This window comes from Rhinichthys klamathensis, unplaced genomic scaffold (genome assembly GCF_029890125.1).
Source record: "Rhinichthys klamathensis goyatoka isolate OS25496 unplaced genomic scaffold, OSU_Roscu_1.1 h1tg000327l_1, whole genome shotgun sequence".
Classification (NCBI taxonomy): domain Eukaryota; kingdom Metazoa; phylum Chordata; class Actinopteri; order Cypriniformes; family Leuciscidae; genus Rhinichthys; species Rhinichthys klamathensis.
In genome coordinates, this window is record NW_026606842.1 from 422631 (window position 1) to 483991 (window position 61361).

At 37.7% G+C, this 61361-nt stretch overlaps 3 protein-coding genes across 3 annotated transcripts; all 3 read right to left on the reverse strand.

Moving 5' to 3' along the window:
* Positions 1 to 6755: 6755 nt before the first annotated feature.
* Positions 6756 to 8570, reverse strand: mid1ip1b (MID1 interacting protein 1b). The gene is made up of 2 exons (XM_056271882.1): positions 8426 to 8570; positions 6756 to 8079 (listed from the first exon to the last, which is right to left on the reverse strand). Exon 2 carries the CDS (start codon positions 7798 to 7800, stop codon positions 7360 to 7362), a length of 441 nt encoding a protein of 146 aa, XP_056127857.1. The 5' UTR covers positions 7801 to 8079; positions 8426 to 8570; the 3' UTR covers positions 6756 to 7359.
* A 3794-nt stretch (positions 8571 to 12364) lies between these two features.
* tspan7b (tetraspanin 7b) lies at positions 12365 to 43429 on the reverse strand. Its single transcript, XM_056271880.1, has 8 exons — positions 43287 to 43429; positions 16845 to 17033; positions 16681 to 16755; positions 16475 to 16570; positions 15524 to 15679; positions 15353 to 15436; positions 13324 to 13406; positions 12365 to 12410 (listed from the first exon to the last, which is right to left on the reverse strand). The coding sequence occupies exons 1-7, from the start codon at positions 43365 to 43367 to the stop codon at positions 13338 to 13340; spliced, it is 750 nt and encodes a 249-aa protein (XP_056127855.1). The 5' UTR covers positions 43368 to 43429; the 3' UTR covers positions 12365 to 12410; positions 13324 to 13337.
* Positions 43430 to 48960: 5531 nt separating this feature from the next.
* On the reverse strand, positions 48961 to 60434 carry slc26a11 (solute carrier family 26 member 11). Its single transcript, XM_056271881.1, has 15 exons — positions 60131 to 60434; positions 59863 to 60055; positions 58924 to 59009; positions 58732 to 58811; positions 55904 to 56046; positions 55651 to 55829; positions 54753 to 54825; positions 54596 to 54646; positions 54458 to 54518; positions 53848 to 53903; positions 53631 to 53771; positions 53321 to 53448; positions 52303 to 52402; positions 52087 to 52220; positions 48961 to 49431 (listed from the first exon to the last, which is right to left on the reverse strand). Exons 1-15 carry the CDS (start codon positions 60311 to 60313, stop codon positions 49315 to 49317), a joined length of 1725 nt encoding a protein of 574 aa, XP_056127856.1. The 5' UTR covers positions 60314 to 60434; the 3' UTR covers positions 48961 to 49314.
* Between the last annotated feature and the right edge of the window lie 927 nt (positions 60435 to 61361).

A 61361-nucleotide genomic window follows, 5' to 3' on the forward strand; every position in this document is an offset into this window, starting at 1 on the left:
TATTACTATAGTATTTGCTTTACATAGTATTTTAAAAAAATGTAGTAGCCTAGGCTTGAATTGTCATGCTAAATGTTCGAAATCTATGGTAATACAATGCTACTTTATGCATGTGCTGAGAAGATGGTGAGTTTGATTAAAACAAGCACATACACTGTAAATTAAAAAAAATATGCACACACACGAGACAATAATATATCCGTTTATTTAGCAGTCTGCGGGCTCTCCGCGTGCGCGCCCTCGCAACAAGGACGTCTAGAAAGGTCAGCTATGAAGCATTAGATCGCGACGGGGTGTGTGTTTGTGTGTGTCCGCAAGCAAGGACGATCCCATTCATCTCTGCTCCGAGCCGCTAATGCTGCTGATGAGAGAAACCCAACCTCATAAACAAGGTATAAAAAAAACTCAGGGGAACTAAAGCACTGGGATCCGACGCTCGGGCACACACGCACGCAGAAACGGTAATGAGTCTGCGTGTGGCGGCAATCAGAGTGTGCTGTGGAGTATTCCCCGCTCGCCGAGCTAAAGGGGTAATCAAAATTTAATTACGCAGAAAATTAAGGGCAAAACCCCACGATCCAGGACCACACGGACGACCGCTGATTGGTGGGTGACAGATATGCGTTCAAGAGAGCGAGAGAGAGAGCGGGAAATTAAATTCAAAGATAGTAATCGCTGTACATCGTTCTTGTCCCAAGATGACGTACTGTACCACAGGATAGCCTATTTGACTGCTAAGCATGGCTATTTTGGTTACAATCCAGTTACTCAAAACATATGTCCCATTTTAGCTTCGATCAAAGCTCTTTCCAAAAAAAAAGTAATATGGACACTTATATTCCAGTGTTAAACAGTAGGCCTTTGCTACGAGGTAAAGTACAAGTAGGCTACCTACACCCTAATGAAATATTATTCTGTTAAAAGTAGCCTACTTCTTTTAAAAGTAGCCTACTTCTTTTAATTTTTTACCGGATTAAAATAGGCCTATAGGCTAGGCCTAGCTACTGCTTAAATAGTAGCCTATAGCTGAAAATATTCTGAATTAGGCTATTATTCATAGTCAATAAGGAAGATTAGTGGATGCAGATATTAAATATGCACCTGCAAACAAGCAAATTATTTATTTTATTTACTAAAAAAGTCATATACTATCAAAAGATTAAACTTTAAAATTTAAGTTACTGACAATTCAACTATATGTGCAAACAAGTGAAAACAACCGCAAATTACAAATGTGGCCTTTGTTGAATAGGCATATATAATGAACTGTTAAAGGGATAGTTCACCCAAAAATGGACATTCTGTCATCATTTACTCACCCATGATTCATGAATGAATCATTTTGCCTTCTGAGTCATTCAGTGCCATTGGTGAACCATTGAGAATTGAAACGTTCGTTCACGACTCGGACATCGCTGTCGCATCCCGCAGCGGGTCTTGAGTTCTTTACTTTGAATTTGAAATTCGAATAACAACGTTTTTTCTGGAATTTAGCAGAATAAAAAGTAAGATATTGTGCAGGGAAGCATGAAGTAAAAGTTTACTCTGATACTTGAAAATGAACTCGTAGAAATAGTTTGACAGACCCTTTTCTTTCTCAGAGCTTTGAAAGGATTTGTAGGGTGTACATTTTTGAGTGAACTAGTCCTTGCCCACAAACGTTTTCCCATGGAAATCCAACTAAAGCATAGCATTTATCATTCAGTCTGCGCTGCCTCAACATCTTGTCACAGCGTCCTGTCGGCTCAGGGTGTCCGCAGAGTTTAAGAGCGTGACACGGCTTCTCCTGACCTTCAACCCTCGTTTATCGGCTGCCGCCTGCCTGGCCGTCTAACTCACTTAGCGTTCGGCTCTCTGCTCTTATCAACGGCTTCACTGACAGACGACGAAGACACCGGAGAATAACTGCCTCACGTTGTCACCGCCAGAACGGCGAGAGAGAGAGAGAAACAAGTAGAGAGAATTGTCGAATGCGGCGGCCTCAACACCCTACAGACTTTGATGGCCCTGAGCCCTGAGATGAAATTTCAAAGTGTTGTCTCGCTCTCTCTCTCTCTCTCCTCATCTTGCAGTCTCGCTGCAGAAGGCAATTACGAGTCCCTGGTCTCCGCGGCCGCCCACCTCCCTGCCGTCTTGTCTTTGCATTCCTCTTTTTTCCTCTTTCCTTCCCTCATTACCCACTTTCCCACTCTCTGCTTTCTCTCTCTCTCTCCGCTGTGAGTCATGCAAATCAGCAACGCTCGCATGGAAAATATATCGGAATCATTAATAATTTTGGGGCAAATTTTCAAAAAGGTGGAGAGGATGCTTGGGAAAAAAATGGCAGGAAGGCAGAGAGAGGCCATTTTAATGGAAAGGAAGTAATCATGGCGGGCCATTCAAGATGAAACGCTGCGGAATCCTTTGACGGCTAAATGACGGCGTGCTGCGCACAGGATGCCCTTGAGCACTGATCCGAGGTCAGCTTTCCTGTATTTAACAACCGCGTGCAGATCTAGCAAAACCTGACCTCAGATCAGCACTGGAGGGCATCTGGCAGCTACTTATTTCAGTAACCAAAATTACAATGGCGGGGAACCTGAGCAGTGTGCAGGTCTGACCAGATCGTATTCTGCTTTTCCCAGGAGATCCGAGATGTTATCTGAGGCGAGGTTTTAGAAATAAAGGTTTCAGTTAGCAAAATGGACTGAACAGGCTCAAAGAACTTTTTAGATATTCGGAAAACAATCTATTTGGGATGTGCCGAAACCTAAATCCGAATTCGGAAAGGCATGGAAAATGAGTAACGCATTCTACGGTGCCCCTAAAGGGACATGGTTAGGCTTGCTGCGGTAATCGGTTACAGATTTCACTTATCACGTGAAGGTAGTAAGGGGAGATGACTGACAGGACGAGTCAGAGGATTTGGTGCGCAACAGATCCTGAGGGTCATTGACAAATATCTTGTAAATGTGCGGTCAGTACCGCCGCTCCCTATACACAGAGTACGCGTGATCGCAAATTCGAAAGTAAAAGTAAAAAGTGAGCACACATTGAAAAAACAATGTCAATCCTCCCCATATTGAGAGGGGAGTGCAAAAATTGCGCACAAATGCCCTGATGCATGCGCATAAATTACATACAATATAATTACCCAACTACAGTATATAATTGCAAGAGAATGCAAAAGCATTGGAAATATTTATTTTTTCTCCCATGTTACAATTTTGTCCCATCATCATTTCCCTTTAGGGACTCGGTAGAATGCGTCATTTCCTTTCCGAACATAGTATTTGGCTTCGGGCACATTCATACAATATATGTACTAGTACTTTGAAGAGTCCAGAAACTATGGAAGCTTGTTTCCGCCACTGAATAAAAAATATAAAAGTTAATTGCGACTTTTTTCTCTCGCAATTGCGAGTTATAAAGTCAGAATTGTGAGTTATAATTTAGCAATTCTGAGAAAAAAGTCAGTTAAGTCAGAAAAAAACTTTTTTTGGCAGATGCGAGTTTATCTCGCAATTCTGAGAAAAAAACTCGCAATTGCGAGAAAAAAAGTCACAATTATCTTTTCAATTGTTTTATTCCATGGTGAAATCTTCCATAAGAAACAAATAAGATAATCTGAATAATTTATCAACTATCAACTTTCCTACTACAGGAACTAGTTCGTTTTCACATTTAAGGAACTAGTTCCGCTTCAATGTTTTGTGGAACTGTTTTTGTTACGCTTTCATAACTCCGATCCCGTATCATTGTTTTTGTTCCTATTGTGTCGCCCTCAAATGAAACATCAAAATCATGTTGAGTCATAATGAATAATAAAGAACTTCATTTTTCAATGAATGCTCTGGTTTCAATACAAGTAAAGCTCTGTGACATAAGGTCAAACACGGAAAACAATCTTGCCTTTCAGTTTGTTAAAACAAGCAAAAATCATTTAAAGTAATACACGTACAACGGAAGTCTACAGGGCAGGCTAAACATTAAAATACACACCATTTCCCAACATAATTTTGAGTGTACTAATCATAATAAGGTGAATATATCACTAAATAAAAATATATTTACATTGCACGTCATATTTAAACCCTTAGACGATGCATTACTGTAAACACGTACAGTATGACAGACCGATCGTCTGTGGTGTTGCATTCTGGGATTGTAAAAGTCTAAGAGTTTGTGAACTGAATCTGGCACCAAATAAAGCGCACAGACTAATTATGATGATGTAAATTTACACCTCCTAACATATCATACAATCCCGTGTTAATGCTCACATAAGCGAGATTTCCATGACGCACTGATAGCCTTTAATCTGCGGATGTAAAAATAATCACCTTGGCAAGATGATTTACAGTATAACTGAGCCATTTATACGTTTTAATTACGGTTGAATCGCCGTTCCGTTCGTCGCGCTTAATTTGCAGAAATTTACCGTAACGTAAATACTTGGACTCACAGGTGGTGTGCATCAACAGCTCAGATGTTATGAATGATTTTTCAACAAAAAAATCATTTAAACGTACGTATTCCAACAAAAGCCTTTTGAGGATGTTTTAAGTGTTTTGTCCCCTTCCATTGAGTCCAAGTTATTAAATTCAGTTTCCTTTAAATCAATTTCCTAACCGAATTACACACCGTCTTATTTTGTTTCGCAGGAATTTTGTCATCTTGTCTCCAGAGTAACAGCTGCTTTTTGACCAGCGCAATGTGGTTTGCTTCGGCCACAATGGTGGCGGCACTTGTGCACAGCTTGTCTTGTTATTGTCACTAGAGGAATAGAATGTCCTTCCCGGCGTTTCTGAAGGGTTGCATTCTGGGAAGTCCCAGACAGTAACAGATGACCAGACCACTGAGGACGAACCTGACAAGCTGCCACTGAAATAGCTCAGAGAGAGACGTCAAATAGTGAGGGACTGTAATAAGACGGCTATTTTCTTGCACTTGGAGACGAGACACAATACTCTTAACAAGAAGACAGCATCCGTCCTCTCCATTATCCTTCTTGTTTCTTTCTCACTTTTGCTCATCTAAACTAGGTTTCAAAACCTAGTGAGTCACTTTTTAAAATAGCGTAAAATTAATGGTTTGACGAATTCTAATTTCCCCTCTTTTTCGCCCTTGGAGTTTTTGCACCACAAGCACTTTGGGCAAGAGAAAAACAGCAGTGTGCGTTTTTGGGTTGCACCTGATACCAGAACCCTTTTTGTTCACCCAGAGGACACGTTGCATCATACCTCATATCAGTGTTACAGCATTGGTCTTACGGGTCCTCCAAAACTCCATCATATACTGCCTGGAAGTTTCAGTATGTCACGCCAAGAGCTGGTCTTACATCAGCTAGATGGCAGACAAACAGTCAGAGGATGAGAAACGCTAGATCAGCAAATCCAACTGATGGCCTTCTTTCCTGTATAGTTCTCTCCCAGCATCCCTAATTAGGGTGCGGAAAGGAAAACAAGAGAAAAATGTTAACCAGTAGGGATTAGACTATGAATATGGCAGGAAATGCAATGGAAAGTAGGAACAAACAAACCTCTGATACCCACCTCAAATCTGCTTTATCTACTGTCTCATGTTTTATCACTATAATGGATCCATCAGTACTAAAGGTCAGTTTGTCTACTGGTCCGACCCCAACTGAGATGCGTGATGTGCAAAGAGCAAATTATAGGGTGTTTCGGCTCTTAGATAACAAAGATAAAGTGTGAAAAAATACTAAATATGAGATGCTTAGCTGAACATTGGGTTTATAATGAATTGTGCAATGCAAAGTCCATATACTGCTATACCTCTAATGCTTCGGCTAAATGGGCCGACAATACATTTGTTTTGGGACTCAGCAATGACTATAAAAACTTCAGATAGCAGTGAGCTAGTATGTCAGAAATATGTATTGACATATTAAGGACATACCAACAAGGCAAGTGAGTTTACTTGCGTTTTTATGCACATTTATGATGCTTCATAACCGAAAATGTGTGAAGACTTGAAAAATCAGTTGTTTTTTTCAGGAAAAGATTAGTTTTAAGCAAAACCTGATTACAGTCTGAAACGTAAATGTAAATATGACCATTTACATTTTTGTGTTTGCACTTTATTTGTGACATTTTATCAGAGTAATTTGCCTTGTGCTTGTCTGTTTTCATTTTACGTTACATTTTATCAGTGTAAAGATCATTATCAGTTTAAGGAAAACCTGATTACAGTATGTTTACCATATGATTTGGTAAAACCTTATTGTATTAGAATAAAGGGTTTTAGCATGAAATGCATTCCGTTTGGCTGACTCAACATTTTAAGACAAATCAAACCCCTTTTTGGGACAAATATAGATAATTTTTTGGCAATTTTTGGATCTGTCTGTCCGTACAAAAACATTTAAAATTTTGACAGATTGCCTGTAGAAAACTGCAGCTAAGATTCCTTGAGTTTCTAAGACTTTTTTCTTATACGAGGTATTAAACTAGTGTGGGCAGCTTAGATTTAGAGACGTCCGTCATTAAGTGCAGCTCAAGCAGTGACTCAGCAGTGCGAATTGGAAAAATGCACTGCAGGTGCTCGGCTCTTTCAGACGTTGCCAGGTCTTAATTTAACGTGCCTGATCCCTCAGCGGACCTCGGCAGCAGCTGTGCGCACCAACACAGGCCAGTGTTTACTGAGCACCACACTATTGGCATACTGTAAAATGATATTTTCCAAGGACACCCCAGAAGGAAATGAGTCACAAGTAAGTTCACTCAGAAATCAAACACTTGCAGAGTAAAGAGTTGCATTTACAAAATGTTTATTTTCTGAACCATCTTTGTGATAGAAAAAAAATACATGACAACATTCCTTATTACCAACAGTAACTGTGACGTAATCTCCTGGAATCAGTCAACATCCGTAAGGACCATCATGCGATTCCATTATCAATTAAGCACCATAAAAAGATAAAGTACCAGCCACTCTTTAGCGTAGAAATGTGCGTTTTATACATAATTAGTCATTTTAATTCTCACCCCCAGCCTTAAACTGTTATAATCTACATTAATACAACCTCCAAAACTACCATACCAGGCCATGAAATGTCTTTTGCATATCTTCTTTTCCAAAATGTTTGCTTATTTAAATACAATGCGTTTAGTTTCAAAAGCCTGTTTCCAAGCCAGTATCCAGCTTGTGCAAACAATATCAAGGGATGTTAGCAGGGGAATTAAGGGTGCTTGTAAACCGGCGTCAGGTACAAGTCTTTTTTTTCGATCCGGGGAATTAAAAATGCACGGAAGCCACCAGGGGCCCATTTGGCTTCAACCCCTGCTGCACCCTCTTGTGAACCTTTCCTTTTTTTTGCGGTCCACTGGCGATGAATGGAGTAAACTCTAGTTGGTTTCAATTCCCACAGCCGCCTATACCAATTTCCTTCTTGTACCTGTTTGTTAGAGTGTTCGCTTTTCGGGTGAGCTTCGACAGTACGGTGTGCAGTCCGGTTAGATGAAAATGAAACAGCTTCTCCAAGTCCTCATCGTTTGGTTCGATGCGAGACACTTCCAGGGACGTTGTCACCCCGTGCTTGTCCTTGCGCCTCTCGTCGGCTTGAAGCACGCCCCATTCGATATCGTTCCTAATTGATTTGAGGAGCACATAAGAGCCGTACATGTCTCCATCCTGGAAGGTGTTCACCTCTTTCTCCTCCTCCTGGTCCAATGGGACGTCCCTCAGCAAACTTGGCACCATGACCGTCTGGTCCATGTTGTTCACGGCACCAATAAACCGGTTCATGGAATTGAAGAGAGAGTTTTTTTGGTTGTAGGATTCGCAGATTTGCATCATCTTTGCTTTTCTATTGACCTGGAGGGATCAAATGCAGAACGAGGCTTTAAGGCTCTGTATAGACAGTAAAAAAGCAGCAGATGTAGTTATTCTTGGGCTGGACGGTTCAGGTAGATCTAATAGAGGGTTTATCCGCTATTATTCTGGCCCTGGGAGTGCTCAGATCCCTTGTGCGCTTCAGAAGAATGAGTTTTTGAAAGCGCAGGTGGATTTAAAGCAAGGGTGTGGCTTCCACACGTCAATCAAGCGTGTAACCAGGTTGTAACCAAATAATGTGACCTGAAATAACATGCGTGAAAGATTAGGGGTCGATGCACACAATATTACATAATCAAAATAAATATCAGTGTGGAAATAAAAATTTGGAAGAGAAAGCAAGATACATAAATAATACTATTACTAATCTTTCTATAATATTTGCAATGATTTGAGATGAAACTGTTCAATTATTTTAAGTATTTAGTAAAGCTAAACCTGCTCAACTTTAAATTTGTATTTAAAAACGGTGATCAGAACGTGATATTCGCTTCCTACCACTCCTTGATTTCCTGAAGGAAAAGCCGGCCGGCAAACTAAGCGTCAATCTATCAAGGCTAACAAATCATATAGGCTTCTAAATACCCACCTTTGCTGATATTTATCCTCTCTTAATTTCGAAAAGGTCCGGCAAAGTCCAAGGAAACCGGCGATAAAGTCGCTGAAAGATAACAGACTCGTCTACAACCGACCGAGGGTGAGGCCGCATGTAGCTCTATGGCGCTTATGAATATTCATGAGACGAAGCATCAGCCCACAACCGCTCAGCCGCTCTAGTCCAATTAGAAGCCAGTTGCTCAGTTCATCCAGGAGGACGGCGCCTGTCAACAGCCAATCACAGGGAAGAAAGGGAATCCGGCAACGTGCCAAGCCTGCAGCTCACGGTCAAAGACACGACAGTTTGAAAGAAAAGGAGAGTGTACGAGGGAACTACCGGACTGATGAAAGTACCTTACTACTCGTAGTGCCAAAAAGGGTTATTCCATCGATTTATTTTCACTTCGGAGTTGTTGTTTTTTTAAAACCAAAACACGGTTTATAGAACAGGCCAAATAGTATTTTGGCGTAATATGGCAAAAAGAATATAGATATAGCCTACAGACACAGTCATAAACTTTCGAAAAAAATCCCATTGCTGTCTCTTCACATCATTAGAAAGGCATTTTATAAAAGATAAAAGCCATTTAAAGATGCTATTTTTTCAAAAAGAGACCAAAATACACAGTCTATACTAATATACAAAATACACAGTCAAATATGCTTCATTTATTTGTTTAAAAACGTGCTAAGGTTATTTCTGAGGAGACTGAATGCAAAGCCTGAACTGATCAGTGGAATTATGCAAATGCGAACTTGCAAATATAATATGTGCTAATATATTTAATGACTTGGGAAAAGGGTGAAAGTCAAAAATCAAATGCAGATCTACATACAGCGGCATCAAAAAGTATTTGTACACTTAAGGCACCTTTTCAGTCATTGTTTTGTCTAATAATATCAAGGAAACAAGTGGAATTTATTGTACAGAAAGATAAAGGCTACAAGAGGACACGTCACAAAAAGTTTGTTTGGGTTTTAAGTGATAAAACAATAGATAAACTGTTCAAAATGAGATTAAAACTTAGGCTATTGGACACTTGGTTATCAAAGGTTAGTGGAGAATGTTCAGTCACCAATGTCACTGTCGGACATTAGATAGTGGGACTTAAAGGGATAGTTCACCCAAAAATGAAAATTCTGGCATCATTTACTCGCCTTCACGTTGGAAGTCAATGTGGTCCATCAACTGTTTGGTTACCCACATTCTTCAAAATATCTTCTTTTGTGTTCAACAGAAGAAAGAAGCGCGCATACAGGTTTGGAACAACTTGAGGGTGAGTAAATGATGACTGAATTTTCATTTTTGAGTAAACTATTCCTTTAAGTGTTCAAATACTTTTGGGGGGCCACTATAAGATCTGCTGATGATCTCAGAGTCCTCAGATGACACGATATCTGCACTAAGATCCATGTTTGCATGGGCTTTCCCCGTTCACGGAGGTCTCCTGTCGCTGCGGTTGCGTCCCCGTTACGTTTTTCAACAACATCGTGGTGCCATCTAGCGGTCAGGAATGGAATAAGAAACCTGCTTTCAAGCCGTGATAAAACCAGGATAAAACAAGCTTTCACATGACATGATCCCATGGGAATCCATTCATCCATCCAGTTCAAACAATAACACACACATTTCAAATAATGACAAAACAGAAGCTGGTAACGACGAAGAACCATTTTATTCATAGAGTTCACGGTTGTTTACAATATCAACGTACATTTTGTTGGCATGCTAGCTGGTGGTGCATTTTAAAAAGTTTTATTATTATTATACAAAGTATAGTATTACTCCGCTCGTCTATTTGAAGATGTGTAGTTCATCACGTGTTTTCAGACTATGAATTCTCGACTCTAATACTTAATGACCCATCAACACATGGGGCAGCTGCAGAAATGATTGTTAACATATTAATAATATTTATAAGTCTGTATGATAATAAAATTAATGATCAATGAGAAAACCATACAAAACAGCAACACAAAATTAAATTCAAAAAGACAGATGCACATTGACACACGTAAATGGAATTCGTTAACAGTACTTCACAGAACGATTCGAAATTAAAGAAAGCCAAAGACTGCAGCGATTTCTACCACAAATGTAAATAAATAAACAATAAATAAACAACAGAGGTCACTAAAGCCTGGCTCATGTGATGATAGTGATGCTTCTAGAATTCCTTTGACTCAGACCTCCAGAAAATCTGCGTTTATTCCTCTTGATAGAGCTGTAAATCAAATTTCTCCAGCGTTTTAACTAGACATCTGTTTTTAAGAGCTGTTCTCCTGCCAGCATAATCACTCTACCGTGACCATTTTTTTTTTACTTTGTACTTTTTTCCATTTGTCTGTGATCTGGTTGTACGGAGCCCCTAAAGGGGACATGGTGGGGGGAAATATGGGATGGGATGGGATGGGAGGGGGAAAAAAATATTTCAATGATTTTGCGTTTTCTCAAAAGTTTTGCCAGTGAACGTAAAAGCATTAAACAATTTTTTCTTATATATATATATATATCCATCACCATGTCCCTTCTAGGGGCTCCATATGGTTGTGATTGTTTATAGTGAGTAATATATATATAGTATAACATTTGAATTTTTTTCAAACAATATAGCATCCTTAGAAATATCATTTGTCATACCAAAATTCTTTCATATTTCTCATGCAAATATTCATCTGCTTGAAAATTACTAAAAATTCTCTGAGCTGTAAAGCAAGAACATCCTCAATGCTGAAAGAGACGCCATGTGTGATTACATTCTTACAGAAAAACACCACAAAATAAAAGCAAACACAGTGTGTCACAAGGTAGATGGTGTAAAACTGTAACTACAATCCATAAACGGTGGAATTTGAGTGTTTAGTTAGTACTCTGAAATATCTGCTTGTCTTACAACATTGTAAAACTACTAGTTGTGATGTTCACACTTCAGTTTGAACTTATTTAAGTTCTGTAGCCTATGTGGCAGAAAATTGCTTGTTTTTGGCTTTCACAACAAGACAAAATTGACACTTTTGACTGTACATGATTATGTCGAGTCACTTTCAACCCGGCGTTGAGACGTGGAGAAAAAAAATTAATCCAAATCATAAAAGACAAAAAAAAAAGAAGCCATTTCTGAGATAAACCCCTTTGCCAAAGATTTTACAACAGCAACAACAACAATATTTTTTTTTCTTTTTAAAAAGTTTTTCCTCCCGAAACAGCACGTTACTAACAAATCTGCATTGAAGTCACTTTTTAGGGGTCAAGTAACACCATGCCCTAGCCAAGTGTGCGAAGTTTTGAATGTAAAGCAATTGCTATGCCAACACTGAGTAAAAATACTGTGCAAAGCCACGAAATAGCCAATCAGAACATACACAGCTATCTGGACCAATGAGATTTCACTGTGGGCGGAGCTACCAAGTGCAAACTAAGCCGACAAAATGGAAGATAGCTAAGAAAAAAAAAAGTCTTCTCAACCAAACATTTGATAAATAACTAACAAATCACTCAGTGGCGTTTATGTCCAAACCAAGTATTAAGTCATTTCTCTGTCTGAAATAGAAAATTCTGTGCAAATTGACAAAACCACAGCTAATCTGAACATATTTGATACACAGCTAGAGAAGGATTGAGAGATCGATTACGAGAGGTTAGGACGTGGTGTTACAGAAACGCTGCTGACTGTAGTTGTAGTGTGTGATGGTTTTCGCATGCAAGGTTTTTGTACAGTAAAGTAAAATACAGGAGTGCGTCTTAAAACCATTTCCTTTTCCTCGCTAACGTTGACGTTTCGAAGGGAGAGGCTTTGGTCATCATGGCACAACTGCACAGTTAAGGAATGACGGAAGGGAGAAAAAAGAAGGCAGGAAAGACAGAATGAAAGATAAAAGCAGAGAGAGAGAATATATAAAAACAGATGAGAAAGAATGGAGTGTGCTAGCATTTTTGGGTTGCTTTCCCTTTCCAAGGTGTCGTACGTCTTCGGCGTCTGTAGAACCGGGAAAAAGAGGTTTAAACATTTCGAAGAATCTTCGTGCAGTTTTTCACAGCAGCGTTCATAGTGGCCACAATCACCCAAAAAATGGGCATTTACATTAAATGTTAAACTTTATTCCAAGTCGTATGAAAATCTATTCACTGAAAATCTTCTCCAACTGCAGCTCTAAAATCTCCTTTTCCACTCCACATATTTAAACAGGCATAATCAAGTTCATTTACAAAACACATTTTGATGCAATTCTAAGGCATCATCATTGTGTTATTTAAATATTTTAATTATAAATGTTTTAAAAAATATATTTCCAATAACCTCACAAAAACTTTACAAAAAATGTGAATATATATATATATATATATATACAAATAAATAATATATATATATAATTGACCAATTTTAAACATTTTAAATATTTAAATTATATATATATATACTGTGTATAAAAAAACATACACACACAAATAAATAATTAATATATATATAATCTACAAGTTTTAAACTTTTTAAATAGTTATTTAAATTATTATTGAAATTATATATTTAACCAAATATTTTCATTATATATAATTAATATATATAATTTACCATTTTAAACAATTTAAAATGTTTATTTAAATTATTATTGAAATTATATATTTAATTAAATATTTTCATTATTATATTATATTACATTCCTGCATATGCATGACAGGAACGCCCAAAAAACCCCGGCTGCCTTCTAAGAAAATGCGTACTGAAAATATTGTATTTAATATTAAATACTTTGTCTGATATTTGTATTTTTATGCTTATTAGAGCATTGAGCTGTTAGCTTAGCAGCACAATAACGTCAAACTCAACTGAAATGAATGCTTACATTCATGTGCTATCAGAATTTTTGGTACATATGAGTTTCCTAGTTCACCTGTGCACACGCCGCTACACCATCTCGTACTGATTGGCAGTGATGAATCGTGACAGACAGCAGGCCAACAGCATCCCGATCAGCTGAAAAACACACATGCACCGTTACCATGGTAAAACTGTTTTCCAGAGCTTTTTTCTGCTCCCTCTGCCAACGTAATTGCTAATTAAATTAAATTGTGGTAGTCGTTCCTGCCGGCTGCTCTGCTGGGTTTACGGTTCGCTCTGCTCCGCGCTCAAGAAATTCTAGTTATAATCATAATGAATGTTTACTGATTCCCATTTAACCGAGCCAAAAGAATTCCACATGCGCTACGCAAGATTAGACGTATTAGCGGGGCCGCGTCTCTAAGAGATGTCATTGATTCGGGCCGCCCGTGTGCTCGCAGATAACATTTACAGTTCAATTAGCATGATGTGTGCGCGTCAGAGGGGTCGAGGTGTTCCTCTGTGCCCCTTTGGACCCATTAGTACGGATGGAGAGATATCTGCATAATGGTCCCGAGGCGGAAGCGTGAGTGACAGAGGGCCTGATTGTGTTTGAAACGGCACGTTCGCTAGCAAACCCCAGCTGCGCCACACGCTCGGCTCCCGCATGTGTGTCTATGTGTGTTTACTAAATGAGGGCTGGGAAAACACAGACAGCCCGGGGTCGGCGTTCACCGCGGGGTTGTCATGGCAGCGCGGCTCTCGCTCCAGCTTTTAGACGCGAGCACACGCGGCGCTACCGAGTGACTCATTTCGACGGCGTATAGCGCTACACCTGTGTGAGACAACACCAGCCAGCTGTTCAACTCGCTTCGGCGGTAAACGGAAAACAGATTGGAGTAAATATTAGCTTGCAAACGCCTCAGATGCGATTATGGCATCTCAAGGAGAGGAAAAACATTCCTAGGCAGTCTAGTGTGTGATTCATTCATCAAGTCTAGATGAAAATGAAGGTAATAAAAGATCAACCAATCAAACCAATTCAACCAAAATCAACCAATTGCATGAGTTTGGGGCGGGACTATCTGTTTCGACCAATCAAGAGGTCATTTACATATACATGTCAGAGATAATTTACATTTAATGCTTAAAAAATGGAAGCTTGTTTCCGCCAAGGAATAAAAAAATATTGTGACTTTATTTCTCGGAATTGTGACTTTATTTTGTTGGTATTGCGACTTTTTTCTCAGAATTGTGAGTTTATATCTCAAAATCCTGACTTTATAACTCACAATTGTGAAAAAAAAAAAAAGAGTCAGGATTACAAGATGTAGAGTTTTCAAAAAGTACCAACTTCGGTTGCAAGTTAATTGCGCGATTCCGCTCAACATTGCTCAAAGCGTCACAATTTAAAATTTCAGTACCAAATTGGTACCGAAGTCTGTATTTTTGGACAAATCTAGCAAGATGTAAACTAAAAATTTGCGGGATAAAAAGGCAGAAAGTAAAACAAAATAAAACAAAAGTCTAGAATATTCTGCCACAGAATCAAAAAGTACAAGAGGTAATTGCGACTTTATTTTGTCGGAATTACGACTTTCTTTTGCCGGAATTGCGACTTTATTTCTCAGAATAGCTAATTTATTTCTCAGAGTTTATATTTCAGAATTGCAACTTTATTTCTCAGAATTACAACTATTTCTCAGAATTGCGAGTTTAAATTTCAGAATTCTGACTTTATAACTTGCAATTGCAAGTTTATATGTCAATTCTGAGAGAAAAAAGTTCGATTGCGAGATGTAAACAAAAAATTTAAGATAAAAACGCAGAATTGTGAGATAAAAGGTAGCAATTACCTTTTTTTTTATTCAGTGTTGAAAACAAGCTTCCATATAAAACAAAAATGTAGAATATTAAAAAAGCTGATTTTTAAAAAATAAAATAAAATGTTTCAATTAATTTAACATTTAAAGTTAAAACAATTAAAATATAAGTATACAACATTTAAAAAAAGTTAAAATAATAAAATTCTTTTCAGTATTTGACAAGTCCCTATCTCCACAAATAGTGTGACTAAAAGATGGAAATAGCCTCCATCCTACCTGCGAGAATGCAATTCCAAATGTTACTCCAGCGATAATGCCCATGTTAGTCTCAATAAAGGTCGTCACTAGCTCATAGCAGCCCTGAAAACAAAAGAATAATTATAAATAGATGAAAAATAGATGAAAATGAAGACAGCCAGCCTGCGTGTTTGTGCGAGTGTGTGTTACCTGCTGATAGACTTTGGTGGGCGCTATGGTGGCGTTTCTCAGGTCTGAGGCGTTGCAGTCGGAGATGTTAGCGCAGCAGCTCGGAGGAAGTCCATTCGCAGGGTAATAAACACTGGAGAACCAGCTGGTGTAGTTCAGAACACCGCAACAACGCAACTAAAGACAGGAAATACAGTGAGAGAGAACTCAGACCAGAGGTCACAACAGGTAACAGGAGATCTATCTGCATAACCACCACCCAGAAAATCTTAGCTACACCCTAACAATAGCCCGTAACACCTTAACAACTCCCTAGCAACTACCTGGCAACCACCCATAACATTCTTGCAACTGCCTAACAACCACCCAGGATTTCTCAGAAATGACCAAGATCTTATATCACGATATGAATCATTTTCTTTTCAAGATAACGATATAAATCACAATATCATTCTTTTTGATTTAAAAAAAGGCTTTTATGATATCATTTTTGATACAATTGAAATTTCATAATTATTGTCACCATTTTCAATATCACAAAAAAACTAAAACTAGCCAAAGTAAAAAAAAACTTTAAAAAAAACTTGCTGAAGACAAGTAAACAGTGATGAAATAAGAACAAAGAAACTAATAACAACCATATAGGAAACCAAACTACAATAGAACAAAGACACAAATTAAATAGACCTGAAAAACTTCAAGCACTAGAAATAAGAAATACTACAGTAATCAAATAAAAAACACTGCATACACATCTAGAACACCATTGCAACTGCCTAAAAACTACCCAGAATATCTTAGGAACATCTAAGAAACAACATCAGAATACATTATCCAGCCAATAGGAAAGTTTGTCATTATAAACTCTCCTTTTCATAGTTTTAATGCTGATTATTAAAAAAAGTATTTTCCAGTTATCCATTAGAACACATCACATTAGATAAACTGATGTTAACCAGTGTTTGAACGTACACTCCTCTGGACTTTGTCCACCGCAATGCTTCTCTCATCCCGGGTGTTATAGTTCTGAACAGCTTCGTTGTACGTCCTCAGGAAGGTGCCTTTGATCTGAGGGAACACACACACACACACACTCCATCAGATGTCACCAGAACAAGGCCTCATAGAGCGAGACAGATGGAGATCCCCGCTGGAGAACCTGCGTGCGCACGTCTCACCTCATGACGGAAAACAAAGCCCGAGATGCCAGCGACCAGCTCTGCCAGGAAAACCAGAGACAGGAACATGGCGTACTACAGACAGAGAGAGACACATTAGGGCCGTCACTTGATGTCCAGTGTAAAATCTGCTTCCTGAAGCTAAACCAGCAGCGGGCTCTCACCAGTTTGAGCATCCATGGACTCCCGCGGCACGTGGCGAAGCATCCGAACAGCCCGAACACGATGATCGTAGTCCCGGTCCCGATGAGCACGAAGGGAGCATTGGTGGAGTTTTCAGCGATCAGAGAGATGTACGGACCCAAAATGAACTTCCCCCATAATCCCACTGCCAGCAGGACCGCCCCCGTGATCTAGAGAGAGAGAGAGAAACAACATCTGAACTTTTATTGTTAAACCCTTCTGGTGAGTACTTGTACAGATTTGCTACCATCTAGTGGACAACACGTGAACATAGCAAAACAATTTGATCACAATATGGAAATATTGATTCTGATGAATCAATAATGACATTATGTGTTCGAATATTTTATTATAATGACACCAATTTGAATAATTTGCCAATTTTTTTATTAGCAGCATTGGTATTGTTCCCTTATTTAACAATTAAAATAATTTTCTATAATTGAAAGCTGAAATAAAATAAAACATAAATATTAGTGCTGTCAAATCGATTAATCACGATTAATCGCATCTAAAATAAATGTTTGTAAAAAATATACACACATATATTATATAATATATATGTACAAACTTTTATGTTAGATGCGATTAATTGTGATTAATCGATTTGACAGGACTAATTAAATATGAGATGGCTGTAAACTTGTATCGAAGTACTAAAATGTAAATAAATAAAAATTAACGAAAGCTAAATATAAATATTAAAAAACAAATTTGACAAAAATACATAACATTATTAAAATTGTAACTATTTAAAAAAATACTTAAAATAAATACTAAAATAGTACTGCCGATTAGCTGTGCAAGTTTCATGTTTTACGGTAGATTATTTAAAATAATTTAACTTCAAATCAATATCTGCAATGTGCTTAAATCTGTAACATCAAAATGTTCAGATTTGTTTTGTGTTGTTTACATATGAATTCTTTGTGATTAGTTTTAGTGTTTACTGATTAGTATTTTGAAAGTTTTATATACGCTCATTATTGGCTTCAATATTTTTTTTTAATATATGAAAATAAAAGATTATTTTGGTAAGATCTTACATAAAAGCAAAAGTAACTTTTGCTACTGAGATTTGTCAAAAGATACATTAATAAATAGAAAAGACATCACAAAGGTTGTTTTCAAGATTTTAAAATATATGTAAACATTTTTAAAACAAGATGTTTTCAGAAAATTTATCTTTAAAAAAATATAAGTATATAAATTATACAAATGTATATATAAAAGTGTATAATACATTTATAAAATTCCAGATTATAAATAAAATATTTTTCAAGATTTGTTTTACTTATTCAAAGCCTAAACCCCAGTAAATGTATTCATTAATTTTCTAAAAAGCAATTTGTTACATTTTAGTCACATAAATATGTACCACAAACAACTGTGCAAATGTGAGTTTAGCGTGTTAACCAGAAGAGGGCGCTGGTGTATTGATCTTATCCATCACTAGAAGGTTCTGTGAACGCGGTACTCATTGAGGGGTGGCGGGATGTCACCTACAACGGCCCTAACGGAGACAGTGAATGTTTAACTCTTATGAAAATAGCCTAAATAAACCTCATGAAAGATATGTATGTATCTAAGCACGTTTCATTTCTCCTGCACAACACACAAAATATAAAAAAAGCAAACAAAAGATGACAACACAACAAAATTAGCTTACATTTTAGAAAAAAAGATGACAACACAACGAAAACAAGATAATATTTCTCTCTCTTATAATTCTAGACGGTTACAAGACTTTCAATTACAAATGTGCCAGGGTAGTATTAGGCCTACCATGTTTTGGACACCATGTACCATGGTAATCTCACTAATCTGGTAAACAAATGCTAATCTAGAATGATTAGCATATTCACATGCTACGTTGTTTGCATGATATCTGAATATGCTAATCATTCAGGTTACTGAATTAATTATTTTAATCATCTTTACTTCAGAAACTAGAAATGAATGAGTTACGGCTGTTGAGATCATTCTCTCGGTGTTTATCAAGTTTTTATCAGCAGTCTGGAAGGCCTGCGGGAGAAAGTCGCCTTCGGCTTGTGTTGAGCCAGTTTAGACGGCTAGTGGACGGATCACAGATTCAACATGATGGACTGAACATAGATCAGCATGAAATCATCACAGAAATAATGTCTAAACTGTCCTGACTCCTGACTAACATCCACGCATCCGACATGAGCATTAGCGGGGTGCTAGCAAGCGCACACAATGCTACCCACAGAAATGGCCATGAATATGTGAACCCAACATCCTACTCAGAACAGCAGCGCTATAAGATGCTGTCAGCTTGCCACCTCTGAAAGAGTCCTAGCTCTCATGGATGTGCTAATGATGGTGTGAAGAGCTGTAGCGGCACAAGCAAAACGCAAAACCTAGCGAGCTGCTGCCTTGGTGTCTACCGTCTCCCTGAGGCAGCATCTAAACAGGAACCATAAGAGAGTACTCATATAAATAGAGTTTGTGTTAGCATGTTGCTAAGCTAACAGTGCAACACAATGATACTGAAATTGACAACAAATACATAGCAAAATATACACAAACAGGCAAATATGTTAAATTCTGCTATAGTACTTTGTGTCATTAGCATGTTGTAAGCGAACAGTTTTCTTTTTTCTTTTTTCAGAGCATTTTCTTTGGTCAACAGTTGCAAGCCTATGATGCCATAAAATGCTTTCTAGATAGGCAGCGCACTAGGTTTGAGAGAGAGCTACATAGAGAGAGGTACAGAAAGTTTTGTCCATACTCAATAGTACCACCATCTTGTCATTCAGACCATGTCCACCATCGCACAGAGGACACAGTGTCCCGTCTCCATCTCACACTGAGACACAGAGAGACGGAGAGAGAGAGAGAGAGAGAGAGAGAGAGAGAGAGAGAGAGAGAGAGAGAGAGAGAGAGAGAGAGAGAGAGAGAGAGAGAAGAGAGAGAGAGAGAAGGAGAAAGTGCACAGATGGTGTGACTCATCAGGGATTCGAGAGAGAGAAGAGCGAAGAAACGGCTCTAACTTTCAGGAACGAAAACGTAAAGTGCGAAATACTTTGAAATCTCTTGATTACTCTTTGACAGACAGCTCTACTGTCTTTTATTTAAAAGCTGAAGATGTGTGTCACCCACACACAGAGGTATTTGGATCTTGTTCCTTTGTCCATTATGATGATGATCCTAAAAATAGAAAAAAAATATGATGTATTGTATGACTTATAGCTTTCATTTTATTTTATAGGATGAAATATGAGTCATTTCATGAGACTTTTCAGATGTTCTTGGAAAAACAGAGACATAAGAAAAGAATGAAAGAAAAGAACAGAAACGAAGCGAGAGAAATGACAAGCCATCCGCTATATACATACATCATGACGCAAAACTACATAGAGGAGCAGAACTTGTGTGTGTTTCAGTGTAAAGTCTGGCAGAAGAAAACGTTTACTGAGCAGAAGGATATACATTATTCATCCGTACTTCTGTCATCCCTCTCTCTCTCTTACCCATGTGTCTGTTAAACAAAGCCATGAGAAAACCTGCAAGATCACTCCACGAAACTTTAAAAAGACAAAAACAACAACAAAACTACTAATGTACTTTCTTTTCGAGGTTTTTTCAGTTCATGTATTCCCTGGGAATCAAAGCCATGACCTTGGTGTAGCTTGGAGTCAGTTTTCATTTCCCCCTGGAAGAGCCGACATTAAACCGGATCTCAGCCGCACGTTTCTGAACATCTCAGTTAGGAGACGCTTTCTGTCCCCTGACACTCGCATTTGTCTGCTAACGAAATGGGAAGCATTCATTTCTTCAAATGAATGGCAAATTGATGTGGCTCGGCGGCGTTCGTCTTTGATATGTCAGCGACGCCTCGAGTTACACACGATCCAGAGCTTAAAAAAGACTAAATCTATTATAGCTCTCGTCATTGAGAAAAAAAAACACTCCACGACAGCAGAAGAGGCGGCTGCCATGGCAACGTTTCCATAGTGACATGTAAATTCCTTTGGCGTTCTCAAATATGCATATGCATTTTCCAGTAAATATTAAGAATCAGGGAGCAATACCTGACATAAATTAGCATATAGAGTCAGAATTCGCTCATTTTACATTTACACAGTGGCTACATGCAAAAAGCAATTAAAAATATTAAAAACACTCCATTATTACTATTTTGCCTGTTTCCCAGAGTAGTATATATATACACTCACCGGCCACTTTATTAGGTACCCCATGCTAGTAACGGGTTGGACCCCCTTTTGCCTTCAGAACTGCCTCAATTCTTCGTGGCATAGATTCAACAAGGTGCTGGAAGCATTCCTCAGGGAGTTTGGTCCATATTGACATGATGGCATCACACAGTTGCCGCAGATTTGTCGGCTGCACATCCATGATGCGAATCTCCCGTTCCACCACATCCCAAAGATGCTCTATTGGGTTGAGATCTGGTGACTGTGGAGGCCATTTTAGTACAGTGAACTCATTGTCATGTTCAAGAAACCAATTTGAAATGATTAGAGCTTTGTGACATGGTGGAAGTAGCCATCAGAGGATGGGTACATGGTGGCCATAAAGGGATGGACATGGTCAGAAACAATGCTCAGGTAGGCCGTGGCATTTAAACGATGCCCAATTGGCACTAAGGGGCCTAAAGTGTGCCAGGAAAACATCCCCCACACCATTACACCACCACCACCAGCCTGCACAGTGGTAACAAGGCATGATGGTTCCATGTTCTCATTCTGTTTACGCCAAATTCTGACTCTACCATCTGAATGTCTCAACAGAAATCGAGACTCATCAGACCAGGCAACATTTTTCCAGTCTTCAACTGTTCAATTTTGGTGAGCTCTTGCAAATTGTAGCCTCTTTTTCCTATTTGTAGTGGAGATGAGTGGTACCCGGTGGAGTCTTCTGCTGTTGTAGCCCATCCGCCTCAAGGTTGTGCGTGTTGTGGCTTCACAAATGCTTTGCTGCATACCTCGGTTGTAACGAGTGGTTATTTCAGTCACTGTTGCCCTTCTATCAGCTCGAACCAGTCTGGCCATTCTCCTCTGACCTCTGGCATCAACAAGGCATTTCCGCCCACAGAACTGCCGCTCACTGGATGTTTTTTCTTTTTCGGACCATTCTCTGTAAACCCTAGAGATGGTTGTGCGTGAAAATCCCAGTAGATTAGCAGTTTCTGAAATACTCAGACCAGCCCTTCTGGCACCAACAATCATGCCACGTTCAAAGTCACTCAAATCAACTTTCTTCCCCATACTGATGCTCGGTTTGAACTGCAGGAGATTGTCTTGACCATGTCTACATGCCTAAATGCACTGAGTTGCCGCCATGTGATTGGCTGCTTAGAAATTAAGTGTTAACGAGCAGTTGGACAGGTGCACCTAATAAAGTGGCCGGTGAGTGTATATATATTTGTTTATATTTTTGTTAAATATTTTCGTTTTTATATAAAAAACTAAAACCTAACATTATACAACGACAATATTATATTCAAATTTATTATATTATTATACATTTTTATATGGACAAAAACAACAAAAACCAAAGAATATACAACAAAAAAGTATTGTATTCTAACTTTATATATAATTATTTTTAAACACATTTTTAACGACAAAAAACAAACAATATGTAAACCCTATAACAATATACAATCAATGATAATATTCAAATTTATTGTATTATTTTTTAAATTAATTTTTATATGTACAACAAAAAATTAAGTATTATATTCTAACTATATATTATTTTCATTCATTTTAACGTGAAAAAAACACAACAAAAACATTATATTGAAATTTGTATATTATTCATATAAAAGTTTATATGAACAACAAAAACCAAACGACACTCAAATTTCCTTCTAAATTAAATCCACAACTTTCAATAGAAACAGCTTTTGTTTAGTGTAAATAGACTTCAATGATCAGGTTAAAATGGGCAAGTATCAGCTGATGAATCAAACTGGTAAGTAATTGTTCATTTTTACATCAATAAATGGTTCTAGACTGAATTTAAATGTTCAACCTGGCATGGAAACAAACTTTCAGGAGAGAAGAAAAACACGACGCACGTTCACAACAGTTTACCCATCCGTACGGTACCCTGAAACCACGACACGCGGAGAGACAGGTAGTAGCCGTAGCCGTTCTCCGTTTGTCAGGAGCGACTCACTGCAGACAGAGAAGTGAGAGAACAGGGATACAGAGAACAGGACTCTGATGAGAAGGAGAAGCGAGAGGAAACAAGAGGGCACAGGAGAAAAGCCATCCTGCTCTTTGCATATCAAATGCCTGATCAAAGCCGCTGTTGTTCTGTGGCCTTGAATCCGCTCAAAGGGAACAAGTGTGTGTGTGTGTTACCACAGCACCAGAACAATTACAGGCTCTGCATTCAGCATCTCCTGCTTGATATCACATCTCTGGTTTCATATAAAGTGAAGCTAAATTCATTAAAATGACTGACACCCAAATCACTGACATCACTGACCCCAATCGAGATCACATTATGGATGATTGTACGTGACAAAGAGTTGAATCAATGTAAGGGCTTTTAAAACTATAGGGTAAAAAAATTGTGTAAAAAAGGTCATAAATAAATAAGTACATAAACAATAAAATCACAAAAGGATCATAAATAAATTAAATTTGAAAAATCACAAGGGGATTATAAATAAATAAAAATAATGTATCAAAATAATTTAATAAAATCGATATGATTGGTTCATTAAAGGGTTAAATATTAGAGGTTTAAATAAATAGCGTAAAAAAGGTTCAAATAAAATAAAAAAACATTTTTTTTTAAATATTTAGTGTTATATTAAAATGAAAGCTTGTTAATTCTAAAATTAAATAATAATATATAAATATATATATATATAAGTGAAATGTATTAAAATTAGTAAGTATGTATAATCATATCATATTTTTACTTATTTTTCTTTCTATTAAGTTGACTTGGTATATTTTTTTAAACAGTATTAATGCCCAGATCTCTGACCTTCAAACTGTTGCAAGTACTGACCAGAACTTCAACTCACTGATTCCAACTTCCCAAACCCCAGCGGTCTTTTGTTTCATAAACAAGTCTCATAATCCACTAAGAGCATTAAATAGATCACAGTGAGAAGATCCCACAACTCAGCAGAAACTATTATTGCTGTAAATTATTATTATTTATTACATTTTACCTCCGGGATGGTCGAGCACCACAAATGTTCATCCAACCATACGAGAGATCGGTCTCCACGGCAACAGTAATCCCCAATACTGTCTGTAGTCTCAATCCACCAATGTCAAAACAAACAGTCTTTCGAGTCCGACTCTTCTGAGGCCAATAACTTTAATAATTTAACCAATATCTCTTTCATAAATGTTTTTTTTTTAAATAATCTGACTTATGTTTTGAATCAAAGCCTTTACATTTAAAAAAGTGACAGGTGGAGGAAGAATAGCTGTTACAAAAGCTTGGTTCATGAATAATAATTAGGTTATACACAAATAATTTAATATGGTCTTTTAACGTTTCGATAAATAAATTGTCTATTTCAGGGGTTTTCAAACATGGGTCAAAAACGGTGTAAAAAAAGTCAAATAAAATCGAAAGCTGATCATAAATACATAAAACACAGGGATCATAAAAAATAATACAATCAAGGGAATCAAAATAATAACTAAAATTAAATCACAAAAGGGTCATAAATAAATAAATAAAATCAAGGAAATCATAAATAATATGAACAAGTAAATTAAATCACAAAAGGATAATACATTAATTAATTCACGAATAAATAATTAAAATAAAATCATAAATAAATAACAAAGTAAATAATTAAGTCACAAGAGTCTAATAATTAATTAAATAAATTCACAAGCAGATCATAAATAAATAAAAATAAAATCAAGGGAATAAAAATAAATAAATAAAATCATGGGATTTATAAGTAAATAAAAAAAATTAAATAAAAAGTTGCTAAAAAACTAATAAATTCATAAGCAGATCATAAATTAATAAATAGCAAAAAATAAAATCAATGTAATAAAAAATAAACCACAAAAGGCAAATAAATTCACAAGCGGATCATAAATAAATGAATAAATATTAAAATCACAAGAGAATAAATCAATCAATCAAGGGAATCATATATAATTTGAAAATAAATTTCAACGACTGGGTCAACACATTTGGGGTTTGTGGCATCAAATTTTTTTTTTATTAACCCTGCTCTATCTCTGAGACGTATTGATCCTCAGATCAGGCCTGTAGTTGAAGATGTCCTTGTTTCAAAATCAAAACTAATATGTAAACTATTATCAGAACTGTCCAAAAATAACATAAACGACAATTTCAAAATCATACGAGTTGCTATTTTCGATATGAAGTTCTCATTATGCAGTGTTTGTTACTGGAAAGAGTGTATGATCGACTGCTGCCATCTTTCTTTATGACTCCTAGATGTCTGGCTGATACACGATGCTGTTCTTTCCACCATCAACAGACTGTGAGAGTTTAGACACACACACACGCACACACACGCACACACACACACACACACACACACACACACACACACACACACACACACACACACACAGACTCCCGAACATCAGGTGACATGACAATCACATCAGCTCTGTATGTGACTCGCTTCTATTCTCACACGTCACGGCAGATTTTGCTGCTGTGGCACTTACTCTCTCGTACGCTCAAGCTGGGAAAAGCATCTGGTCGCACAGGGGGTCCGGGACAAAAAATACAGATAGACCCCAGAACAACACAGCTCACAGTCGGACACTTCCTGTTTGATGTCCATCTATGAGAAAAGATCCACAGATTGTCGACTTTGCAGTTTTATTCTCAGTAATATGGTCATTCTAGTCGTTCGAGTAGATAAATAATAAAGTCAAATTTTATAAATATATACAATATACAGGTCCTTCTAAAAAAATTAGCATATTGTGATAAAGTTCATTATTTTCCATAATGTAATGATAAAAATTAAAATTTCATATATTTTAGATTCATTGCACACCAACTGAAATATTTCAGGTCTTTTATTGTTTTAATACTGATGATTTTGGCATACAGCTCATGAAAACCCAAAATTCCTGTCTCAAAAAATTAGCATATTTCACCCGACCAATAAAAGAAGTCTTTTTAATACAAAAAAAAAAAGTCAACCTTCAAATAATTATGTTCAGTTATGCACTCAATACTTGGTCGGGAATCCTTTTGCAGAAATGACTGCTTCAATGCGGCGTGGCATGGAGGCAATCAGCCTGTGGCACTGCTGAGGTGTTATGGAGGCCCAGGATGCTTCGATAGCGGCCTTAAGCTCATCTAGAGTGTTGCGTCTTGCGTCTCTCAACTTTCTCAATTGAGCACAGTAATACCATGGTCAGTAAACCATTTACCAGTGATTTTGGCACTGTGAGCAGGTGCCAGGTCGTGCTGAAAAATGAAATCTTCATCTCCATAAAGCTTTTCAGCAGATGGAAGCATGAAGTGCTCCAAAATCTCCTGATAGCTAGCTGCATTGACCCTGCCCTTGATAAAACACAGTGGACCAACACCAGCAGCTGACATGGCACCCAGACCATCACTGACTGTGGGTACTTGACACTGGACTTCAGACATTTTGGCATTTCCTTCTCCCCAGTCTTCCTCCAGACTCTGGCACCTTGATTTCCGAATGACATGCAAAACTGAGCAACAGTCCAGTGCTGCTTCTCTGTAGCCCAGGTCAGGCGCTTCTGCCGCTGTTTCTGGTTCAAAAGTGGCTTGACCTGGGGAATGCGGCACCTGTAGCCCATTTCCTGCACACGCCTGTGCACGGTGGCTCTGGATGTTTCTACTCCAGACTCAGTCCACTGCTTCCGCAGGTCCCCCAAGGTCTGGAATCGGTCCTTCTCCACAATCTTCCTCAGGGTCCGGTCACCTCTTCTCGTTGTGCAGCGTTTTTTTGCCACACTTTTTCCTTCCCACAGACTTCCCACTGAGGTGCCTTGATACAGCACTCTGGGAACAGCCTATTCGTTCAGAAATTTCTTTCTGTCTTACCTAGGGTTGGGTATCGGTTGGGTTTTATCCGATACCAGTACCTACTCTGTATTTTTTAAACGGTTCCGGTGCTTAAACGGTTCTTGAAACGGTACTTAAGAAAACTAAACCGCACACACTTTATCAAAAAATAATACCCTTCTATTTACAGGACCAAACTGGACACAATATTAACTTAAATCTTTAAACAATATAAATACAAATAATAATAAAACCAATATAAAATAAAAATTCACATTTACATAATATCAAATAAAACAATATTGTATCAAACAATGTAATAATACTGGAGATTAATAGAGATTACTAGCAGGCAGAGCTGCCAACTCTCACGCATTGACCGTGAGACTCACGCAATTGACCCTTTTCACACGCTCTCACGCACGCCACACATCCATTTTCTCACGCAGAGAAAAATCGCGGACAAAGAGGACACTGACACCGACAGACAAGGTTACTTTTGATATGGAACAAATCCACAGCTGTCAGATTTTGTCAATATTTTTATGAGATTCACACAATAAATAACGTTTTGGCTCTTTGAAATGTGACAGATCGCTGTAGCGCGTCAGTTCAAACGGCACGTGATACAGCAGCCTACAAATACAAATCCACTGCTTCTTAGCTACACAGCGTTGAGTGAACCTATGAAGGAGAACATCTCTGGTTACTGGTGTAACCTATGTTCTCTCAATAGGGAACGAGACGCTGCCAAGCTCCTCGCGCTGCCGACCAGCTTCCTTTTTCGGCAAAGAAATCTGAGGAGCAGATGGCGCGCGCGCGCCAACATAATATGACGACGCAAGTGCGTCGAGGCGGCGCCCCGCGCCATCAGCCAATGATTTGGCTTGATTCTAAATGGATTCAGACTATCGGCACACCCAGAGGGCGTTCTGTAGTCTCGCGCTGCAGTCCCGTGCTGTAGCCGGAAAAGGTAAACAATGTCCAGGTGGGAGGAGCGTTGATCATGTGCGACGAGTTATGATCAGAGTTGCTTACAAGTGAAGAATAAATGGCTCCTCCCACCTGGACATTGTTTACCTTTTCCGGCTACAGCACGGGACTGCAGCGCGAGACTACAGCTTGCCGTCTAAAAGACTATTTAGGTGAGTTGAAACAATGGCTAAGTTGCTAAACGCATCTTGTTCACATGTAGGGTCCCTGTTCATGTTGGACAGACATTTTAATTGCATTTTGTGTCTGTTAAGAGGCTTAAAAACGCTCTTTATGTCGATGCCCCCTTAGCTACCGTTTTAGCTGGCTGGGAGCTCTGGGCATTCGCGGTCGCAGCTCCGCGTAGCAAGCACCAATCCGGTTCGTTTTTTTTCCTATAGTCAGTACTCACAAAGGTCTAACGACCAAGATTAACTTCAAAATTGCCCGGAGTTCTCCTTTAAGTCAGGCACCGAAATCAGGCACCGAAATTGTCGTTCTTATTCGGTCTGGTTACTACCGTTTACGTCGGAACCGGTTCCCTATTGGCACCGAGTTTCGGTACCCAACCCTAGTCTTACCCTCTTGCTTGAGGGTGTCAATGATGGCCTTCTGGACAGCAGTCAGATTGGCATTCTTACCCATGATTGCGGTTTTGAGTAATGAACAGGCTGGGAGTTTTTAAAAGCCTCAGGAATCTTTTGCAGGTGTTTAAAGTTAATTAGTTGATTCAGATGATAAGGTAAATAGCTCGTTTAGAGACCCTTTTCATGATATGCTAATTTTTTGAGACAGGAATTTTGGGTTTTCATGAGCTGTATGCCAAAATCATCAGTATTAAAACAATAAAAGACCTAAAATATTTCAGTTGGTGACTGGTGTGCAATGAATCTAAAATATATGAAAGTTTAATTTTTATCATTACATTATGGAAAATAATGAACTTTATCACAATATGCTAATTTTTTGAGAAGGACCTGTATATCTAAATGTTTAACTAATTAACAAAACTAATTGAAACTATTTATCATAATTTAAATTAAAATATATTTTTTAAATATTGTATAACATTTTATATATACTTTTTTAACGAAATACAATTAGATAATATCAGATGTATAAGCCTTTAAAAAAAAACGTATGTCACCTGAATAAGAATTGTGATTAATTTAATGATTTGTATTATTTAAACAGTAATATCAAATTCCATTATTTCTTAGCTTGTACTATTCTAGACAACATATGAAAGTTTGTATTACTAACACTTCCCATGTTATTACCTCCTTAAGATAAATCACATTTTCTCCTCATTCGTAAGTTAAAATTGCTACGTTGTTAACCCCTTGCGACACCCTGTTTGAAAACCCCTTTTCTTAACTCATTTCCCACCTGTGACAGAATTTTCCAGCAATCCGGCAGGGGGCGCTATTACACATCTTCTGAAAGAGCACTGAATCTCCAGTTCAAAAAACAAGCGAAGAAGAAGCAGAAACAAGCGATAGAAGCATTGCTTACACACATGTAAAACAACACGATCATCAAAGATTAAACAGCATATAAATCAAAACTGCCAAACGTTACTGAATGAAACGTCAACCCAGGACGAGGTACAATACTGTGAAGCTTTGGATTTGATACTCAATACAAAAACACAATTTTCTCAGCTCTTTGTTCAAAACGGTGCTATTTTTATTAAAGTTGCAGTATGTAATATTAACAGCTAGTGGTTGAAATGGGTACTGCGGTCCAAATTCAAAATATTGTAGTGTTGTTTCCCCGCCTACTCGTCCTCAGACTTGACGTTCACATGGGTTGCCAGATTGAGGACACGCAACAAGAGCGAGCGCAATTGACAATGGAAGGCGATGTTTTAATATGCTCCCGTTCATAGAGATTTTTAGATGGATGCCGAGGCTTTTTAGATCGGGTAGAATCTGCGATCTCTGACCTAGTTTGTTTTCTGGCTTCCATCGCTATACGCTGTGTTGTCCGCCAGCTGGCAACCTGGGGTGTTGAAATACTATTGGGTGAACTGGCAGTGGGCGGGATCACACGGACCAAAACAAAAACAGACATTCTGACACTGAACGCACATTTCAAAGTAGAATAACTGGTTGTAGCATTGTTTTTCAGAGAAACGAGTATGTAAACTTAACATGTTTCTTAAATATCTGCAAACATATTATGGTATTTTTATGCTTTATTACGGTCAAAAAATGACATACATCACCTTTAAATAGCAATAAAAAAAAAATCCTACATAAAATCATAACACCCCTTTTATACACAGTGCACAGCTGTGATCCAACTCACTCATTTTCGCCCACTTTCTCTATATAGTGCAGTCTCGTATATTTCCAGTGCATATGTTAAACCCAAAAAGATTGACAATCACATAAAGTAAAATCCCACAATATTACCATAATCTATCTTGTTTTTCTTCCCTTCTTCCTAAGAGTGTTGTCATACTTGAATTGTGCCGGCTCAGATTCAGGCGGTAATTCTCCCTTGTCTTCCACTCCATTGCTCTCTCTCTCTCTCTCTCTCCCGGCCATTAGAGTGCCGTACATCCTCATGATCCACTGCGGCTCGTCGATAAGTGCTGTTTGTTCTGAGAGCGCTGGTTAGACGGCCCGCCGCAGGTTTAATGGCCGTCTACAGCTGTCAGAGGCGCTGGCCTTTTAGCCTTATTCTCTCCCGCTCCGTTTCTGGGAAATGTTGGATCAAAGTCCGCGGGAAACAGCCAGCGAGAGTCAGCGTCTATATGACACTGTCTCGCGGCTAAAAGGTCCATCTCATTATTCACAGAGTCAACTGACAGGGAAATAGAGGCTGTCGGCGGCTTAAATCAGAACGATCTGTCCAAGACTAAATTGACTGTCTCTGGCAGTTAGCTGGAAACAACAGATGGATGTATGGATAGATAAATCGGAGGAATGGTGAAAAATAAAAGTGGAAACAGAAAGAGATAAATAACTCTTTTCTGAATAAAAGACAGTGAGTTCGACAGTGCATCTGTTTAACAGTCCAGGAAATGAAAACGCTTATGCTAATGGGGGAAACGGTCTATTTTTGATGCTATCTCTCATTAATACTAATGACCCTAAGTAACAAACCTCACCACACCACTTTGTTGTGCTATGAACACATTTACACAAATTTATAATGGTTGTTTGAGTAATTTTTTAAAAATCTAAAAATCCTAAAAAAAACAAGATCATTGTGAAAAAGGTGCACTTAATTGTATTGAAAGTGCACTTGTACTTCAAATCTTAAAAGTACATTTTTAAATAACTACTTGCAGATAAAATTAGGGTCACTTAAGTGTACTTAAAGAGTGCACTTTCATTAACGCACTTAAAGGGTTAGTTCACCCAAAAAATTCAAACGATCCCATAATTTATTCATCCTCAAGCCATCCTAGGTGACTTAGTTATATAAAAAAATATCCTGACTCTTCCAAGCTTTATTATGGAAGTGAATAGTAACTGAGATTTTGAAGCCCTAAAAAGTGCATCCATCCATCATAAAAAATTACCCATACGGCTCTAAGGGGTTAATAAAGGCCTTCTTCTGTAAGAAAAATATCTATATTTATAACTTTATAAACTATAATCACTGGCTTCCGGTAACAGCCGTACGTGAGTCTAGTTCCAGAAGAGTGACCTCTGACCTGACGCAAAGTTACTCAACATAACAGCTAATACAAATAAGTTAGCAAAACAAACAGGCAACAAAAAAAATATTACTGTACAAAAAAATTAAAACCTGTGCTACGTGTAAACCTGACGCTATGTGCCGCTAACACATAGCAAACATTTAGCATACCTTTACCCATGAGTGTAAAGCTCATCAGTTCAGACTTAAATATATTCTTTTAAAGTATATTATTTCTGTAATAAGTACTATTTAGTACACAGGAAATCATTATCAGCAAATTATCTCTCAAAATTTTGTTCAATTTATGCTTCAAACAACAATATGGGGCGGGGTGATTTCTTTCTGCGTTTGGTCAATAAGCAACCACTAGCAACTGCAAAGCAATGTACTAAAAACCATTAAGCACAACTTAGCAATAGCATAATGTTCTGGTGGACACTCATGACACACTACCATTGCTTTTTTACGGGCTAGTGCCACTCACATTTTCTATGGAAAACGTCAAATCTAGAAATAAAGTTTCTCATTGGCTCAATGTGTCAGAACATGCATGCTAACTGCTAGGCAACAACTCAGATGATCCTAGCATGCTCAAAGTTACTCAACATAACAGCTAACACAAATAAGTTAGCAAACAAACAAGTTAGCAAACCGGCAACAACAAAAATGATTGCTGTACAAAAAATGAAACCTGTGCTACGTGTAAACCTGACGCTACGTGCTGCTAACACATAGCAAAGCTTTCCCCATGAGCGTAAAGCTGCTAATCGCAAACACAGGCATCTAGCACCACGACTCAAGCTAGCGGCTAATAATAGCATCTCTTTCATTAACAGGCCTGTGTAAAACTACTCACGGTGTCATTCCAGGATAACAGGACCTTAAGACAGGAATTCCAGTCACCTTGAAATTCCACAGTCGGGAACTAATTAGGAATGTTTCAGGAATGCAGACCGGAGAGTCTTTTCAAAGTGTTGATGTTTAATTATGCAAGTCAAAGTCATTATGATTCATATACACTTTTAAAAAATGGTTTTATTTATTACCCAAATTACTATTTATTTTTTAATTAATTGGCTTTTTATCAGTTGTTAATTGACATTTGACATGGACATTTAATAAAAACCACTTCTTTCTTTCCTTCAGAAATCCTTCTAATATGCTGATTTGCAGCTCAAGAAACATATCATCAATGCTGAAAATATTGATTTATATTTTTGTGGACTAATTGAAATGTTCTTTTCTGGGTTGGCTTTCTTTACTGGTTGTCAGCAGCAACGTTATGACTTCCCATCCATCCAAACACATAATCAAAGCATATCGTTGTCCACCCTCATTCCCTCATCCCTCATCCACCACTAAACGCCCTCAACACAACGCCAAACATGATGTTACTGGAGGACACGGACACTTTTAAATGCCTTTAGGCAATTGAAGATTAATCACGGTAATAAATCAACATCTGAACCTACTGAATGTAACTCACAGAATCAACAATGGGATATTTGGCCTTTGCAATCCTCAATCAAATTTCCTTGCCAACAAACTCACCCAGAACCAATCAAACCCCAATTCAATTTCATTTCCATTTGAGGTTGAATCTTCCTTTCTGATGGGTCATGCCATCCTCAAGAGGATCTGAAACTGCAATGATCAGACGCTCTTTTAGCTTTTGTTCCCTTACTGTTTACAAAACCACAATGAGTGTTTGATGCAGATAATAAAGGCAGAGATCATGTTTCAAAGCACTTAAGACCAATCCCAGCGGAAAAATGTGTTTCTGTTCTGGATGTTTACCAAACTGGAGTCTGAAACAGGCTGAATGCACTCGCGGGAATACACTGATTCCTGAACCATTTTTGGGTTTGAAACTTTCTTCATTCTAGATTTTAGAGAAATATTGTCTATTTCGGGTGTTGCATTGATATAAACGTGTCTCTGATGCTCCTCACCTGTGAAGCAGGTATCATGGATGAGCACCTGGTCAGCTAAGAGTCAAGAGTGTCTTAAGCTTCCTTTAATAGGATTCAAGCCTAGATTATACCAACCCAGTCATTTAGAGAAGGGCTACGGATCTGTGAAGATTTAACTGGCGGAGCCGGATCACTTTACAGGACTCATGAATTAATGAAAACAGAAAAGTAATACTACTGTACGAGAAACATATACCAAGATAAATAAATAATAAATATAATTAAAATTAATATTTAAAGAGCCTATTATGCTATTTTCAAGGCTCCTAATTTTGTTTTGGAGGTATCCTACAACAGGTTTACATCCATTCAAGTTCAAAAACACTAATTTTCTCATAATATACATTGTAGCATCACCTAATTTTTCGCAGTGTGTGAAACAGTTCAATGAAGGATTCAGCCTCTCTAAACCTCTCCTTTCCGAGAGCCTACTCTGTTCTGATTGGTCAGACGGCCCAGTCTGTTGTGATTGGTCTACTCTGCTCCGATTGGTCAGACAGCCTAGTCTGTTGTGATTAATTGGTCTACTCTTCTCTGATTGGTCAGATGGCCCAGTCTGTTGTGATTGGTCTACTCTGCTCTGATTGGTCAGACAGCCCAGTCTGTTGTGATTGGTCTACTCTGCTCCGATTGGTCAGACAGCCCAGTCTGTTGTGATTGATTGGTCTACTCTGCTCTGATTGGTCAGACAGCCCAGTCTGTTGTGATTGGTCTACTCTGTTCTGATTGGTCAGACAGCCCAGTCTGTTGTGATTGGTCTACTCTGTTCTGATTGGTCAGATGGCCCAGTCTGTTGTGATTGGTCTACTCTGTTCTGATTGGTCAGATGGCCCCGTCTGTTGTGATTGGTCTACTCTGCTCTGATTGGTCAGTTGACCCAGTCTGTTGTGATTGGTCTACTCTGCTCAGCTCCGGATCTTTCTCAGCACTTGATACACTGTGATATACACAGTAACGATGGAGTCGGTTTTACTAAATCAATTCGAGCTCAAGTCTCATCCTCATCCTTTTGAAGTGCATGCAAAGTGGATTGGCAGTGCAGAAAAAAGTGTCTTCTCAACATATTGACAACACGAACAAAACTCTTCCAGTCTCAGCTACAACTACAGTGTTTGAGGGTCAAAGTAGACGTTGTTTACGGGCAGTCAATGAAGACCATAGGCTGGCATTATGCAAATGTCTTACAAACCTACTTAGTTTCGTGCAGGAAGACTGGAATTACCGATGACTCGTTTCAGGGAGTTCAGAATCTTTACTATCTTTTGGGAGACAATAACTCCATATATCTGCACTTTGATCTTTGAAGCTTTGAAGACTTTTTACTTCCACAAACAACTAGCTATATTACACACTACATGAAAGGAAATATTCGAAATAGCATAATAGGGGCACTTTAATAATAATAATATTACAATAACATCCAAGTGGACAAGATTTTAAAAACAACAATTTAAAAAAAAAAAAAGGTTTGTAATGAATACTAATGAAGGTAATTATAATTTACATCTACATTACATTCGATTTCCACTTCACAAAAAAAAACCCAGCTTTATTTTAAACTCAGAATTATTTCAATATTACTTTCACAAAATATTTTTTTTGTTTCACTCTGAGTTGGAAACAGATGTCCAATAAGTTTATTGGACAGTCTTAAGACAAAAGAAGTCACTTTAAAGCCCATTTACAATGTGAACGCAAAGAGAACTGGAATTTTATTTAGTTCATTCACGTTTGGGTGAAAGAGGTGTACATTTGGCAACTATTATAAATAAAAACATGGTCAGAACAGGACATAATTTGCTTACAATATAAGATATTAAATGTTTATCAAAATAATACGATTTTCTTTTGACCAAACTGTTCTGCTTTAATCACTTAACACAAGTTTGTTTTCCTTCAGATTTGACAGTGAAGTTGTATCTGAATAAAGTGGTTTAATCACTCCACCTCTGCATTCCAGAGGGAACGATAACACTGAAAAGAATACACAAGACAAAATATTAACAAGCTTAAGGAGAAACAAACAGAACATCGGCGCTAAGCGTCGACGCCTCCACACTTAAGAGGACAGAATATATCAGCAGCACTGCAGTATTCAACAACTCTCTCATTTCCATAATAACACCAAAGGCCACTGGGAACACTGGACCAGACGAGTTTTTAATTGTCTGTTTGTAATGAACAGGCCTGCCAATGCTAATAACGCTGGCTAAGAGCAAAATAACTCAAGAGAAGGGGAACTCAAGAATCTCCAAATGGCACCAATTACAGAAGTACCAATTATACTTGTTGGTCAAATAAGTCCAATAAAACCCTTTAATTACCATAGTAATAATTAAGTACTGACAGTATAATTTCCTTTCTGACAGAATAAACACTTCTAACTAAAGGTGACGCTATACTGTATTTTGGGTGGAAGCAAAAACACACTGTTTACGTGTGTATCTTTAAATGCAAATGAGCTGTTTCCCCCTCTCCAGAAGAGGGCGGAGCCTTTACAGCTCAATAACAATGTAACAGTTAGCTTAAAATTTGCTATGCTATACTTGAATTGTTTTTTTTATAGTATAGCTACCGTTATTGGAGAATATTTGTTTTAAATGTCTGATTATCAACAAAAAGGATAATTTAATGTACGTTAAGTATTTGCTAAATGTTAGCTTTTCCTTGAGTTTCTTATCTTTATTTTGTTTTGTAGCAAAAAAGAAACACAATAACAACGTAACCGTTAGCGAAGAAACTCCACCATGAAAGACTAGCATTTTTTATGTCTACCATTACAAACAAGGAGCTATTTTTTACTGTACATTAAATATTTGCTAAGTTTTTATCTTTATTTATTTTGTAACTCTGTAAAGTAACACAACAGCAATGCAGTGCAATGCAATTAGCACTGCAATGCAGAATAAACCAAGAAACTGAGTTTCAGATTTCCACGTTTCATATGTAAAAGTACTACTTCAAACATTGTCCTATTTCTGAGTAGTAAATTTGAAAATACGACTTCTGTGGTTTAAGTTTCTTCTATAACATCACAATGCTTTTCAGGCTCAAAAAGTTTTATTTGATCTTCAAGCTTGCTAACGGTAACGCTAACGCTAAACATTGCTGCTGTACGATTTTGTGATTTTTTGATGATGCACAAAAAGCAATATTCATATCCTCCAGTGATGACAGTTTTTCATTACATTATTGACATGAAACAACAGAAGATCAATTCAAGACTTTAAATACAAGCCGAGCTGTTTCTTCGATTTTTAGGTGTTTAAATTACTTGTCCGTCTATATTTCACTCGGCAAAACGTGGCACTTCGGTTCCCAGGAGAGAGTTTAGTGAGAACAGGATTCCCGTCGCTCACTGTGATGTTCTAGCAAGCTATTTTAAGATGCTGAGAACTGTGGGATCACACATAAACACATGCCATTCTAGGTGTGTATCAGTTACACACACACACTGTCACATCCCGAGCTGACCGATCTACAGAACATTACATGCTTAATCAATCATATTGACCCATCGGGTCTCTCCCAGGAAAACGCACTCAGGGGAAAGGTGGTATTAGGTGTTGACTTACAACCAAAGCTTTAATAATGTCGACTGCATTGAAATATGAACCGAACGGATGTACTGCAATCCTGATGCTAATTTCAGCTCTGGAGATCCAGATTTCTTTCATGGGGAACATACCGACATCTGGGGTTTTCTTTTGCATCTCTAGATAATATCAGTGTTCACACCAAAGATTAGAAACGGTTCAAAGAACAAAAACAAATACATTTTACGCAGAGCATCATATAAAAGTAAAAACAATCCAAATGTTCCAAAAAAGGTTATGCTTAAACGCTGGTAACTGGTTAATGATGATCTTATTCTTGCAATTTTGTCAAAATATATGTGTTAAAAATTAGTTACATATTTCATTCTAAATAATGTTTTTTTTTTTTTACACAAATCTTAAAAATAGTTTCCGGACAGAAAACCGTTTGTTCGAATCAAAGTACAATTATGATGAACCATTTCTCAATGGATATCGATTTATTGTGGGTTCCATTTTTTTATTAACATAATTTCTTTATGTCTAAATTGATTCATCTCTCTCATACACCATGAAATAGCAGTAAAAAGATTTAATTTGCTGTATGTCTACAGAAAATACAGTTTAAAGCTAAATCTGTTGTTAATTGCAAGGTCCGCCGACAATAAAAATGACAATAACACTTTATTTTAACAGTGTCATTGTTACACGTTACATGTAGTTACTAGTAATAACTATAAATTATGTATAATTACATGCATTATACTCAAAAAAAATGGTTTTGTGGCACTGTTCTTTTCACCCAAATATTTTTTGTTCATATATTTCATATAACACACATATATTTCTTTTACCACCAAAACACTATTGTACTGCGTTTAATTAACTTAACCTGTTTAATTTTCCACTATACTTAATTATCAATCGTTAAACTAATGTAAAGGGTTTATTTTCGCGATTCAAAAAAATCCGGATGTGACGATTTCCAACGCATTGGATGAAGATGGCTTGTGAAGAAGGTGGCAAGGTGCATGGCATCGGAGAAAATATAAAGTTAATCTAAAGGCAAAGTTTTTCATTTCTGTTAGTATTTCGGAAAGTCTTTTCTGGAATGCTTTAAATATATTGCAATGAAAAAAAAAATATTGTTCAAATTGCTTCAAATTAGCTTAAGCAACACAATTGCTATACATTTTGTCCAAACTTAATTTGATTGTGTTCAATCTGCTTAAATATGTAAAAATTAAAGCTTACTTAATCCGTTTGGGTTGGATTACATGAATGATTTGTGTTGCATTAACTGAAACTGGGCCATGCTTGTTAGTTCCCAGCATGCTTTATAGCTGAATTAAGAGAGACTAAATGGTGAAATTAAGTGATATTTTATGTGTTTTTGAGAAAATTAGGAAAGGGGAAGACTTTATAGTGTGTAATTGTGTTTAATGTTCAATTACATTGCAATTATTAGAACCATTTAAATTAGTGGGTTACCATTGTGGAGAAGAGTGGAGCATTTGGTTAGGATGTGGACTGATTCAGATAAAGTCTTAGTCATCTTGCTGAAAATGCATATAAATCTTAGCATTTAAATGTTAATAAGTGCTATTATTAGCTAATAGCTAGCTATAGTCTAGAAATCCTACATACTTTTATTTATCAGTGCAGTTTTAAAAAAAACTAAAGCATATTCACTAAACTTAACCGATTTAAGTTACAGGGAAGCAATTCCATTGATTTGTTTGTACATTACTATTTCACATAGATTCTCTCTCATTCAGTTGTGTTGTCACAACACAAGGAGCTTACATAGATTCAAAATAATTTGATTGTGTGGAATTTTTTTTGAGTGTGTATTTAACCCTAAACCAAACCCCAGTCCTAACCCTAACCCTAAGTACATGTAGTTAACTATTATTACTCAGTACTTAAATGTATAATTACACTATAATATTGACACCTTAAAATAAAGTGTAACCAAAATCACTTTAGTCCTGATTCCAACTCTACATATTAATTATACCAAGAAAACACATCACATAACATTGGCTATGAAGAAACGGCATATTTAACAGAAATACTGTACGTAGAGTTAGCCAAATAACTACCGTTAACTGCTGAAGCCGAAGCCATGTGATGCCAAGACTTTCCCGGTAAAAAACTTGTTGTTTCAACTTAAAAAAGTAAGTGTTCATGCTGCCTTCAAATTTTAAGTTTAGTCTAATTGAAATGTGAAGTTGTACTAAGTTACAAGTTAAGTTATTTGAGTTGACTAAACTTAACATTTTAAGGCAGTATGAACACTTACTTTACAAGTTGAAACAACATTTTCTTTTTTACAGCGTTCCAACTTGTAATTATGAGTTTGGCAATATAGTTCTTTACTAGTCGGAAGCTAGTAATTAAGTTAATTCCAACATGACGTGAACGCAACATAACCTTCAAACCTGTTATGATTAGCTGTGTCACTTTACAGCATTTTTGCTTTCAGCGAGGACAGAAAAATGACTTGTCACTGGAAACGTGTTGCTTGAGTCTGTTTAACTCAAGGTGTAAGAGTATCTCCTCAAATAGAGGCATGTTAACATGTGAAATACAATCTAAACTGGACGGGTGTGAAACGCACTAGTTGTTTCGTTCAAAGCAACAGGCGATGTGTCATCTGTCTTTTCCCAGTCCTGTAGGTCTGTTCCCATCTGCCTCTGGTAGAACAGAGGGTGTGAATGTGTTTGCGAGGGTCGACAGCAGGACACACAGAGCTCCGTCTGTCTGCGTTCATCGAACAGAATGACCCCAACAGGCCCAGAACAGCTGACAGGAAGACCGGAGAAATGACACTGACTCCATTTTCATTTGTCACTCACTTGCTCTCTATCTAATTTCTGCCTCTCTCTTCACATGTTGCTTCAGTTACGCCCCCGTTCGCTTGCTCGTTCAGTTTCAAAGCTCATTTGTAACTTGTGCTTAGCTGTTCTGCAAGCGCACAATTCAGTTCGGTGAAACCATTTACAAGTGTCCTTATAAATGGCATAATGTCCATAACTACTACTCCACATTAACATTATTTGAAAGCTGATAAAATGAACACATTAAATGAACTACAAGTTGCTTTGGATAAAAGTATGTCAAATAAAAAAAAAATTCTGTCAGAAAAATATTTTTTCTGTAAAATTCGCTTTACTTGGACCTGATTTGTCTCTATTAATAGCCAAATTGAGCTTGAATGCACATGCACTTTGGAAATGCAAAACTGCACATATATTTTAAAAATGCACATAAAAAAAACATATGTGCTCAACTGTGGTGGATAATTTTTAATCCGATAAGAAGACGTGCATATAAACTGGGATGGAAACACATTTACCAAATAAATCCCTCAATGCGCAACTAAATCTCAGGTCACTTTGAGTCAACAGAGGATGTGATTGGATAACTGGACTAACCAGCGGACCAATCACATCCCACGGCATCCTAAATGCTGGTTTGGTCGCTCTGAAATGCCTGAGCCAAAGTTTGTCATCAAAATGGTTTGGTATAATGACCTCCCAGAAGTGTCGCACATGATTGCATTCTCAAACATAGATAACAAAGATAACATCACAGCGTTTACCGCGTTTCGTCTGCGCGAGACGCAAGTCATATATGATGTAGGAAAAAAGACCCACAGTTTCCTCCCTGATTGCCGCAACTTCCATTTTTATTAGAGATATTTTGCGCCAATTTTCTCAGCAAGCGACGATTTTGTTCTCTTGGATGGAAATGGTGCTTGATCCACAAATGTTTTATGCGATATTCCAATTTTGAGTTAGGGATGGAAACATAGCTTATTACTTAAAAACAAAACAGTGCCTTCCCACAGAGATAAACTGGATTTTGAGTCGTTTGGTAAATAAGACAAAGGCTTGCACTGAAATACTACTAGCGAAAGTGCTAAATTGTTATGCGAATTCACCCCAATCAGTTTGATTCTTGATTAAATGTGCTGTCTACTCTGAGGTCTACAGTGGAATTACGCTGCGTTACGGTCCAAATGGCCTGGATTTGGGTCAGGCACTGTCATCACTGTGCCGAGTGGGATTACAGACTGAAAGAGAGCTAAACAGCCGCTTGTTGGTGGCGAATGCGCCACACGGCATTACTGAAGCTCCAGTGAGCACAGACAGAAATGTGATGGAGACGGTTACCTACTAACACAAACTCAGAGTGTTGACCTACATGAGATCTGAAGAAACACAGCTTCAGTGCAATACAATCAGATGCACACAGAGCGCAATGTGTCCATTTAAAACGTTCATTCACTGCAATTTCCCATCATGCATCATTATTGTCTGAATACACGAGAGTCGCCATTTAAATGAGTAATTCGAATTTATTTTATTTTACGACTATGTGCATTTTAAAGGGTTAGTTCGCACAAAAATGAAAATTCAGTCATCATTTACTCACCCTTATGTTGTTCCAAACCTCCTGTATGAGTTTCTTTCTTCTGTTGAACTAAAAAGAAGATATTTTGAAGAATGTTGATACCCTTTGACTTCCATAGTAGGAAAAATGTCTACCGTCAGCTGTCTGGTTACCAACATTCTTCAAAATATTGTCTTTTGTGTTCAACAGAAGAAAGAAACTCATACAGGTTTGGAACAACTTGAGGGTGAGTAAAAATGATTTAATTTTTGGGTGAACTATCCCTTTAATAACTTGAACATATCGCAATAGACAGATTCAAAGCATTACAATCAGTTTCTGCAAAATTCCCTCAGGTAATCATCAAATATTCAGATCAGTTTTTCAATTTTTCAGTTTTTCTTGCATATTTGGTTATTTTTTTGTACCACATCACATAACTTTTATAGTGGCATCTGATGTCCAGTTGGTTTGCAAATGAATCATGTCGATTTTGCGTAATTCATCATTTACTAGTAAATCGCATCAAATGGAGCATCTGCTCAATTATTTGGCCAATTTCACTTAAAAAAAAAACAATAACGGATGATAAAATGGTGTCGTAGAACATTGATCTAATTCTTAACGAATAATTTCTTCAGGCTACAAAACTATTACGAAAACGCTTTAGAATATCTTGCATTAGTCATTAGCAAACATTATGTAACGCTGAACAGACTCAACATACACTAAAATACATATTCAAAATATAAAAATCAAAGTTTCTAGTCCCAGCCTTAGTCTGTTCACATTTCACTGGATTTTCCAGGATTGCTATACATTTTTGAAAGTTAGTCTATTCATTTATCTTTAATCATGTATTTTAAAAAAAACTAAACAAACTCTGGTTGGTCGCTTCACATGTCACTCTCTTCCTTTCTAAATGGACGTTTTTTGGCCAGATTAATCTGAAAGGTGGACCAGACTTTATGTATATATCTCAAACTATGTTTTTTTACGCAATAATGTTTGTTTATAACTTAATAAAGTTAAAGTTATGTAACGCTGATAATACTGGAATCAAACTGAATGGTGGTTGGATCAGTCATCACACACACATCGATACGGGGCGGTGCCATGATGCAACAGTTAACCGCTACTCACAGACAGAAAGCATCATGTTCATCCATGAGGATGAGGAGGCTGAGGTTTGCTTCATACTCTTATGACAGAGAGATGAAGGTGACTGCAACCCTAATAAACCTGTTAAATGTCTAGAAGATGCACACATTTGGACATTAATATTCAATTAATTATTTAAAATGTGAATTAAAATTCCATTCATGATCAATCATATTCAGCATATGACCATATTTGGACATTAACATTAAAATTATAATTAATAATGTACATGATATGCTCATATTTGAATATTAATAGTCAATTAATAATTCAGAATGCTGTGTATTTGGGCATTAATATTCAGTTCATAAGTAATAATGTTCAGCAAATGTCCATATTTGAACATTATTATTAATTCAATGTGAATAACGTCCAACATCATCATGCACGTCTCATTTTTCGTCTTAAAAAACGGATTAAAGCAAGCGTTTATACATTGTTTTTCCATCACTGGCATCAAAATATAAGATTGTTTATCTTATTCTTGAACAGAATCAGTGATATATACATAATAATCATATTTGTGTTTCTAATGGCCTCAGTGGGGTCCAGCCCTGCCATGATGGAGATGCACTTGTTTTCACAGTGGCGCAATAATGCAACAAACGCCTTATTATGGTAATAAATCAATTCAAATGCTTCATAACACGCTGCAGAAGTATTAAACGCTGAAAAACGCTAATTAATGAGGGTCACTCACCCAGAACACGAAGGAATAGACGATGAGGAGCGTTTTGAGGCAGGTTATGACTGGTTTGGTCTCCATTCTCCTTGATGCCATGAGCGCAGTGGGTTTGTGCTGCTGTGATTCTCCGCTGCCTCTGCGCTCCAGTCACTCTAGATCCGCCTCGCCAATCAGAGGGCGAGATACCCCGCAAAGGTCCCGCCCTACTCTAACAGGCCAATCAGAGGGAGCGAAGGGGACGTTCAATCCCCGCCCTTGAGACACGACGCCCTCTGCTGGACGTCACATGACAGTGACGACAGTTGCGCTAAAGGTGAGGTAGGTGCCTTTGCGTCATTGAAACAGTGATGAAAAAAAATATTTTCATTTCATTGACTGTCCTTTATTGGTTTTACTAGCCTTCAATCATTTAATAAACGTATAAAGCATAATTTTAAGCATTTTATGCAAACATCGATATCAATAAAATAAATAACAAATATATATATAACAAAGGATTAATTATAATAACTAAGTAATGAATTTTCTGTATATAATTAGTATTTATTTAATTTAAAAAAAATCATTTTGTCTGTCCTTGATTGACTTTGCATACAATTTTTTTTTTTTAATACAGACATTGTAGGCTTTGGAAACTAAAAAGCTCTCATAATATAAATATTGATGCCAATAAAATTAAATTAAATTTCTCAGTGTATTTTATTTGCATTTATTTATATTAAAGAACAAGGGGGACTTGGTGGTGCTGTGGTTGGACCTCACAAACGCCTATGGGTCCATACCCCACAAACTGGTTGAGGAGGCTCTACGCCGGCACTACGTCCCAGACAAGTTTAGAGACCTCATTCTGGACTACTACGACAGTTTCAGTCTGAGAGTCTCTGCGGGGTCTACAACATCAGACTGGCACAGGCTCGAGAAGGGCATTATCACTGGGTGTACAATTTCAGTGATATTATTCGCACTCGCCATGAATATGCTGGTGAAGGCTACAGAGGTCCAGTGCAGAGGTCCCCTCACCAAGTCCGGTGTCCGCCAGCCGCCCATTAGGGCTTTCATGGACGATCTGACGGTGACAACACCACACGTCCCAGGGGCCAGGTGGATCCTGAAGGGCCTGGAAGAGATGACAACCTGGTCTCGCATGTGCTTCAAGCCAACAAAGTCCAGATCACTAGTGTTGAAGAAAGGAAAGGTTACCAACAAGTTCCGCTTCACACTAGGCAAGACCCTGATACCATCAATCTCTGAGAAACCAGTGAAGAGCTTGGGAAAGGTGTTCGATTGCAGCCTGAAAGACACGGCAGCCATCCGTGCAACCAACCTTGAACTGGAAGGCTGGCTAGCCGCAGTGGACAAGTCAGGCCTACCTGGCAAGTTCAAGGCTTGGATTTACCAGCATGGCATCCTCCCACGGATTCTCTGGCCCCTCCTGATTTATGAGGTTCCAATCTCCACCATCGAGGGCTTTGAGAGGAGAGTCAGCAGGTTTCTACGGAAGTGGCTGGGTCTACCTCGAAGCCTGAGCAGCATCGCTTTGTACGGCCAGAGCAACAAGCTGAAGCTCCCTATCAGAAGCCTGAATGAGGAGTTCAAGGTGGGCCGTGCCAGGGAGGTGCTGCAATACAGAGAGTCACAGGACCCAAAGGTCTCCCAGGCTGGGATCGAGGTGAGGACAGGGCGGAGGTGGAGGGCAGCAGAGGGGGTGAATGTTGCTGAGTCGCGGCTACGGCACAGGGCACTGGTGGGAGCAGTGACTCATGGAAGAGCTGGCCTGGGCAGCGGTACAACATCTCACTACAACAAGGCACATGGGAAGGACAGGAGATCACTGGTGCAGCATGAGGTGCGGGCAGGAGTAGAGGAGGAGCGAGCCAGCAGGATGGTTGGAATGCGGCAGCAGGGAGCCTGGACAAGATGGGAGCATGCAGTGGACCGCAAGGTCTCATGGGCAGAGCTGTGGAAAGCAGAACCCCATCGCATACGGTTCTTGATCCAGGCTGTCTACGATGTACTACCGAGCCCATCCAATCTGTTCAGCTGGGGATTGGTGGAGTCACCAGCCTGCAACCTCTGCCTGAAGAGGGGGACCCTGGAGCATATCCTCAGCTGCTGTTCGAAGGCACTGGGCGAGGGGCGCTATCGTTGGCGCCATGACCAAGTCCTGAAGGCCGTAGCGAATACCATCAGCTGTGGAATTGGCCACTGCAAACGCCTCCGCCCAGCTAAGAACAATATTGCTTTCATCCGGGCTGGGGAGAAGCCACCATTAGCTGCCAGGGCCACCTCATCTGGCCTGCTAGCAACAGCACAAGACTGGGAGTTGAAAGTTGACCTGGAGAAGCAACTGAAGTTCCCAGAAACTGTCGCCACCACAACGCTGCGGCCTGACATGTTGCTCATCTCAGAGACCTCCAAGCAGATCGTTCTCCTGGAACTCACCGTACCCTGGGAGGACCGCATCGAGGAGGCCAATGAGAGGAAGAGGGCAAAATATGCTGAGCTAGTGGAGGAGTGCCGGAACAATGGGTGGCGAGCGCGGTGTGAGCCCATCGAGGTGGGATGCAGAGGGTTTGCTGGCCAATCTCTATGCAGGGCGTACAACATCCTGGGCATCATAGGGGCCATTAAGCGAAGGGCCATCAAAGAGGTCACGGAGTCAGCAGAAGTTGCCTCAAGGTGGCTGTGGATAAGGAGAGGAGAACCATGGGTGAGGTAGGGCTACCTGGACACAAGTTGGGGCCTGATCAACCCCAGCTGGGTCGCCTGGGTGAGAGTGTATGATGCTTGAAAGACCCGAAACACTCTGTGACCCCAGGTAACATCACTGATGATGTGTCCAGGTTGCATCAAGTTGATGTATGTTACAAGATATTAAGTAGTATTTTTTCATATTTTGTCCTTGATTGACTTCACTTATAGGCTTAAAGAAAAATAATAAAGCTGTGAGTTTTCTGATGATAATCTGTAAAAATGTATAATATCTCAAAAAAAAAAATTATATCATATTTAAGTAACAATATTTGTTGGGGCCTAACATATTTTACAAAATTAATATTGCTTGAATAGTGTTTGGAACCATCAAATCTAAAAAAAATAATAATAAAGTAAAATATAAAATATATATATTCTATAAAATGTATTATATAGAAATACAATTTTAGTCTATAATTAGTAGGCTATATTTCATTTACCTTATTTATTTAAATAATTTTTTATAATGATATTTAAATATAGAAATTGCAGTAGGTTTATTGAAAACTTTTAAAGTGCTCATTATGTAAATCTTAATGTCAATAAAATAAAATGCACAGTGACATAAATATAGAAATATTGAAAACTAATAAAGCTTTGAATTAGTTTTATTTATTTATGATAATCTGAAATAAAAAAATCACAAAAATTGTGTGTGGGTCTAAGATATTTTACAAAAAGATACTATGGAAAATGCATTATTGTTGGTTTAACTTAAAAAAAGTAAATTACCTGGTTGCCTTAACATTTTGAGTTCATTGAAATTAAACATTTGAGTTAATACAATGGCGATTGGAATGCAAACTCAAAATATTATGTTATCTGAATCCCATTAATTAGGCCTATCTAAGTTGATATGACAAAAGAAAAAAGTTGTGATAAATCATGAAATATTTTTTACAGTGCCATATCAAGTCTATATTCACTATCAAAATTATAATTAAAACCTTAATACTGATTATTATGGCCCCAAATTATAATTGTCCAATTTTTAAAAGTGTCACGTTTTAGATCAGAATAGTGTAAAATGACCTACATATCTTGGTTTAGATCAGAGTTAGGCCTATTAATTCCAAGTCAGCTTCTCTCATGTGATCCTTCAGCCTGGTGCGAAAGGTTCACAGTTCGGCTTCAGATTCAGCACACAGCCCTGCTATATTTGGCACTCCGAATTTGCAACCTATCGAGAAGCCAGTGGAGTGAGATTAGACTCTCAGCAATTACAGTTTACAGCAGAGCCACGGACGGGGACGAGCAGAGCACGTCATGCTCGAGTCCGCGTGTGAAGACGTGACGCGACCCCAGTATTAACACCATAAAATGAACCTTTACAGAGAAACACACACAGCAGCACTCGTGATCACGGCATGAAATCGCAGTCGCCGAGGGCGTTGGACGCCACTAAATATGATAAATAAGTATATATCGATGAAAATATATACGACAGCGTCTCAGACTCCCTGAAGAGATGTTTATAGTGTGACGACTGTTTGCTCAAGTAAGTTTCAGGTAAGACTGTTAACTTACAAAACAGTGTTTATTCTTGGTTTATTACCTTTTCAACAGGTGTGTACCGGTGTGTACCGCTGTGAGTCAGTTTTATGGCGGAGAAGAGATAAACGTACAGCCACAAAGACTATTAAAGTACAGAATAATGGCGTTGGCTTTCACTTGGTTTGTGAACGTGTTTTTGTGTTTGTTAGTCGCTAAAGGTGCCAGAAATGCTCATTGTCATAATTAGGGAGTGATTCCTGTGGCTTTTATTCGTAGTAAAGTCATACAGACCACATGTTTGATTAAACTCTGATACAGCAGAGAAGTCAGTGGCACTGAAATAATCATGTGGTTAGAAATAGGCCTAAGGGAAACAGTTTTATTTGAATGAACTGATAAAGATGTTTGCACTCTTTTTGGTGGTAATGTCAGGACATATTGACTGATTATGTTAAGTACACCGCTTCAGTTCAGCATTACAAACCAGACTGATCTGAAGAACCACCATTCCCAGTTTACTGGGCCTGTAATACACTGGTAACTACAACTACAGAAGTAAAATATCGCCCTCTACTGTTTGAAAATTAGCATAAAAGAGGGTGATATTTATACCACTAACCACCAGGTACGTTTCATTTTAGTTTGTGCCAACCCTGTATATATATATGTGTGAACAATTATGTAAATAAAAATAAAAATGTTCTATATGTATGATCTATGTTGCTATATATATATATATATATATACACTCACACACCACATACTTTTACTCATAAATATTTTAATATAATTAATTAAAAAAATAGTTGTTTAATATATTAATATTATTTAAAATATATATAATTTTGACATTAGTTATACAAATAAAATGTATCAAATAGATATATTTATGTACAAATATATATATATATATATATTATATATATACAAAATGTACAAAAATATATATATAAAAAAATAGGTATATAAAAAATGTATATATTTATGTTGCTATTATATATATATATATCCTATAATTATATAATCTATACACTTACATACATATACATATTTTTAATGCAATTAAAATAGTCTAAATATCTATCCATCTGTCATCTATTTATCTATCATCTGTTATCCATCTGAAAATAATAATTTGGACATATATATATATACATATATATATATATATATAATTCAAACAATTCATTAACATATTTCAAGCATAGCCATAGTAGATCATGTCAGTTTAATATCAAAAGAGACATTTGAGTTATTCTGCAGTGTTAATGCCTGTTTCATCTGGGTCAGTAGAAGAGAGTCCTAAAGGAGATTCAGTTTCATCGAGAAATTAAATGTAAACTTACAACCCATTGTAAACATTCTTATTAATAAGCAGTAAGCACTATAAACTGCAGAGAAAGAGACGTTAGAGTATATCATGAATAATCTCCTATTTTGGAGCCTCACCTTTTTTTTTGTGGTGCTTTTTATCCATAAGCACTGAATATTTGATTCTTTCTAGTGTTTGAATAAGTGCATGTTCATAAAATTACATAGTATTATACATGTGATTCATAGTTTAAAACAAAACAACTACAAAAGAAAGTTGTACCACAATTTTGAGTGCAAAAACATAATTTGGTCATCATGAACACAAACATTACGTAACTGCTCCCAACAGTTTTCATCAAAGTCTTTCTTCCTGAGTGCTGATTGGTCAAAAGTGTGTGCAAAGTATTTTATGTGACCAATCATCCGAGGTTTGAGGTATGCAGGTGCTGATACGTGATCAGTTCCGGTCTGTGATTGGTTGTTAGAATTGTTGGTCATTGTGAATGATACCGTTCAGAAGCTGCAGTGCCTCGTCGACACTGTCTGTGTGTCTGAAAACTGGAAGATCAGCCGTCAACAACACCTTTAATACTGACGGCTGAGACACAGAAAAAGAGAGATATCAAGAAAACTTTACATTTATAGACATCAAATGTTAAATGCATTCAAATGACAAACAGGCTATATTCTTAATTATAATTCTTTTTTAAATACAGGTCCTTCTCAAAAAATTAGCATATTGTGATAAAGTTCATTATTTTCCATAATGTAATGATAAAAATTAAACTTTCATATATTTTAGATTCATTGCACACCAACTGAAATATTTCAGGTCTTTTATTGTTTTAATACTGATGATTTTGGCATACAGCTCATGAAAACCCCAAATTCCCGTCTCAAACATTTAGCATATTTCATCCGACCAATAAAATAAGTGTTTTTAATTAAAAAAAAAAAAAAGTCAACCTTCAAATAATTATGTTCAGTTATGCACTCAAAACTTGGTCGGGAATCCTTTTGCAGAAATGACTGCTTCAATGCGGCGTGGCATGTGGGCAATCAGCCTGTGGCACTGCTGAGGTGTTATGGAGGCCCAGGATGCTTCGATAGCGGCCTTAAGCTCATCCAGAGTGTTGGGTCTTGCGTCTCTCAACTTTCTCTTCACAATATCCCACAGATTCTCTATGGGGTTCAGGTCAGGAGAGCTGGCAGGACAATTGAGCACAGTAATACCATGGTCAGTAAACCATTTACCAGTGGTTTTGGCACTGTGAGCAGGTGCCAGGTCGTGCTGAAAAATGAAATCTTCATCTCCATAAAGCTTTTCAGCAGATGGAAGCATGAAGTGCTCCAAAATCTCCTGATAGCTAGCTGCATTGACCCTGCCCTTGATAAAACACAGTGCACCAACACCAGCAGCTGACATGGCACCCCAGACCATCACTGACTGTGAGTACTTGACACTGGACTTCAGGCATTTTGGCATTTCCTTCTCCCCAGTCTTCCTCCAGACTCTGGCACCTTGATTTCCGAATGACATGCAAAACTGAGCAACAGTCCAGTGCTGCTTCTCTGTAGCCCAGGTCAGGCGCTTCTGCCGCTGTTTCTGGTTCAAAAGTGGCTTGACCTGGGGAATGCGGCACCTGTAGCCCATTTCCTGCACACGCCTGTGCACGGTGGCTCTGGATGTTTCTACTCCAGACTCAGTCCACTGCTTCCGCAGGTCCCCCAAGGTCTGGAATCGGTCCTTCTCCACAATCTTCCTCAGGGTCCGGTCACCTCTTCTCGTTGTGCAGCATTTTTTGCCACACTTTTTCCTTCCCACAGACTTCCCACTGAGGTGCCTTGATACAGCACTCTGGGAACAGCCTATTTGTTCAGAAATTTCTTTCTGTCTTACCCTCTTGCTTGAGGGTGTCAATGATGGCCTTCTGGACAGCAATCAGATTGGCATTCTTACCCTTGATTGCGGTTTTGAGTAATGAAACAGGCTGGGAGTTTTTAAAAGCCTCGGGAATCTTTTGCAGGTGTTTAGAGTTAATTAGTTGATTCAGATGATTAGGTTAATAGCTCGTTTAGAGACCCTTTTCATGATATGCTAATTTTTTGAGACAGGAATTTTGGGTTTTCATGAGCTGTATGCCAAAATCATCAGTATTAAAACAATAAAAGACCTGAAATATTTCAGTTGGTGTGCAATGAATCTAAAACTTATGAAAGTTTAATTTTTATCATTACATTATGGAAAATAATGAACTTTATTACTATATGCTAATTTTTTTAGAAGGACCTGTATATATATTTTTAGACTTGTTTTTATTTTTCATTTATTGTATTTTTTCCAAATTTATGATTATTTTATTTAACTTCTAACCTATTTAGATTTAGGTTAGAAGTTAATGCATCTATTTATTTATGTTACTTTATAAATAAACTTTATCTAGGTTAATGCATCTATTTATTTATATGTGATATTAATACATTTACATATAAAAGAACAATATATTATATTTTTTCCCAAATGCATTAAACATTAAGTAGTATTTTTAAAAGAAATAGTAAAAAAATTCTATACACAATAGAATATTAAATGTGTTATAAATGCCTTAAATAATATATTTTCTTAATTATAAAATACATTTTTAATGTTTTTTTTATATTAAAAATGTGCCCTTTTTAAAGCTGTAAATAAGCTAAAATGTTTTTTTCAGTTTTACATTAAAAAATATTTTTTATACATGCCATATGTTAAACACATTTCAAATGACTCAAATTATTTATTTCCTTAATTGTTATGAAATTCTTAATTGAATATAAAATATATTTATCATATGTATTGTATTCATTTTACTTTTAATACTTAAAAAAAAAAAGGTAAACTAAAGTTATGTAAAAATAACCATGATTATTCGCTTTTTGTAAAAGGGTAAAAAAAACAACTATATTAATTGATTTTATATTACATAATATACAGTAGTCAACATTTAAAGTGGATAAAAAAAATTCATCAAAGTTGTCCTAAGACAAGAACGGGTGTTGTTAAAAATTCATGCATAACTTTGATGAAAAGTTTTGATCCACTTCAAATGTTGACTACTGTATATATTTATATGTTAATATATATATTTGAAAAATTCTTAATTCATATATATATATATATATAATTTTATTTATGAATAAACATTTTTAGTAAATGTGATCTTAATGTCATAAATGGAGATGTTAACTGTGTTCTGTTGATGATAAACTCTACCTTTAGTCCAGTGAAGATCAGTGATAGTCCCGTCAACTGGAACTGTTTGAGCAGTTCTTTGAGTTCATGGACTACAGTGAAGTCTATAGAGCTGACATGAGAGCAGTTGAGAACCAGACACCGTGGAGGAGACGCTGCCAGACAACACACACCAGAGCATGAGCACTCAAGGACATGAGCCGAGGGAATGAAAGCGTGTGTGTGCGTGTGTCTCACCATGAAGAGCGTGTGTGTACACGAGTCTGCTGAGATGCTCCGTCACGGGGAAGTTCAGCCCACTGTCCAACTCTAGAACTGACACACCGTGATCAGACACCTGAACACACACCAGCGACACCTGACTCTCTGACTGCTGCATGCGGCTCATTTTACAAGAGGTGACATTTTCATACTTGCACTTCATTTCATATTTATTTTGAAATAAATATACCATTCATTTCTTTTTCTTTCTAAGCAACAGAATAATATTTTAATAGATTCATCATTTGTTTCTACTAACAGCAACTGAAATGCATTTAACTTTTTTTTTACAAAATCATAAATATTTTATTGTATTATTTAATAACAGTTAAATAATATGTATTCATATTTAAACAGTATATATATATATATAATTTTATTTTTTATATATAAATACTTAACTTTATATAAATCTTAAAAATATGTATATATACATATTCATTATATAAACAAATCTAAAAATTTTAATATTTTTAAAATAATTATAAATACAGTATAATTGCATGTCTTTGAACTAAAATGCATTTACCTTATTTTAGAATTATTATTTGTGCATACACATGCTAATTCTTTTTAATACTTCATATTTACATTTTTTACATATATATATATATATATATATTCACACACACACAATGTTAAATGTTTTAAATGACTCGAATAATTTCTATTTTTAATTATAATATAATTAAATACTATTTAATTGTATTACATACTTAAAATAAACTATAATAGCTATGATTATTTTAATCTACTCACAGTCCTATTATAAATTAATTATTTATTAATTAATATAATTTTATCTTATTTGATTTTTTGAGTCTACACTTTAATACATTTTGCATAAATTGTTGATTTTATGGTAATTTCTACTTGCAAAAATGCCAAATCTCAAACAGAAAGTGCATTTCTGGAATAAAAGTCCTTCATTTGCGGCTCACAGTTGACATATCGTATACAGCTATTTCATAAACAATAAACACTTAAAACTGACCTTCACTTTAGGTCGGGCCATGATGTACAACAGCATGAGAGCAGAAACAGCTACACCTCCCACAATGCCGTACTGCACCTCCCAGAAACTCACCAGAAACGTCACCATGAACGGCACCAGATCAAGTCCTGAGAGAAACAATGAAAGAAAGAATAAAAAATAAATGTATATGCAAATTCAAATGTGATACTATATAAATATTTCAATATATACCTTTTTTTCCAAATATATACCATATATTTTACATACTTAAATATTATACAGTATATTATATTTGATATTTATATATAATGTGATGCTAAAGTCTCACTCTTGACTCTCCAGAGCTGGACAGGCACTCTGAAGTCCATCATGGGACTCACGGCACAGATGATGACGGCAGCGAGCGACGCTTTAGGGATGAAGAAGAACAGCGGCATGAGGAACGCCAGCGACAGCAGCACTATAACACCTGCGGACAGATACAGACTTTCAGATGGTATACATATTATAAATGTCAACAGGATCACAAAAAGTGTGAGTGTCACCTGTGACAATCCCTCCAGCCGGCGTTCTCACTCCGGTCTGGGAGTTAACAGCCGTTCTGTCAGAAAACGCCACATAAAACACTTACAAACTGAAGAACAGACCAACAGACACTTTAAAGTATTTACAATATTTCACATAATTATTTGACATTGTTGCAGCACCTGTCTTCCCAGTCTGTCAGTAACAATCCGTGTCTCTATGAAGCCCCTCCTTCCGAAAAGCTCAATGTGCTCTGATTGGTTGGATGTATCACTGTGTTGTGATTGGCCAAGCACTTTGAGTGTGTAAGCCACGCCCCTTACCATAACCGTGAGTTTCAACACACTACTAACTCAACTCAATCAGGCCCCGCCCCCTTTATGTTGCATATGCCTTGGGCGGGAATTATGTAAATGAGGAATATTGCGACGTGTGCATACGTTCCCGGAGGAAAACTCAAGCCTACAATTGAGGAGTTTCAGGGAGTTCAGAAACAGTGCGCACTGATAGAGAATAACTCTCAGGAGTGACTTTGTACTTTGTAACTTTGCAGACCTTTTTCATGCTCAAACTGCAACATTACACACTAAAGAATGTGTAAAAAAAAAAGTGTTTAGCATGCAGACAGACCTTCCGAAGCTGCCCGTGACGGGATACGCCGACACAAACGAGCCCATGATGTTTGTGAGACCTGTAGGAACATCATTGTGATGAGAAACGCCCCATTTATACTCCGTTAAAACCTAATAAGGGAGCAGAAACTCTCACCGATGGCAAAGAGCTCTTGGTTGGCATCAATTCGGTAGTTATTCTGGCTGCCTGCATGAAGAAAAGACAGTAAAATGAATCCAAACGGTGTCTGTGTTTATATATACATAGAAGAAAGGACACGTCTAGGTGTATTTTAAAGAAAATAAGATCTTACCGAATGCCTTTGCAATAGCGATGCTCTCTAAAACGCCCATTAAAGGAATGACAGCCAGACCGCCACCTAAATCCTGAGAAAATACACCTGATTGGTCAGTAATGATAACTAATCTACTTGATTGGCCACTTAAAATCTCTAAAATGTCACATATACTTCACTAGTATTGTAGGTGTTACTTCACTGTATTGTAGTGTTATATGAGGGTTCAATATTTTGGGGTCCACCAAGAGGCCACAAGGGGGTGCCAGAGGGTGCTTTTAAAATATACCGGTAATATTACAAAATATTTTATTATTCTATTGACAGAACTAGTTTTTAATATTAAGAAATAAACACAATTTTTTTTTGTTTCATTTTAAAAGTTTATACATCTGAAATTAACAGATGTATAAGAATGTATAAACAGATGCAGAAGAATTATTTTCTTAAATATATTTAATAGGACTTAGTACAGTGACAATATAAAACTTTAAAATATTTGTAAAATAACATAATATTAAGAACATGTGTTATATTAAGAATATGTATATATATTTATTTTAAGATGTATTTGACATTTAATGAATATTAAAATATTTGTAATGTTTCAATATTTTATATATACAATTTAACATTTCATGTGTTTAGATCATTTATATTTTTAATTATAAATCTAAATTAAATATAATTGTATTGTATTATATCTTTTCTAAACTTTTTTTTACTGAAAACAAGAATAATCTTTATTATCTCAATCTACTGGCAGTCCTATTGTAAAAATGAATGGCTTATTAATAATGTATTTCTTAATATAATTGGGCAGTATTTGATTTTTTTAGGGTACACTTTTTTGATAGGGGTCCTTAGCATCAAAAACTGAAATCTTTTTACCACAAACTACACTACTATATCTCACCTTTGCGATGTCACTGAAAGTAATCACCGTGCCATTGGCTATGGTCTCTGAAAGGGGCGGAGCTTTAAAAGGAGGGAGTCCTTTGGCGGTTTTCCCGGTGAGACTGAAGAAATGGTGTCCTGTGACCTCTGAGGAATACGCGACAGCCGTCGCCGCTACGACGACCAGAGCGTTCTGGACTGCGGACACAAGAAGGATGTCCCTAAATAATTGTCAGTTCATTTATAGATTCACAAAGACTTTAAGCACTCACTAGTAGCTATACTCCACACCAGCCCTCGAGCTGATCGGACAAGGGAAGGAGCCTCATCTTCAGCAGAACCCAGAGAATTCTTCATCAGCGTCATCATGATCAGGAAGAACAGACAGCACAGGCCCAGAATCACATCTCCAACTCTGAGAATAGAGATCATTTAGACAGGCAGCTTAGAACATATTTAAAGTGTCCCTATTATGGTTTTTCAAATAATTCCTTTCATGTAGTGTGTAATATAGTTGTTGTGAAAGTAAAATGTCTGAAAAGTTTCACAGATCAAAGCAGATAAATGGAGTCATTGTCTCTCAATAGAAAGAATCAAATCTGAACTGCTGAAACGAGTCGACAGTCAATCCAGTCTTACTTCTTGCATTAACCTACGTAGGTTTGTAACACATTTGCATGATACCAGCCTATGGTCTTTATTGTTGTCGACATGTCGAGAAGACGCTGTTTTCAGCACTGCTAATCTACTTTGCTGCACTTTCCAAGGACGAGGACTTGCGCTCAAATTAATACGGTAAAACTGACAACATCGCTACTGTTCGTATCACTGTGTATCAAGTGCTGAGGAAGATCTGGATGTCAAATTCAGACTGGGTCATCTGACCAACAGAGCAGAGTAGACCAATCACAACAGACTGGGTCATCTGACCAACAGAGCAGAGTAGACCAATCACAACTGACTGGGCCATCTGACCAATCAGAGCAGAGTAGACCAATCACAGCAGACTGGACCATGTGACCAATCAGAGCAGAGTAGACCAATCACAACAGACTGGGCCATCTGACCAATCAGAGCAGAGTAGACCAATCACAACAGACTGGGCCATGTGACCAATCAGAGCAGAGTAGACCAATCCCAACAGACTGGGTCATCTGACCAATCAGAGCAGAGTAGACCAATCACAACAGACTGGGCCATCTGACCAATCAGAGCAGAGTAGACCAATCACAGCAGACTGGGCCATGTGACCAATCAGAGCAGAGTAGACAAATCACAACAGACTGGGTCATCTGACCAATCAGAGCAGAGTAGACAAATCACAGCAGACTGGGCCATGTGACCAATCAGAGCAGAGCAGACCAATCACAACAGACTGGGTCATCTGACCAATCAGAGCAGAGTAGACAAATCACAACAGACTGGGCCATCTGACCAATCAGAGCAGAGTAGACCAATCACAGCAGACTGGGCCATGTGACCAATCAGAGCAGAGCAGACCAATCACAACAGACTGGGTCAACTGACCAACAGAGCAGAGTAGACCAAAGGTGTGTTCGACATCGGCTGCGGCTGGATGTAAGCGATCGGCGAGAGTAGCCGCGTGCAGGCGGGGAGGAGCTGCAAACGGAGACGTGAAGTCGGACACTTTCTGGTTCCCGTAGTGACCGCTCGTGGTGTTTGTATACTTTACCACAGCTGAAGTGAAATAAATTCAATATTTGCCAAATGCACAGATGTTTCAGACACATTTTCATTCAATACTTTATGTACTGCTTCATACTGCATCTGTTTGAACAAGAATAAAGTTCAAAATAGCCACTATCAATGAAGTGCAGTCGACGTTTTTTAATCACTTTTATTTTGATAAACATAACACAATATAGCCTAACATCACGACTACATGAAAAGAGTGTTTACTGTTATAAAAAACTGATTTGTGTGAACTAAAGGTGTGAGAATAAACACGAAACGCACGTGATCGTTGTCATGCGGTGAATCCGGCCAATCGTGGAACAGCTGTGTCGTCATCAGAGCTCGTGCAGCCCAGAGCAGCCGCTCTTCAGAAGCTGCGCTGGCTGAGTCCTCCGGCTACTCTCGAATCGCTCTCGCGGTACTTTGATGGCATACGTCACAGTCACGTGGCGTCGGCGCTGTATCAAGTCGGACAAAATTTCTAACCGGCATGCACTGCTTCAAGTCTGCCGCCGATCGGTCTGGGCAGAGCTGCATGAAGTCGAACAAGCCTCAAATCACAACTGACTGGGTCATCTGACCAACAGAGCAGAGTAGACCAATCACAACAGACTGGGTCATCTGACCAATCAGAGCAGAGTAGACCAATCACAACAGACTGGGTCATCTGACCAATCAGAGCAGAGTAGACCAATCACAACAGACTGGGCCATCTGACCAATCAGAGCAGAGTAGACCAATCACAGCAGAGTAGACCAATCACAACAGACTGGGCCATGTGACCAATCAGAGCAGAGTAGACCAATCCCAACAGACTGGGTCATCTGACCAATCAGAGCAGAGTAGACCAATCACAACAGACTGGGCCATCTGACCAACAGAGCAGAGTAGACCAATCACAACTGACTGGGTCATCTGACCAATCAGAGCAGAGTAGACCAATCACAACTGACTGGGTCATCTGACCAATCAGAGCAAAGTAGACCAATCACAACAGACTGGGCCATCTGACCAACAGAGCAGAGTAGACCAATCACAACAGACTGGGTCATCTGACCAATCAGAGCAGAGTAGACCAATCACAACAGACTAGGTCATCTGACCAATCAGAGCAGAGTAGACCATTCACAACAGACTGGACCGTCTGACCAATCAGAGCAATTCCTCTCTGAAAAAAGGGGTTTAGAGAGACTGAATCCTTTATTGAACCGTTTCAGACCCTGTGAGAAATTAGGTGATGCTACAATGTGTATTATGAGAAAATTAAAGTGTTTTCTTAACTTGAATGCATGTAAACCTGTTGTAGGAACCTTGAAAATAGCATAATGGTGGCACTTTAACACTACCGGGATTAGAAAATGGTGACAGCTCATTGGTCAATCACATACAGTACATGTGTGCTCACCTGGCCTCAGGGATCTTGTGGAAGGTGTAGTAAACCTGCAGGAAGAACTGCTGTGGAATCTCCTTCAGACCCAGAATATTCTGCAGAACAAATGGAGTGGATTGACTCAGGACACAAAAAGCTCCTCACAAATCTTCAAGGACATTCAAGATATATGCAACTAAAGTGAAAAGAGGCATCTGAGACTCTCACCTTGACCTGGCCGAAGCCGATAGTGACGGCCGCAGCACAGGTGAAGCCTTTAATTACTGGATATGAGATGAAGTCCAAGAGGAACCCTAATTAAGAAGAAATCAACAGCAGATCAGGTGACTGACCGTAATAAAACACATCAAAAACTTTTGAAGTTGCAAACATTTAATTGAGTAAAAAAAAAAAAAATGAATTAATTAATTAATTTTAAAAACGACACAATTATAAAAGATGTTAAAATGTGTATTATGTTAATAATAATTATTATATATATATATATATATATATTTCTCTCACAAATATTCAACTCAGCTTTAATTTTAAAGCTAAAATACATTTAAAAGTTATAATAATAATAATTATTGTTTATATTATTAATAATGTATAAATATATTTATATATACAAATTACATTTCATTTTATTATTACTCACAATGCATATGAAAAGACCTCAAATTGTTAATATAATTATAATAATTACTAATATTATTATTGTTAATTTTAGATTTTTTTATTGCTTATGCAAACAACATATATTTCTGTAGTTGAGTTTCTTCTGCGGTAAAGATTTATCAGCTTCATCTATTAGTTATGTAATTAAGCCACTTCCACAACCTCGGCTACCACGTTCTTAAAAACCTGTTGCTATATTTTGGTGTGCGGCTTAAAGGCATGAACAGGAAGTTGCACAGGAAGTAATACAATCTGATATTTCTGTGAGAGTGAAAAAAAACACCAACTTCCTGTTTTCAAGATACTGATTTACAGACAGCTGAGTCTGCTACTTTAGTCATGCTTACAGAAACACATGACTGTTTAAACAATACTAATACTACATTAACCAAACAGACAATCTAACTTAGATTTGACCATGAATCACACCAACATAGAGCAAAAATATGGCTTAAATGTAAACATTAACCCCATTTTCCATCTTACCCAGCCTCAGTAGAGCCATTCCCGCCTGGATGACGCCGCACAACAAGGTGAGCACCACAGCGAACACAGGATCTCCACCGATATACCCCGAACACAGCAGCGACATGATGGCCGTCGGGCCCAGCGTGATGTCTTTCGACGTGCCAAATATACAGTAGACGAAACAACCCATGAACGCAGAATACAGGCCGTACTGAAAAACAAAGAAACAGCGTGTCAAGAAAACCTTCCCCAAACTGCGTCTGTGAGAGAACGTGAATGTTCTCACCTGCACAGGTAAACCAGCCACCTCCGCATAGGCCAGCGCCTGAGGAACGGTGGTCAACCCCACCGTCACACCGGCGATCACGTCCATCTTCAAACACGTAAGGTTATACCTGGGCAGCCAGGAGAGGATGGGGAAACAAGAGCGCAGGCCGGCATTCCAGCGGATTCCTGTCAGAGGCTCCATCAGATCTTCAGATCCACCACTAGTCAAGGGGAACACAAAGAGCTGTCCTGCTTCATCCGGGACACTTTTTTATTCAAGGGTGTGGACGAGCAAAGGGTTCATTAAGGGTGGAGCACTGGATCTGGTGCTCTCTTGGGCCGTGTGGTGTTCAAACCCTCGAGATCCAGAAACACTCCTCTTGCTTCTCCATAAGTGATTTGTGAAAGTAAACCTGTGAACAATTGAACACCATTAGTTCGTCAAACTGCGAACCTCAAACTACAAGACAGCCTGACAGCAGCTATAAAATGCTTGATAACAAGATTCAGCACTTCTGATTGTGAAATCACTCTTTAAATAACGAAATGCAACTTATATATATACCCTTTAGAAAAATAGTAAAATTGCTAACTTCATGTATAACTATATTAAAATGAATGTCATGTATTTTGCATTACAGTACAAAAAAACCTAATTAAAGGATTATTAAAAATATTCAAAGTAACATTATTTCAGTTTATTTTTGCATTACCTCACCGAGATACATTACAGTAACAAAAAAGAAAAATCGAAATGTTACTAAAAATACCCTTAAAAACTGATTACTGCAGATTACTGATATGACTACACGAGTCATATCATGACATTTTAATCCAGTGTGCTTTATGAAACCACAGGGTAAATCGAAGAACAAGTATCTGAAAAAAACACATCAAAAATAAATAATAATAATCATAATATCGTTTAAAAACTGTTTGGAAATCGTATTTACAAACCAAACCAACGTTAGATGAGATCAATGATCAGACATCAGAGCCACAATGCGAATTCAAGTTTAAGATCAAACCTCAGAAATGACTTCGAGCCTCGTACTTCATCGGAGTGGACACATTCCACGGACGTAATTTCATTATATACATAAAAAAAAATAAAGATACTCATTGAAATCAAAGCGACTTTGACGTGTATCGCGTTTTTTTTGTTTTTTTTTTGACAGGCTGATAAACAGCCCTTTGTGACATCGGCGGCGACGCGCGACGCGATTGGCTGAAGCTTTGCGTCAGCTGAT

Coding starts and splice junctions, on each gene's coding strand:
- tspan7b (XM_056271880.1), bottom strand. CDS start 43,367: ATGGCATCAAGGAGAATGGAGACCAAACCAGTCATAACCTGCCTCAAA. Junction 17,034..43,286: donor TCTATTCCTTCGTGTTCTGG/GTGAGTGACCCT, acceptor CTCTCTCTCTAG/ATCACGGGGGCGGTCCTGCT. Junction 16,571..16,680: donor GCTTTGTTTTCCGTCATGAG/GTGAGACGTGCG, acceptor GTGTTCCCTCAG/ATCAAAGGCACCTTCCTGAG.
- slc26a11 (XM_056271881.1), bottom strand. CDS start 60,313: ATGGAGCCTCTGACAGGAATCCGCTGGAATGCCGGCCTGCGCTCTTGT. Junction 54,519..54,595: donor CCAAGAGCTCTTTGCCATCG/GTGAGAGTTTCT, acceptor ATGTTCCTACAG/GTCTCACAAACATCATGGGC. Junction 53,772..53,847: donor GGCTGGAGGGATTGTCACAG/GTGACACTCACA, acceptor ATCTGTCCGCAG/GTGTTATAGTGCTGCTGTCG.
- mid1ip1b (XM_056271882.1), bottom strand. CDS start 7,800: ATGATGCAAATCTGCGAATCCTACAACCAAAAAAACTCTCTCTTCAAT.